Source organism: Pogona vitticeps, chromosome 3 (assembly GCF_051106095.1).
Source record: "Pogona vitticeps strain Pit_001003342236 chromosome 3, PviZW2.1, whole genome shotgun sequence".
Taxonomy (NCBI): Eukaryota; Metazoa; Chordata; class Lepidosauria; order Squamata; family Agamidae; genus Pogona; species Pogona vitticeps.
The window spans coordinates 46406156-46478244 of record NC_135785.1 but is presented as its reverse complement, the minus strand read 5'-3'; the positions used below and the strand labels follow the sequence as shown (position 1 = coordinate 46478244).

General features: G+C 39.6%; 1 protein-coding gene across 2 annotated transcripts; it reads left to right on the top strand.

Annotated features, from left to right (window-relative positions):
• Nucleotides 1–43345: 43345 nt before the first annotated feature.
• CLDN18 (claudin 18) lies at nt 43346–71799 on the top strand. Of its 2 annotated transcripts, none has more exons than XM_072995852.2 (5): nt 43346–43719; nt 65442–65606; nt 67219–67330; nt 69002–69112; nt 70778–71799. In XM_072995852.2, the coding sequence occupies exons 1-5, from the start codon at nt 43500–43502 to the stop codon at nt 70908–70910; spliced, it is 741 nt and encodes a 246-aa protein (XP_072851953.2). In that variant the 5' UTR covers nt 43346–43499; the 3' UTR covers nt 70911–71799. The 2 variants fall into 2 exon arrangements, with proteins under 2 accessions (XP_072851953.2, XP_072851952.2); XM_072995851.2 differs by lacking the exon at nt 43346–43719 and adding an exon at nt 58327–59616.
• The last annotated feature ends 290 nt before the right edge of the window (nt 71800–72089 follow it).

Here is a 72089-nt window from a genome sequence, read left to right as displayed (position 1 = left end):
CTTCCACTACTTACATAATATCCTTGATTTCTCTGTCTTAATCTATCCTATCTCTGTATCCTCAAATAGATATATTTCTCCAAACCAAGCTGAAGCACCAGTTGCTCAGTTTGTTCCTCTTAGCCTGTTCCTCTAAACTTTCATCTCTTTTCACCTCTGAATTTGTGTTTCCTTCCCTCTTCCAATTCAGTTTAAAGTTCTCCTGATGTTCTTCATTTTGTGGCCAAACACATTCTTATATTGACTAGAAAACAATACCCCAGTTCATCCATTCTTTGGGTCATCCCATGGTGATATCTCAGCTCCACATTGCAGGTAACATGATGTGTCAACTGGGACTTCTACATCAATCTAATTTTTGAGACAGATACATGGCACAAGGTCTCCAGTGGATCAAGCAAAATAAATACCTTGACTCAGACTGCATTGTATTTGTGCATTGTATCAAACTCAGTTAAGACCAAAACAAATCAAGAAGTGGGGCATAAAGTCCAAATACCACAGGAAGAAAAAAAAATGCAGAATGGAATTAGAAAGGTATGCCTCTGTGTATGAATTCAGTGCATGGTATCATGTTTTGAATAAAAGGAGTCATGTTTGCATGAAATTGCCAGGCGAGTCGGTACATACTGCAGAGGAATGGAAAAGAAAACAGGCTCTATGCTGGCACAATAGATGAGGTAGTGGCCATGAAACTGATCCATAAATAAACAATTTCATTGTGTTTGTTAATATTTGTACATGGCAATGTTGCTCTTACAACATATCTATTTGCATCAATAGAAGCAAATTTCAGAATAGACACAGAATGATTGAGAGGGAGGATAAAGTTATCAGTCCACAGATGATCCAAGATACAGTGGGGTCTCTACTTAAGAACTTAATCCGTATTGGAAGGTGGTTCTCAAGTTGAAAAGTTCTTACGTTGAATCTGCATTTCCCATAGGAATGCATTGAAAACCATTTAATCCGTATCTGCTCTTTTCCGTCCATAGAAACTACAGTGGAACCTCTACTTAAGAACTTAATCCGTTTTGGAATGGTGTTCTTAAGTTGAAACGTTCTTAAGTTGAAGCAAAATTTCCCATAGGAATGGACTGAAAACCAATTAATCCGTTCTGGCTGTTTTTTTGTTATGTAGAGGTGCGTTCGTACATTAACCAAAGCTGGTTAATACGTACTCTACCACTAGGGGGAGAATTTTTTTTAAACCTAAGATGACCTAAGGTTAAAAAAAGAGCAGGAAAGTTTTTTTTCCTGTTCTTATCTTGGATTTCTGTTCTCAAGTAGAAGCAAAATTTAGCAAATGGAGCTATTCTTAAGTTGGATTGTTCTTAAGTAGAGACGTTCTTAAGTAGAGACCCCACTGTATACTACTCTTTTGTCAAGCTAAACTGGCATGATGATAATGCAGAGATAACTGTCTGTAATGATTCAAATGTCAGGGAACACCATTTTGTATTATATTAGCTTGAAGAACTAGTCAATGGGCATACACAGGAGCTGACATTATTCTGGATCTGGATCTGGGAATCTATCAAATATAGCCAAGCGCTGACCCAACGAGAAGAAGTTTGTTGAGAAGCTGAAACAGCCATCAAAACATGGGGGTGGGAGGAAATGTGTGTGTTGTGTGCTGTCAAGTTAGAAATGGCTTATGGTGACCCTAAGAGTGCTGTTAAATGACATATTTAAGGAGTGAGTTTTGTAGTTCTATCCCATGCCCTATGAATGCCCATCGTCTAGTGGGGATTCAAGCCCAGGCCTCCTGGGTTCTAGACTGTCACTCAATCTCCAGGTAGCCAATGACAAGAGCCTCTCTGCAAGGTGCTCAGCTGCCAGGGTGGGGCTTATTTGCTTTCCCAGCTAGAAGAGAAGGACGCAGATGACCTTCGTCATATCGGACGAGCAGGCTGGGATAGGACATATTTAAAAAGGCAGCCCAGGCCTGTCTTGCCCTCTCCTTGCTGGCTTCGCCTGAGGAAGAGGTGCAGTATGAATGCTGAGTGGTTGGGTTTTCAGCCACATGGCTCGGACTGCACCAGGGAATGACAAGGGAGTTAGAGGGGCCCATAGAAGAGGGTTTTTTAGAGTGAGGGCGGGCTCTAAAGTTTAGAAGTCTAAAAGAAGAAAAAAAAGAAAAAAAGAAGGAAGAGAGAAAGGGGTTTTTTTATATTTAACTTTATATAGTTGAGGGGGGGGAGAGAGTGGGTTGGTGACTGTGCCGGGAGTGGGGAAGCCTCCGCTGGGGATGGGACCAAGGTGAGGAATTGACCCCTGAGGGAAGGGGTGTTTGAAGTTGGGCTGGATAGCTAGGGGGTGATCCGCCCTCAAGAGGCAGCAGGACACAAGGCTTGATGGAACAATCCAAGGCTCGACTGAGGCTCCAGCCTCTTTGAGGGTCTGGCTTTGGATCCCACAGCTGCTAAAGTTTAAGGGATATAGAAAGGGATTTAGGTAAAGAAGAAGCAGAATCAGAATCAGAAGAAAAAGAGAAGGAGGAGGAGGAGGAGGAAAGGAGAGTAGCAAGGTATAAGGCCAGAGGCAGAAAGGCCCAAGGACTATAGAGTGTACAGAGGCCTGGGAAGCCACAGTAAAAACCTTGCCTATCCATACAAATAATTAATTAAATAAATAATAAATAAATAAGCAGTAATTTAATGTAATCCTTACTAATGTAAGTAATGTATCCTTAGTAATGTAAGTTATGTAAGAGGCTGATATTGGCATTCTTCCATACATTTTCATTTGTTTATGAGGGAATCTGTAGTCTGGCACTAGCCCGGCTCTTATCCTTCTTGGAGAACCACCCCCAGAGAGTACAGCTTAGGGAGAGTGTATCAGCTCCATGGAATCTTAATTGTGGGGTTTCGCAGGGCTCAATTATCTCCCCAATGCAGCTTAATATCTACATGAGGCCGCTGGGTGGGGTCATCAGGGGGTGTGGAGCTTCATGTCATCAGTATGCTGATGACACCCAGCTCTATATCTCCTTTTTGTACCACCTATTTCCATCTTTGGAGGATTGCCCAGCTATGTTCCTATCTTGATATGGGGGCCCTCACCACTCTGGTCCATACACTTGTAGTCTTGAGATTAGACTACTGTAATATGTTCTATGTGGGGCTACTTTTGAGGTTGATGCAGAAGCTTCAAAAGGTGCAGAATGTGACGGCCAGACTTCTTACTGGGGTGAGAAAACATCAACATATCTCCCCTACTCTGGCTGCCTTGCATTGGCTGACCGTTCATTTCTGCATTGATTTCAAAGTACTAATGATGACACATAAAGCCCTAAATGGTTTATGACCTCAATATATGGTGGAATGCCTCCTCCCACCTTGATCTACCCGAATCACTCGCTTTAGTTAAGATGGGTGGCTGAGTGGCCTAATGCCGAGGGAGGCCCGAAGAGAAAGAACAAGAAAGTGGATCTTCTCGGCAGTGGCCCCTCACCTCTGGAACAATCTCCCCCCAGAAATTTGTCTGGCTCACTTGCTGGGTGTTTTTAAGAGCCAACTCAAGATCTGGCTCTTTAGGCAGGCCTTCCCTCCTGTCAATACCTAATTTATTTGCTATCTTCAATTGTATTAATGTTGTTGTTTATTTTATTATTCTTGACTGTTGTTAGCCACCCAGAGTAGACTTTGGTCTAGATGGGTGGGATATAAATTAAATAAATACAGTGGACCCTTGACTTACAGACGGCTTGACTTACAGACTTTTTGAGTTACAGACCTCTCTGGCTGCAAAATTTAGGTTTGACTTGCAGACTTAGATTTGACTTACAGACCAGAAAAAAACCAAAATGGAACAAAAACGGCCTGTTACGGGATTAATCGGTTTTCAATGCACTGTAGGTCAATGGAGACTTGACTTACAGACTTTTTGACTTGAGAACCTCCTTCCAATACAGATTAAGTTCTCAAGTCAAGACCCCACTGTACATAAATAATAGTTCCTCCTTTGAGTGGTGCTTTGGGACTATGCATCTTACCTAAGGCCGTACAGGTGACAGACCATGGTAGCGCATCAATTATATATGTTCCAGGCAAACTTAATTGACCCATATCCCAAGAGGCATTGTGGGGATTCCACAGCCAGATGATCCAACACAGCAATTTTTACCTAGTTATGTGTGTTTAGTCGTTTAGTCGTGTCCGACTCTTCGTGACCCCATGGACCAGAGCACGCCAGGCCCTCCTGTCTTCTACTGCCTCCCGGAGTTGTGTCAGGTTCATGTTGGTTGCTTCGCAGACGCTGTCCAGCCATCTCATCCTCGGTCGTCCCCTTCTCCTCTTGCCATCACACCTTCCTAACATCAAGGTTTTTTCCAAGGACTCTTTTCTTCTCATGAGATGGCCAAAGTACTGGAGCCTCAGCTTCAGGATCTGTCCTTCCAGTGATTTCAAAGTATAATCATTCCTTTAAAATATTTTACCCACCAATGGTGTCAGAAAGTGAAAGGTGACTTGGATTTGAATGTGCACCCCACTGACAGAAATGCATTGTAGAGGGACAATATTCTTGTACAGATGTGTATTCTGTGCAGATTTATGCCCACCATACCTGATTCAGAAAGTGATATGAGCACAGAAGGCAGCTTGTGTGTGAAGATCTCATTAGCTGGATTGAGGTAAATGAGCTTTCCTGTACTGCCCATGATCCTGCCTGATATGGGCAACTGGCCCACCTTTTCCTAAGTACACATTAAGAGATGTCCTAATTCACTAATCTGCATTCCTTATTAAGGGACTTGAATTTGCTGATGTATTAATGGAGCCCAAGCTGGTAAAATGGAAGTAGTGTTATGCCGAAAGTGAAATGAGGTGATAAGAAGCTTATGCAATTGCTTAGAAGTTAGACTTATTTTAAAAATTTCATTAAAAGGCTATGAATAAAGAAGTGATAAAAAATTACAGGGGCTAGTGTGGATGACAATGCAGCAATGGGAGGCTGCTCAAATTTCTGCTGCACTGGGCAACTTGTCACCCTCTAGATGTTGTTGGATGACCAATTTATTTTCTTTCACCCATGGCTGTGCTGTCTGGGTCTGTTGGGAATCGCAGTCCTGCAACATCTGGAGCACTACACAGTTCCCATCTGTGCCTTAGATAGAGTAGGAGGGGCATGATTTTGCTTGATACAGACTTTGTGAGTACACCAGAAGGAAGGAGGAAGGACCTGTGAGAAACAGAAGAGTTGGGAATTTGAAAGAGCATTAACATTAGGTAGAATTAATGGGCTTCTAGCTGAGGGGAAGGGAGGCACATTTGCTAGTAGAACAGAAAAAGGGAAAGGAAAGGAATAGATAAGGGATGAGGCCTAGCTTCTGGTGCAAATTGACTAAAATATGTAAAAGTCAGATTAATCCCTGTGATTTGCCTCTATAATAATACATAAATATCTTTTTCAGGTTCATCAAGCATCAATAACAATCTTCTATATTATTTTAAAGGTTACTATTCACTCCTCAGACTAATCACTCCCCATATTCCCAAACTAAAACTCTCCCTCTCTCTCGCTAACTCTGACCCAACTCTACTCCCCTCCTCCTCTCAGGCTCTGCCTTTTTAACCTCTATGGTGGCCCCAGCTCTCTATTATATCAGCATAGAACATGAATAATGCATAATCTACTCAGCATGATAAGGTTGAACGCCACATCTGCCCCCTTAAATATGTTTGTTTGGGAGGGGAAATGTATTTTCCCTCCTAAACAAACAGGTACAATTGCATGAAATTCTACTTACTATCCGGCACAATTCTGTAAGCAATATCACATTTACTATAACAATCACAATACCTTTTTACACTAAACATTCCATTACAATTCAGTAATATACTTTACCTTATCATTTACACTTACTACATTTAACATTTTCAACCTGACAGAAATATACCACAATCAGGAAATTTTTACATAGATAATTAACCAGTAAATCAATAGTCCATTCCACTTTCTTGCATCCTTCACATTTCTGTCCATCAATATTCAATTTTTAAAATTAATTAATTTATTTATTTATTTATTTATTTATTTATTTATTTATTTATTTATTTATTTATTTATTTATTTATTTATTTATTTATATGCCGCCCACACTACCCAAAGGTCTCTGGGCAGCTTACAACAATTAAAATACAATACAATTTAGGACAATTAAAATACAATTAAAATATATATAAAAATTGCCATTGGACCCACAGCTAATATTATTTCAATTAAAAGCCTTCTGGAAAAGGAAGGTTTTGACCTGGTGCCGAAATGTCATCAGCGTCGGCGCCAGACGAATCTCAGTCGGGAGGGCATTCCATAGTCTGGGGCAGCTGCTGAAAAGGCCCTTTGTCTACAAGCCGTCCCTCTTACCTCCTTAAGGGATGGCTCTTTCAAAAGGGCCACCTGGCTAGATCTTAACTGCTGGGTAGGTTCATAAGGAAGGAGGCGGTCCTTCAGGTATCCAGGGCCCAAGCCGTTTAGGGCTTTATATGTCAAAACAAGCACTTTGAATTGGGCCCGGGCAGCAACTGGTAGCCAATGTACGGTAACTTATACAGAATTGGCTTGATATGTTCCCTGGCGGCTGCGCGACTCACCAGCCGCGCAGCTCGATTCTGGACTAGTTGCAGTCACCAGACTGTCTTCAAAGGCAGCCCCACGTACAGCGCATTGCAGTAATCTATGCAGGATGTTACCAGTGCATGTGTGACTGTCATGAGACTCCGCTCATCCAGGTAGGGCCGTAGCTGGTAGAATTTCCGCAGCTGAAGGAAGGCGCCCCTAGCCACTGAGTCCACCTGGGCTTCCAGTGTTAGACTGGGGTCCAGGAGCACCCCCAAGTTGCGGACCCTGTCCCTTAGGGTGAGTGTAACCCCATTCAGGGCAGGGAAATGGCCCTCCAGCCTGTCCGGTGAAGCACCCACTAACAGCACTTCCGTCTTGTCAGGATTGAGTTTCAATTTATTAACCCTCATCCAGTCCATTATCAGGTCCAGACACGAGTTCAGCACAGAAACTGCCTCACCTGGATTGGTGGAAAATGAGAGGTAGAGCTGAGTATCGTCAGCATATTGCTGATTTCTTAGCCCAAACCTCCTGATGACCTCTCCCAGGGGTTTCATGTAGATGTTGAACAGCATGGGGGACAGTATTGAGCCCTGAGGAACCCCATGACATAACTGCCATGGGGCAGAGCAACTGTCTCCCAGCACCACCCTCTGGACACGGTCAGCCAGGAAGGAGCGGAACCACCATAAAGCGGTGCCCCCAAGTCCCAACCCAGCCAGCCTATCCAGAAGGACACCATGGTCGATGGTGTCGAAAGCCACTGAGAGGTCCAAGAGTATCAACAGGGTCACACTCCCCCTTTCTCTCTCCTGGCAAAGGTCATCGTACAGGGCAACCAAGGCAGTCTCCATGCCAAAACCCGGCCTGAAACCCAATTGAAATGGATCCAGAAAATCAGTTTCATCCAGCAGCGCCTGGAGTTGCCCAGCCACAACCCACTCCAACACTTTGCCCAAATAAGGGAGGTTTGCCACTGGTCGGTAGTTGACCACCAGCCTTGGGTCCAGGTTAGGCTTTTTAAGGAGTGGTCAAATTGCCACCTCTTTCAAGGTGGTAGGGACCACTCCCTCTCTCAAAGAGGCATTCACGGCCTCCTGGACCCAGGTGCGAATCCCCCTGGCTGATCGAGAGGAGTGGTGGTAGAACGGACAGATCCAAGCACCCTGTCCATATCCTCAGGTCTCAACAATTGAAACTCATCCATTAATACTTGACCTAAGCATGGCGCACTGGACACATCCTCTGATTCTGCAGTAACTGTGGAGTCCAACCCACTGCGAATCTGAGCGATTTTCCCTCAAAATGGATGGCAAACTCATCACAGCGAGCTGATGAGCAGTCCGGGACCTCCACCAGATTTCCTGGTTGAAGAAGATCCTGGACCACCTGAAACAGCTCTGCTGGACGACATTCTGAGGAAGCAATATTTTCATCACTATTTACCAACAGAACATTTATTATACATTACTAATTTTGCTTATCCCCCTCCATCAATCATTTGGCTTTCAAGGCATGATCTGAGTCTCTTTTGCAAAGTCCAAGTTTGCAAAGTCGAAGTCTTTCACCTTCCTATTGTAGTAAGGTATGCCGTGGACTGGTCTGGTTGTTACTGCCTCCTTCTGCTAGACACATGATTTCTGGCACTCAGAAGTTCCTCTGATGATCACTGGCTCCTTCTTATGTGTTCTCTTCCATTGATTGGTGGTCATTGGGCCCTCTGATGTCCACTGGACATCCTCTGCTGACTGTTTTTTAGTGACGTCTGCTTTAAGTCTGGCTCGGGGCTTCACGTTCTCAGCTGGGGAAAGGGTAGGCAGTTCCCTCTTTTCCTCTCGAACATCTCTGAATATGTCCTTCTTTAAGAAGTCAGGTCTTATGCCTTCCTCCTCACTCACACATTCACTCACAAGTATTCTCATTGAAAGGTTTTTCCCTATGTGGGGGGGTCACTATCATGGGTCACTTTAAGATTCTCAGGAGAGTGTTTTTTAAGTGCAGTCTTAAACAATTGGTTTGTTATATATGCACTGAGTAAGTTATCTGAATCTATTTCTTCATTCTTTGAAAGTCTAGGTAGGGGGTTGCCTTGCAAAGTTTTAAGGTCTACTTCTTCCGCCCCTGCCAAAAGCAATTTTCTCCCCTCTATAGTTCTCAGTTCTGCTACTTGGTCCTCAGGACAGAATACTCTTTCCTGGGCCTCATACAAGCCTTTCTTTTTTTTTCAGGAGTACTTCACAAGCTTGGCTCTGCCACTTCTAAGGACTTTTTTCTGTATAAAAGCTTCTTATCCGGGCAAGACCTTTCAGGGCATTCAGGAGATAATAAAGTGGGTGTACTGGTGACTGGTTCAAAGCAACCTATAAAACTGATTTTCTCCTTCTGCTTCTGAGCCAAACTATTTTTACTTGGGGTTTCAAAAAGTATGAGATCAGTTTCTAAGAGACTTTCTCCCTCCAAGCTTCCCTTTGCTGCTATATCCATTTCTGCTGCAGTGGGTGATTTCTGGCCCCCTTATGAGTGTACAAGTACAAAAGCACTCTTAACATGCTCTATCAGATGTAAACCTGCTCTATCTGGCAGGTCTTTATCAGTCATAGACCTGTCTGGATGTTCAGGGGTCAGAGGAATGGGATTCTCTCTAACTTTATTAGTTCAATCATTTAAAGTACCATCTTCCTTCAGTTCATTGATACAGGAAGGATTAGGTTTTTTCAAAATAACCTCATCAGCCATTTTGGTTACCTCATGGTTCTTTTCTAACTTGGGGCATCCCTGGATAGATTCAGAGGTTAGGGAATCCATTTTTCCTTCAGGGATTGTTAACTGCTCCCTCAGGGAACCTATTATTTAACAAGCACTATGCATATGCTTAGAGAGTTCTATCCCAATTAAACAAGGTGCAGGAATTTGATCAGAGATTGCCACATCCCAAATTCCAACCCAATCTCTATAGTTATTTTCACTTTAGCCATGGGTAAAATCACTGGAGTAGAACTTACTCCCTTGATGGTAACAGTCTGGTTTGGGAGAATTTGTTCTTTAGGAATCACTTCAGGATGACACAGAGTTATGTTAGAAAAAGTATCAACCACTCCTACATAAGACTTTTCATTAATAATAATCCTCTCACCAGGGTTATGAACTAAAATATCTTCTGCCTTTGCTAGAAAACAATGAACGACCTTGGCTAGTGGCAGATCAGAATTTTCTGTTGTGGCAGTTGCCATGGAGACAGAACTACCATTGTTACAGCCTCCCTCTGTGGCCTCAACTGGTTTTAAACAGTACACCTTCTTGGTCTGATTATCAGCCTTCTCATTCCTAAGTTTAGTTTTTATACAATTGAATTGGAAATGACCGAACTCTCCACAGTTATAACACTGTCTTCTTCACTCACTCTGAGGAGATCTGTTCAACTTTAACTTTTCCTCAGGGTTCATTTGGGTCTGAGAACTAGGCCATGCTAATTTAGGTGAAGTACTACTCTGGCCTTCTTTTCCTGTTGTTTTGCTGAGGTAATTTTTATTAAAGGGTTTCTATCGTTGTCTCAGTTCTGTTTGTTAAAATTTACTTCAGAGAACTTGTGGTTTTGAATCTCCCCAATGTAATCCACTGTTTCACCTGCTTCTAATAGATTTTTAGGATTTTTGTCTCTAACTAAATAATGCAATTCCCCAGGTAAAATAGAGTAAAATTGCTCTAACCAAATCACACTTTTCATCTGTTCTAGAGAAGTGACGTTTTCACGTTCCATCCATTTCTCCAGACATTGAAGTAATTTAGCCCCCAACTGGGAGTAAGATTCCTCATGCTTTTTGTTAAGAAAACAAAGTTTTCACCTCAGGTGTTCTGCATTGATACCAAATCTAGAATAAACCATTTTTCTATAGGCCTCAAAATCTCTGGCCTGTGCTAGAGGCATCTGTAATACAACTCAGCTACATCTCCACTTATTTGGGATTGTAGCACTATCATCCTTTCTTCATCCTTCACATTAAAGACCCAGCAAGCACAAAGGAAATGAGGAAATATTCCAGGCAGCCACCTTTTCTATACTGGGAAATTTTCTTTAGATCAATCTTTGAGAAATTTCCCTCACTAGTGCTGTTGTTATTGTTATTTTGAGAAGTTAATTCTGTAATTGAAACTCCATTTCTCTTTGTCTCAATTCTATTTGTTTTAATTCCATTAGTCTGTTTTCTTGCTCAGCTTTTTCTCTCATTTCTAGTTGTCTTTTTCCTGCTCAAATGCCATTTGTCTGGCCTCTTGCTCAGCTTTTTCTCTGAGTTCTAGTTCCCTAGCTCTCTCCTTTTCCCTGGCTCTTTCGTTCTCCATTTCAAAATCTATGGCCTTTTGTCTGGGCTCCTGCTCAGCCCTGGCTTTATCCAATAGTAATTGATATCTCATAGCTAGCTCCTTCAATTTAAATTCCTGTTCCAGCTTACATTTTTCAAAATCCTGGGAGCCTAGATCCTTTTGTCACTCTGAGGCATCCTCCTCAGTCTCCAACTATACCCTTGAACAATGATATGGGACACAGCCAAAGTCTATTCTCATGGCTTTGCGATAGAATTCAATGCACAAAAGAAAAAAAGAGAAAAACAAACAATACCAAATCCTAATAACATCTCTGAAGAAAGAAGAAATGAAATTAAAGAAAACACCTACAGCTAAATACCTAATAAACAAGATAAATATATTACAACATAAAATTAACTTACTAGAACAAGAAGAAATGGGAAAAATTATATTTGCAAGGCAAAATGTTTTTGAAAGTGCCAACAAACCAGGAGGATGGTTAGCATATAGAATTTTTAAAAAGAGATTGAAAAACAATGAATAGTGAATAAGGAAAAAAGGAAATATACAAACAAAAGAAAATTGAAAAAAAAAACAACCTTTATACCAATCTATATAAAAAGGAAGAAATCGAACAGGAGAAACAATGGAACTATTTGAATAAACTTCTGATTGATGATTTAGTTCTCAACAATTAGAAAAATTAAATAAACCAATTACGGTGAGTGAAATTGGAGACGCATAAAAAACCAGAAAAATGGGAAGGCCCCTGGACCAGATGGACTACCAGCTGAATACTATAAAGCATTTGAAGAAATTTTAAGCCAACACTTCAAGAAACTAATAGAAGACATTGAAACTAGAGAGGAAATCCTGGATTCATAGAAAGAGGCACATATCTCCTTAATACATAAAGAGGGGATGGGAAAAAAACAAATCAAGAATTACAGACCAATCTCTCTTGAATGTTGACTATAAGATATATACGACCATCTGGGCAACAAGGCTAAAGGAGGTATTTGAGGAAATGGTACAGAAAGATCAAACAGGTTTCATTCCAAAAGGGAAATTATCATCAATATAAGATCAATAATAAACATTTTGGAATATTATGAAATGCATCCAGAAAAGCAAACAATGTTAATCTTTTTAGATGCAGAAAAGGCCTTCAATAATGTCGATTGGGAGTTTATGTTGCTGCAATTAAAGAAGATGGGAGCAGAAGGAACTTTTCTACAAACAATTAAATCAATATACACTAAACAGAAGGCCAAGATTAAAATCAATGGTCAAGTAACAGAAAATATTCAAATTGAACAAGGCACAAGGCAGGGTTGCCCACTTTCTCTGTTATTAATTATTCAAAAATTGGAAATTCTAAACAGACAAATAAGAGGGAATGCTGGAATTAAGGGTCTCAGAATCAGGGGAGAAGAATTTAAGCTGCAAGCATATGCTGATGATCTAGCAATAATACTAGAAGACCCTCTGGACAATTTGGAAGAATTAGTGAGAACTATAGAAGAATTTGGAGCCATTGCAGGTCTTAAAATAAACTATCAAAAAACAAAATTCATGACTAAAAACATAAAGAAAGAAGATGAGGAAATACTGGCAATGAAAACTAATTTCAAGGAGGTACAGAAAGTGAAATATCTAGGAGTTGTTACAAAAAACCGTAGTTATTTGATGAAAGAAAATTATCTTACAACACAGAAGGAAATTCAGAAAGATCTGGAAGAATGGAATAAGCTACAAACCTCTATGATGGGAAGAATCTCAATAATAAAGATGATGTTATTACCAAGACTGTCATTTTTATTTCAAAATTTACTAATTTTATTTAATTATAAATACTTCAAGGATCTGGACAGCCTGACTTCGAAATGTGTATGGAAGGCCAAGAAACCAAGAATAAAACTTAGAAGATTGCAAGACTTAAAAGAAAGAGGTGGTTCAGGACTACCCAATTGGCATTTATATTATAAGGCATGTGCTGGATAAAAGAATGGATAACACTAGAAAACTGAAGATTATTGAAATTAGAGGGTCATGATTTAAAAATGGGTTGACATGCATATGTGTGGTATGGGAAATATAAAGAACAATCACATTTTGCAGAATATATTCTGAGGAAGGCGCTTTGCTTAGTATGGCAAACATTTCAAACACAAACCTACAAGAAAAATCCAATATGGGTAGCGCCAATAGAAGCATTCACTTTGAAAGTACTGAATCAGAAGGGAAAGTTACTCACATATAAAGACTTACTAACTAAGGATCACAATATAAAAGATAAACAAGATCTAGAGAAACTGGGTCTAGTGACAGATTGGTGGTCATTGTTGAAATTAGAATCGAGACATAAAAATGATAAAGGTATGGGCTTTTTGAGGGGAAAGTCCAGGTGGATGAATTATGGATTTACACTAATGAGAAAATAATTTCAAAAAAGTATACATACTTATTGGAATATGACTTGGAGGATGAAAGGGTGAACGAGGCAATGGTAAAATGGGCTCAAAATTCTGGGTACAATACTGATATTGATGAGTGGACAAAAATGTGGAAAGAGAATCGTAAAATGATTAAGCCAGTGAATCATAGAGAACATTTCCTTAAATTGTTTCATAGATGGCAATTTACCCCTGTAAAATTGGCAAAAATGTCAGAAGTTAACAGTAATGTTTGTTGGAAGTGTAAACAGAATCCAGGGACTTATTATCATATGTGGTGGTCATGTGAAAAAGCAAAAAATATTTGGATACAGGTTTGGGAAATAGTAAAAGAGATTGTTCAACAAAAATTCAGTTTTAAACCTGAAATGTTATTATTGAATATAATGCCAGAAATTATTGACAAGAAAATAAAACATAGTCTACTGTATATATTCACAGCAGCTAGGTTACTCTGGGCCCAAAAATGGAAGAATGAAGAGACACCAATGGTGGATGAGCTATTAAAGAAGCTCTTAGACATTGCAAGACTAGACATGCTTTCAGAGGCACTACGGGATCAACCAAGAGATTTTGTGAAGCAAAGTTGGAAGCTGATATATAATTGGGCCCAGAATAAGATAGGAACTTAAGGGGGAAATTAGTCTATAGAGAACAAGTGCTCACCACAATCACCTTGAAGATATTTTAATGACCAGACGACAGTGAAATCTCTGATTCATAGGTGAAGGAAGGACGTTTAGCTGTGTTTTTTCTTTGTTTGTTTTCTTAATTATCTTAAACTTTTTAATGTTTGTATGTTCAGATATAAATAAAATGGTTTTTTAATAACACAAATTTGACCAAACTCTGGGAGGCAGTGGAAGACGGGAGGGCCTGGCATGCTCTGGTCAATGGGGTCACGAAGAGTCGGACACGACTAAATGACTAAACAACAACAAACCAACAGTCAAATCCAGCACATTATCTACTGTGTCCTGTTTGTTGGGAAAGAAAATGATAAAACATGCCAAGCAATTGAAGCAGGAAAGCTTCTAAATTTCATTAGCAGCCTGTACCTGGAATGCCCTGCAACAGAGCATCAGTGTGAACATCCAGCAAGTGATAAATTCAAATCACACAGACTTTTAACAGTCTCGCTGGCATGCTTTGTAGATAAGCTCGGCAGGTAGCTTGTTGATCTCCATTAATCCACAGGACATCAAGTTCACGACACAAGCCCAGCGCTCTCTAAAAGGAACAATTTCCATGCCTTTCTTTGTACAAATGACAGCAAACAATTAAAAGTGGAAGACAACCCTGAACACAGAAACACAGAGACTCAGGTTTTAAAAGGGGGCCAATTAAACCTGCTCCAAGGGCCTTTCTCCTCCCCACCCTCCAAAGCCCTGCAATGCCATTTTTAATCTATTCAGTGAAATGAGATGTAAACAGATTTCTTTTTTCCTTTTATGTATCTATATATGCAAAGAGGCTTGCTTGGTTGATTGGCTCAAGCACTTGAATTTACCAACTCTTCAGCTGGCATTATTTCCAGTTCTATTTGTGGTCATTGTGGTGCTTTAGGCAGCCTGGGTTCTTGCAGATCCTTGGTGGAGTTTGGAAAAGTTTCTGTTTTGTACTCCAGCTGTCAGAACATCCAGTGTATAGGTCAAGAAGTAACTATTCTGTGGTCATTGTAATACTTTTAAAAAGCCTGCAAGCACAACATAAAAATTAGATGTGACATAAAGGTAATTTAACGTCATTAAAGGTCAAAACAGTTTGGGACCCTGATACATGAAGAAATCCCTCCTCCATCTACTCTTGCCTCTGCTTTCAGAGGAGGCCTTTATCTAAGTACCATCAGTAGTTTGAAATCAACCCACAGCCATCCATGAATTCTTGTGTATTTAGGCTGTTTTGATCAGACACAACAAAGAATTTTCAAGCTTCAATTCTTCACATCCAAGTGAGAACAAGTGAGGTGCTATTTTTATTGTTGTCAGAGTCCTCGTTATTTCTTTAAATAGCCTGTGCAGTCACCTAGTGTGCTTTCCATGAAGCGCACATGGATACAACACACAGAACATACACACACACACACACACACACACACACACACACACACACACACACACAGAGCGAGAGAGAGAGAGCAGAATGACTGGCTGATTGATTAAAAGGATATAGAGAACCCTTCTATGCTTCCAAGAATCTCTTCTATGCTTCTAACCCTCCAACATCATTATTTTGGACAATTTATATCATTTGCATTAAAGCATCATTTGTGTTGAAGTATTATTTGGAGCAAATTTGCTTTAATTTGCACAAAATAATCATTCTCATTATCTTGTTTTGTTGAGAAGCCACAAAATGCCTCAACCTCTTTGATGATGAGATGAATAATTTTGTAGTTCATCCTCTTTACATCCCTTCTATTGGACATAGCAGATTTTCTTTAGTTGTCATTGTGAACAGTTTTAGATGGCCCTGTGCTTCCATGAATTTGCCTAACCCCCTTAAAAGCTACCCATAGCCATATCTTGTGCCAGTGAATTCCTGAATTTAATTGTATGCTGTGGGAAGTATTTTCTCGTGTCTGTCCAATGAATCAATTTAATTGGGTGACTGTTACTTCTAATATTGTGGAGCGAGGGCAAGGAAAGTAAGTAAGAAAAATAAATAAATAAAAATGCATTCATTTTCTCTATACTATGTATAAATTTTCGTAACTATGGTATGTGCCATCAAGTTGATTCCAATTTATGCTGACCCTAATAGAATCTTCAAGGCATGTGAGATGTTCATCGAGTGGCTTATTATTACCACTCTTCCATGAGGTTCCAAGGCTAAGCAGGGATTCTTAGTCTGACACTCCATCCACCACACTTCACAGGCACTCTTAATTTAATACAACTCTTTCATGTCTTCCTCAAGCTGTAGTTCTGAGAGTGTGGAACATGACTGAGGCCAGCTCTCCAGTGAAACAGAAAAAATCTTCTGCCTCAGGTGGTAGACTCAAAAGAGCAATGGACTGGGGCTAGGGCTTCTGCTTACCAACACCATCCTGCTTTTCAGTTGGTGCCTTCCTGTCTCTTCTGCAACAGTGATTTGAATTTGCATCACTGACCCATTTATGTCATACATTGGGCTGCCGCTGCTCTTTCTCTTTTGCAGCTGTATATGCTAATTCACTGCCCCATCTCCTTCCTCAAAAGCAAGCCCACCAACCAAGACATCGCCTTGGATTCTCCATTGCTCTGTGGAAAATCTAGATCTCAGGAGGAAATCTCAAAGGTGACTTTGACCGTGTCTAGATGAAGTTTCTGAAGATGGTGTCTGAAACTGGATCTGTCCACCTCTTAAGTTAGTGTGATGATGAGCTCAGAAAGGCACTTTCAACTCATCCTGTAGTCCCTAGGACATGTTCCGGGGGCTATAGGATTGTAGCCTTATTTTTTTCTAACAAAAAAGATCTTAAATCTTACAAAGGGTCTTCCAGTTTCCTATCTATTTTGGTTGACATTTTCTTCACCTATCTGTTTTGTGGGGAGGTGGATCCAGGTAGGGTTCCTCACTGATTTTTAGAAATTAATTCCATAGCTGACTCTCCTGTTTCCAATACTTTTCCTAATAATCCCTAGCATGAAATTTGCTTTCCCTTCCCAGTGACTGCAAAAACTGATGACTGTATTGAGCCACTCATTATATCTTTAAAATATTTACAGTTCAGCATATGTGGGAATGCGGCCCACATTGCCAGTTTGATTTAACCCTTTGACAATGCAGGAAGATTCTGCTCTCAGCAGTGCCTCTTCTTCCACAGGGGTTCATGAGTTTTGCCCACACAAAGGATATAAATATATGTAAAGCAGTTCAGTGCATGTCAAGCTTTCATCTGACAGCTCTGGACATGCTGGCCCTGCCCTTCAGTCCTCAACATGTGTTATGGAGTTTTAAAGGATGTTTCTGCTCACCTCCTTTAGAAGGTACTGTATGTCAATATCCAACACATTTTGAAAGCTCTTTAGCTTTGTCTCAGCCTCCCAAGTTGTCCACCATCATTTGTGGCAGCAAGTTCCACACAATTAGCAATGTAGTAACCAAACCACAGAAGTAAATGTGCATCGTTGTTGTGGGTTTTTCAGGCTCTTTGGGCATGTTCTGAAGAATACATTAACTATACATCCATTAGTTTGTCCTAATGCCACACCTTTGAGCTTAATTAGAGATCTACGGGGGAAGAAGTAGTCTCTGTTCTTGTTCTTTAGTTATTTAGTCGTATCCGACTCTTCATGACCCCATGGACCAGAGCATGCCAGGCCTTCCTGTCTTCCACTGCCTCCCAGAGTTGGGTCAAATTCATGTTGGTAGTTTCAATGACACTGTCCAACCATCTCAGCCTTTGTTGTCCCCTTCTCCTCTTGTCTTCACACTTTTCCCAAATCAGGGTCTTTTCGAGGGAGTCTTCTCTTCTCATCAGATGGCCAAAGTATTGGAGCCTCAGCTTCAGGATCTGTCCTTCCAGTGATCACTCAGGGTTGCTTTCCTTGCAGTCCAAGGGACTATCAAGAGTTGTCTCCAGCACCACCATTCAAAAGCATCGATTCTTTGGCGGTCAATCTTATTTATGGTACAGCTCTCACTTCCATCCATCGCTACTGGAAAAACCATAGCTTTGACAATGCGGTCTTTTATCAGCAAGGTGATGTCTCTGCTTTTTAAGATGCTGTCTAGGTTTGGCATCCCTTTCCTTCCAAGAAGCAGGCATCTTTTAATTTTGTGGCTGCTGTCACCATCTGCAGTGATCATGGAGTCCAAGAAGGTAAAATCTGTCACTGCTTCTATAACTTCCCGTTCTATTTACCAGGAGGTGATGGGACCAGTGGCCATGATCTTAGTTTGTTTTCATGTTGAGCTTCTGACCATTTTTTTGCACTCTCCTCTTTTACCCTCATTAAGAGGTTCTTTAATTCCTCCTCACTTTCTGCCATCAGAGTGGTATCATATGCATATCTGAGGTTGTTGATATTTCTTCCGGCAATCTTAATTCCAGTTTGGGATTTCTCCAGTCCAGCCTTTTGCATGATATCTTCTGCATATAAGTTAAATAAGCAGAGAGACAATATACAGCCTTGTCATACTTCTTTACGAATTTTAAACCAATCAGTTGTTCCATATCCAGTTCTAACTGTTAATTCCTGTCCCACATGCAGATTTCTCAGGAGATGGATAAGGTGGCCAGGCACTCCCAATTCTTTAAGAATTTGCCATAGTTTGCTGTGATCCACAGAGTCAAAGGCTTTTGCGTAGTCAATGAAGCAGAAGTAGATGTTTTTCTGGAACTCTATGGCATTCTCAATAATCCCCTTTGAAATCTAGCTTGTACTTCTGGGAGTTCTTGGTCCACATACTGCTGAAGCCTACCTTGTAGGATTTTCAGCATAACCTTGCTAGTGTGTGAAATGAGTGCAATTGTATGGTAGTTGGATCATTCTTTGGCACTACTCATCTTTGGGATTGGGATGTAGATCGATGTTTTCCAGTCCTCTGGCCACTGCTGAATTTTCCAAACTTGCTGGCATATTGAGTGTAGACCCATAACAGCGTCATCCTTTAAGATTTTAAATAGTTCCACTGGAATGCTATCACCTCCACTGGCCTTGTTGTTAGCCATGCTTTCTAAGGCCCACTTGACTTCGCTCTCCAGGATGTCTGGCTCAAGCTCAGCAACCCACACTATCTGGGTTGTCCGGGACATCCAGATCTTTCTGGTATAATTCCTCTGTGTATTCTTGACATCTCTTCTTGATGTCTTCTGCTTCTGCAAGGTCCCTACCAATTTTGTCCTTTATCATGTCCATCTTTGCACCAAATGTTCCTTTAATATCTCCAATTTTCTTGAACAGATCTCTGGTTTTTCTCTTTCTGTTCTTTTCCTCTATTTCTTTGTATTCTTCATTTAAGAGGCCCTCTTGTCTCTCCTTGCTGTTCTCATTCAATTTGCTGTAATTTTCCCTATCTCCCTTGCATTTTATTTCCCTTCTCTTCTCTGCTATTTGTAAGGCCTCATTGGACAGCCACTTTGCTTTCTTGCATTTCCTTTTCTTTGGGATGCTTTTGGTTGCTGCATCCTGTACAATGTTATGGGTCTCTATCCATAGTTCTTTAGGCACTCTATCCACAAAATCTAGTTCCTTAAATCTGTTCTTCACTTCTACTGTGTATTCATAAGGGATTTGGTTTAGATTATACCTGACTAACCCACTGGTTTTCTCTACTTTCTTCAGTTTGAGCTTCAGTTTTGCTGTAAAAAGCTGATGATCAGAGACACAATCAGCTCCAGGTCTTGTTTTTGCTGACTGTATAGAGCACTGGTTCTTAACCTTGGGTTACTCAGGAGTTTGGGACTGCAACTCCCAGAAGCCTTCACCACCCGCTGTGCTGACCGGGGTTTCTGGGAGTTGCAGTTCAAAAGCATCTGAGTAACAAAGGTTAAGAACCACTGGTATAGAGCTTCTCCATCTTTGGCTGCAGAGAATATAATCAATCTGATTTTGGTATTGCCCATCTGGTGATGTCTATGTGTAGAGTTGCCTCTTGTGTTGTTGGAAAAGAGTGTTTGTGATGACCAGCTTGTTCTCTTGACAAAACTCTATTAGTCTTTGCCCTGCTTCGTTTTGAACTCCAAGGTCAAACTTACCTGTTGTTCCTTTTATCTCTTGACTCCCTACTTTAGCATTCCAGTTCCCCTATAATGAGAAGAACATCTTTCTCTGGTGTCAGTTCTAGAAAGTGTTATAGGTCTTCATAGAATTGGTCAATTTCAACCTCTTCAGCATTGGTGGTTGGTGCATAAACTTGGATGATTGTGATGTTGAAAGGTCTGCCTTGGATTCGTATTGAAATCATTCTATCATTTTTGAAATTGTATCCCAGTACAGCTTTTCTACTCTTTTGTTGACTATGATTAATATCCAGTTAATATCTGATTCTTTTCTTTTCTCTTTTTCTTTTGTGGTTTATTTTTATTTTTTCTTCTCCATCTTAAAGAATTGGCTATTTAATGTAATATTTCTTTTTTTATATTTATTTTTGTCTTATGTGTTTGTGAGCCGCCTAGAGTGGTCGCAAGACCAGATGGGTGGGATATAAATAGAATGAATGAATGAATGAATAAATAAATAAATATGAGGGCTACTCCATTTCTTCTACGGGATTCTTGCCCACAATAGTAGATATGGTAATCATCCAAATTGAAATTGACCATTCCTGTCCATTTTAGTTCACTGACCATCAAGATGTCAATGTTTATTCCTGCCATCTCCTGTTTGACCACATCCAGCTTATCAAGGTTCATAGATCTTACATTTCAGGTTCCTATGCAGTATTATTCTTTGCAGGATTGGACTTTCCTTTCATTCCAGGCGTGTTCGCAGCTGAGCATCCTGTAGGCTTTGGCCTAACTACTTCATTAGCTCTGGAGCTACTTGTACTTGTCCTCCACTCTTCCTCAGTAGCATGTTGGACGCATTCCAACCCGAGGGGCTCAAATTCCAGTGCCATATCTTTTAGCCTTTTGTTTCTGTTCATGGAGTTTTCTTGGCAAAGATACTGGAGTGGATTGCCAGTTCCTGCTCCAGGTGGATCGTGTTTAGTCAGAACTCTCCACTATGACTTGTCCGTCTTGGGTGTCCCTGCATGGCATAGCCCATAGCTTCTCTGAATTACTCAAGCCCCTTTACCATGACAAGGCAGCAATCTGTGAAGGGGGTAGTCTCCGTAGATAATCTCAAAAAGAACCTGACATATTTACTCCATTGAAGAGCAAGCACCTTCAGCAGCATATTTTAATTGCTCCTGGTGTCACTGGTATGGCTGTGCACCATAAAAGGTATTTCATCCCTTTATGATGCAAAGCTTCAGTAAAGAAAGATATGTTTTAGTGATAACATTTGAACTTTTTTTGGTGAGGCAGGGCTTTGTCGCGGTGCTGCCAGCAGCTCCCAGGAATAGCTCCCAGGAAAAGCTGGAACCGTCTGGTCTGGGGTCCCTTTAGAAATGAGGGATTGAAGGAGAGACTAGGAGAGGTCTCTCTCAAGCAGTTGGTGAGCAACAGAAGAAGGAAGATTGGGAGCGACCCAGTAGTTCTTCCCGCTGAAAAATTCACCCGAGCACAGATTGGATGGAGGAGCCATCTTTGGCAGTGAGCTGTGAGCAACCCCCCCCCCGGAGGAGAGGCGAACAGGCAATACAACGTTGAAAATATATAACAACAAAGTAATTTGAAGCCTTTGATTTATGAACAACCCCACTAAGCTGAAGAAGAAATCAGAGTGAAAATATCTGGCCGAAAGAAGGCAAGGAGCGGCGAGTTTTGCTTACCAGCCTGCTTCTTCAAAAACGAAACTGACTCTTAAACAGCAGGATTTAAGAGACTTAAATTCTGTGAATGCTGTATAGCCTGGACTTTTCTCCCTAGACTGTGTGGGACTCCAATAATAGAATCTTGTTAGGTTTTTGGAGAAGAAGGAATGAGTTTTTAGAAGCAAGAAAACAGACTGAGAATCATAACATCGAGACGACGTGGTCGACTAGACTGAGGAGCTAGGAAAACCAGGACTGGAGTTTTTTTAATTGAATCTTTGGATTAATGGAAATAACATTAGACGGATTATAAGGATATCTATTGGAGAGACTGAAACCCTGTGACTGCTGTTTAGTCTGGATTTTTTGGCTGGATTGTGTGGGACTCTGATAATAGAACTTTATTAGGTTTCTGGAGAAAAAGGGATATTTTGCCACGGTTGTATTTTAAATTGTTGGGCTAAAAGTTCATTTATATATTATAACATCTGTGCAAGGGTGGGGGGAAGAACCTAGGGGAGGTTTATGATTGTGGGTTTGGTTTGTTGATAAAATAGTGGAAACTTCAGAAAGATATTTGAGGGTTGGCCACTTTGGTGAAGGGTATAGTATTATTTATACAGACGCTACTCATTGGACAGATTGAAATGGCCTCTGAAAAATTAAAATATCAAACGTTGGAGACTCTGTCTGCCTAATCGCAAAATTTGGAAATACTGGCACAAAAATGAGACAAAAAATGGCAGGCTACCATGCAAAAGATAATAACAGCAGGATTTCAGCAAGTAAATGAACGTCTTACTAGATAGAAGATCAGATGAAAGACAGGTCATCAGATGTTACACAACAGTTAAATGAAAGCTGCACTAACTCCAGAACTGCTTTTATTGAGTATGATATCAGGTAACATAGATGGGGATAAAGAGTTACCCAGTGACCTATTTAGCTACTACAGCCAGAAAATGTTATGTTAAAAATTGGACTGTTGTCCTGGATTCACCCTTCTCTTCCAAAAATTGGAAGAAAGCAGATTTATGGAAACAAGAGGAACTTATTTAGAAAATATGGGAAGCAGCAGAAATGGGTATCGTTTCAGATGTGCTGAATGACTGTCCAATTCAAAAGGAAATTGAACGATGGGATTTATTATACAAATGGCTTTGGTTCCTAGATAGTGTTGGAGTAACATAGATTTAAACTAAAATATAGCTGTAAGTTGATAGCTGGATGGTAATCAAATTCTAAAAAAGCAGAAAGTTGATTTGTTATTGTAATATGAATAGATTGGATGATTGCATACTCTGTGTTCTCCTATCCCCCTAACCCTTTTCCTTTCCTCCTACTTCCTTCTACCTTTTGTATTCCCTACCCTATTCTTAGTTGTTAAAAAAATAAATATTAAAAAAAACTTTTTTTGGCCAGAGCTTGGAAAAATTACTTTTTGGACTGCAGCTTCCAGAATTCCTCGGCCAGCAGCCTATCACGAGAATTCTAGAATTTGTGACTTCCCGAATATAGCCACATTGTATTCACTAAAGCAGCAAACAATTCTGTGTTCGGACAGTTCTGTAAAGTATCATGTAAAATGTCTGGCTGAAAATCTTCTCCCTTTTAAGCTTTGCAGATGAGATGGGATTTGAACATGGGCCTTCCAGTTCCTAGTCCAATACTTTAACTACTCTGTTATATTGTCTCTTCATTATGTGTACAAAAGAAGGAACAAGATTAAATGAGAAAGACGTACAGTAGATTCTCCATACTCTAAACATATTAACCAATTCAGTGTTGATGTCCACTGGTGGGAGGCAGCTGATGTATTATAGGATTTCTGCAAAAGGAACTCGAAAGAAAGAACAGCTAATCATTTTCAATAAGAAGCAGCCAATATGTCAATAAAAGGGAGGGAATTCAAGAGACAGCAACAAAACCTGCAAAATGGGTTGGAATGCTTTATTCTTTACATATGTACAGCTTGACTAAGCTGGAACCCAACCACGCTACATGTTGATAGCTCCACTGTAAATACCTGAGATGCTGGTTGCTGGTTGCCTTGAATGGTTGAAATGAAACATAAGACAGAGAGTTCTGACCAGGTTCTTCTACTGAAACCATAGGGAAGAAATATGAACTGACTTAGGGGCTGTTTTAATTTGCCCTATACTGGCTTTCCAGGGAATGGCTAAATCACCAATAGATTTACAGGACTAATTGCTCTGAGAAAAAGTGGGTTTGGGATGATCCCAGGAGAACTTCGCACAAGCCAGAAAACAAAGCAGGTGTCAGTCTATGTAGATGAGTTGGATAGACCCATTTCCTCTGATTGGGAGTTATTTTGGCCTTGCTAGACCCAGCAAATTACTGGATTCCACTAACACCAGAGCACTGTGATGAACAGAAATGGTCTGTAGCCATGAAGAAGTCAAATGGTGAGACAGGATGAAGAAAAGAACAATATTAAAAAAGAAGAATATGGACGGATTGTTATTACATTTCTCCTGGAAAATTCTGACTATGTATGAAGGATGAAGTTCTAGTGTTCAACCATGGGCTTAGCATTTCCAAACTGACACAAAGCTTTAGCTGCTTTTCTGATCACATTGATGAAGGGGTCACTCTTTCCATGTGTTCTTTCTATGCCATTTTTCCAGAGTTTGGAAAGGGTTCCTTTTTTTTAAAACTACAATTCAGAGAATATCTTGTTGGGTGGAAAATTCCAAGAGCTGTAGCACAAGTTTGGTCTTTTGATATTCATAAGACTCAGTCACACTGGACTTCCTGTTGTTTCCACATCCTTCCTTCCCCCAGTTGTTTTCTCTTGGAATGTATGTTGATCCACAAGACAGATTAGTAGGTATGATTCCCCCTGCTCTCAAAGACTTCAAGCTAAAAGATTGTGGTCAGGTAAGGAACAAAGACTGCTTTGAAGCTAGAGGGATACTTGCCTTATTAGTAGTTGCTTTGCCAATTCTTAAAATTGTTGTTCTTTTATTCACTTTACACTCTCTTGATTATCATAATTATTCTTTTAAAGCTACAGTTCTACGTTTCTGGAAACAAATTCCATTCAACTGAATGAAACTTGCTTTTGTTAAGTCAGATATAGCCTTGCTCTGTTATTCACACTGCATAACTTTCTCTTCTACACTAAATTGCTTGGATGGATTTTCTCTTACGTTTTTGTTTACACTGATGATACTAATTCTCTACAGTTCCTGTACTAAGCATTGTGCATCAATAAATGCTCTTATTTATTAATTCTCTACTGTTCTTGTATTGAGCAGAGTGTATAGATAAACCGTTTAATTCATTCTCTTCATAATCTTGAGTTTATGGTACTGGGCCAGCTGCTAGTTCAGGTTTATACAGTGGAGTGCAAATTTAAAGCAATGCTAGGAATCATAAGGGACGTGGTGGCGCTGCGGGCTAAACTGCAGAAGCCTGTGCTGCAGGGTCAGAAGACCAGCAGTCATAAGATCGAATCCACGTGATGGAGTGAGTGCCCGTTGCTTGTCCCAGCTCCCGCCAACCTAGCGGTTCGAAAGCATGCAAATGCAAGTAGATAAATAGGGACCACCTCGGTGGGAAGGTAACAGCATTCCGTGTTTAAGTCACACTGGCCATGTGACCACGGAAGACTGTCTTTGGACAAAACACTGGCTCTATGGCTTGGAAACGGGGATGAGTACTGCCCCCTAGAGTCAAACACAACTGGACAAAAATTGTCAAGGGGAACCTTTACCTTTACCTAAAATGGGTGAAATGGCTGAGGTACCAACTAGAGACTATGATGGGATATAAGCACGAAGGCTCTGCTAACATCAAGTAAAACTATTCCCAACTACAAGGCAAAACCAAAACAACAACAACAACAAGAACAACAATAACAAACCACAGTAATTTCACAGCTTAAACAAATGAGCTTCTGAATTTATTCTGCACTCCTTCTTAAATATATATATATATAATTATATTCTTTTTGTGTCTGCATTTTTAAAACTGGACATAAAATTCTCTTGCAAGCACAAATCTCATAAGTCTGTTGGGCCGAAAGGACTTAAAAAGTTAGCTAAGAGTTGGCAAATTGGGTCAAAAATTGTCAAGGGGAACCTTTACCTTTACCTTTACCTAGGAATCATACAGATCACATGCACCCCAAGCTATTTTGTGGGCCCCTGAGCCAACAAGAGGTGGGGTGAATTGTCCTACCTTCTTGTATTTACATGTGCATGCACACATACCTTTTTTTTACATGGAGGAATCATGCCTCTGTGTTAAGTGTAGGGTCCATGAGCCATACATGCCCATTAGAAGGCCACACCAGCTGCCCTAACCCCCACCCCACCTTCTTTTAATTGTTTCTTACCAAACCGGAGATGTCACGTTAGTATCCCTTTAGTTGCCAATGTTCTGTTGTTGTTGTTGTTGTTGTTGTTGTTGTTGTTGTTGTTGTTGTTGTTGTTGTTGTTGTTGTTGTTGTTTGTAAGTGTGATGAGAGTGCAAAGATTCTGAGGCCCCCTAAAAATTGGCAAAATTGATCCCCAAAATATTCTAGTGGAATTACTGAGCCAAAATTGTCCCCCAGTATTTTTAATGTGGAGGCTGTGGGGATGATAAGATTCCCAGGGATAATAAGGGTACCCACATTTGGGGTTCTGCAATGCTACATGTCAGTCTCTGGTCATATGTTGTCCTTCCATGCTCTAGTGTGTCTAATTCTGCTCTAAAACAAAGTATGCCCCATTATTGATTTTTAAAGGTTCGGGTCCGCTTCACATATGTATGTATGTATGTATGTATGTATGTATGTATGTATGTATGTATGTATGTATGTATGTATGTATGTATGTATGTATGTATGTATGTATGTATGTATGTATGTATGTATGTATGTATGTATGTATGTATGTATGTATGTATGTATGTATGTATGTATTATGCATGCATACATTTAAACTGAAACAACCTCACCTCCAGTTTGGTTTTATGGGCTCACATAGCCCCTAGCGGATCTTGGTGGCAAGAAAAATGGCTCCAGCTCTCCTAAGAGCTTCTCCACTTCTAATTCAAACAGGGACCATAGGTAGGTTAAGAGTGTATCAGCAGAGGAACATCTTCCATCATCCATGAGATGCAGCAGTTTTCTCCCCAACAGCTTCCAGGTCAATGAGACAGATGCAATAGGCAGAAAAAAGAAGAGCAAACATTACACATGATGAAAACCTGTAACTGAAAACAAAACATCTTGACATGTCCATAAACACTCACATTTTTTTTTAAAAAATTAAAAATATAAAAGTCTCTAAGGTGCTATCACATTTTTGTCTTTTTAATTTTTTTACTTTTTATTTTTATTTTGTTTTTCCCTCCAGAACATCTTGATTAACTCTCATGGTCCGATGTGCCTAGTGCTGGCCTAATATATTGTGCTGCCTGAAGCAAAGCACAAATTCATCACCATCGCTAGGGCCAACACTTAAAAAAAAAAAATCCAAACCAGCTAACCACGTCCTCCCCTCTTCCCCCATTCTTGCCTCTTTCTATATTAGAGACTGGGAATGTTGTTCCTCCTGATGTTGTTGGCTACTGTCGCCATAGTCCCCTACTTGCTGCTAACTAAATTGAATGGGAGTTGCAGATATGAAGGCACCATGAGAAAGGATTGGGCACATATATCTTATGTGGTTGAGTGGAAGAGAAGATTTCATCATGTGTAGCTGAGATGACAAGCCACATCTGCTGAATTATTCTACACAGCTAATCCAGGTCTCTCTCTCTTTTCCCATGAGGTCACCCTAGTTTCAGCCCTATGAGCTCTGGAGGGCTACTTCTTCCTTTCTCTGTCCTCCACTCCCATGGTCTTTCATGAAATGGGTCTCTTTACTCTGCCCTGAGGGCAAAGCCCACCTGGCTTGTTCTATTGAGCTAGAACACACTTAGAATAAGGTATCATGGTTAAATAACCATTAAAGGAGAATTATTGTTTTCCAAGCATGGCAAGGAAACAGCAGAAGCCGCATTTGAACAGAGCTGAGACTGAGCAGAAAGAGCCAGCAGAAGAGTATTCGTGCTTTAGAAACAGACCTTTCTAAAAAGGGCCATCAAAGAAGATAAATTTTTCCTTGAGAAGAAATACCAACAGCTAACAAAGCCACAACAGTCTCCTGGCTTGTGTGGGTGGGATCCATCTTGAATAGAGGAGTCCAGATAATATACAGCAACCTGGCAAACAAGGTGACCCAGCAAGTCTGCCTGCTGTTTCAATGGTGCTTGGACATCTTAGTCTCAGCTCAGGGTATTTGATATCTTCTATCAATTAGCCCTCTGCCCTCCCACACTGTTGCATGAGAAGCGTACTGCTTCCAAAGGACAGAAAAATGGCACACCGATAGCCACAGTGTAGGTTGGCACGATTATCCTTCCTTTATCTGGGCTTTCTCTCCTTGGAATGTCGCAGATGACTGTTATCATAAGCCTCTGGACAGGACAGAGAGCGGCAGAAAAATACTGTCCACACAATGACGGTATGGTTCAATGAAATGGTTCAATTGGCTGACTATAATAAGATCAAATCCTTCTTGGCAGAAAGGGTGGAGGAAATTCAGGAGAAAATCCAATAATATAATTAAGATGTTGCTGCCATCTAGTGTCATAAGGATACAGTACATTGGGTTAAAATTTTCTAACCAAGAAGCTGTGCCCCCTCCATCCAAGCCCCAGTAATAAATTTAATGAATTTCAAGGGTTAACGTTTCCTTAGGACATTTGACTATAAGGATAGCTTGCTTTTAAATGTTTCTCCTTGCTGTATATCATTTGCATAATGCACCAAACCAGTGCTTAATTCATGCCCTGTAATTTGCATCATTAGCTACGAATCACAACTCTAGACCTAAACCTTAGTGCTAGTTGTGGTTATAACAGGCCCAGGGAAATGGCAACTGAATGGTTAGTCAACACTTATGCAAATTTAGTAGGTCTGCACTAGTAGGAGTGGCTTGATTCAGGCCTAAGACCTTATGGTGGATTAAGAAGGAGAAAAAACTGATCATAGACATTCTATAGCCGTCCAGTCAGTATAAACACAACATCCACTCTGGGGTTTACTTTGCACTCTCCAAGCTCCTAAACCTTTTTTCCTCAAATAGATTCTGCACCTTGGAGAGCTGCAGGAACAAATAAACTGTACTTGGAGTGGATTTCATCCTGTGAAATGAGAATCACCATTCTCTGCAGCACTGGATAGCCACAGGCTTCATCCAGACACCTGAGCTTAAGAGAATTCGGATAAGAAGAGGAGCTACAAATTCTGACTAGTTCTGCACCAACACCAATTTCGCAAACAAAGCACCTCACCTTCAAAAAACTTTTCTGGTCCTCTTTGCATTCACAGCCTTCACCTTTTTTCTTACAATTTCCTACACATGGTCTTTTATACTGAAGAGACCCATGGCTAAGTGAAAACTCTCTCTTAGCCATTTGTATCCTGTTTGAGGGCCTAGTTGAGGGTCCTTTAAAGAGAGGTAGGGGTGTATTTGAGGAGCAGAAGTGCAAAAATTAACCAGCACTCCTCCTCACTCTATGCTGCTGTCAGTCATTACATTTCAATTGGCAAAATGCTACAGTTTCTACATTTCCAGTATGTAATCCTGTCATTCTTCTTCCAGAATTTCATAATGCATTGTGGAGATTTAAACATGGCAGCTGCTAAGAGCTAAAGAACTGGAGGGCTGTCAGTAATTTTGATGTCCCCTTCTCTTGAAATCCACTGTATTGCTGAAATGCAAAATAAAAAGGGTGGCTGTACCTCTTTATCCAAGAACCTCCAAATTCAGACTGAATTTTTAGGGCTCCAAAAATTGGGCCCTGGGGTACATATCGAGAGCCACACCAGTCCAAGAAAAGGAAATCTGCAGCTTGTAAAATCCTTCTCAGTGCACTGCTTATGCTGCTGCATCCTCATCCTTGTTGCAAAGTTAATTTCATTAGGCATCCTTCAGTCTTGAAAGACTATGGTAACGTGCTCTGTATGTAGGACTTGGAACAGTGTCTAGTGGGGCTGAGAAGGCCAATCCGAGAGTGACAATCCCTTCCACACTAAAGACAAATCCAATCTGTCACCTGTCCAGCTCCCTGATTTTGCTGCTTTCGTGACTGCCTCTTTGCCTCAGCCTGCTGGACAAGGATCTCTTCAAACTGGGAGAGGCCATGATGCACTGCCTGCCTCCAGGCTGAACACTCAGATGTCAGGGTTTCCCATCTGTTGAGGTCCATTCCTAAGGCCTTCAGATCCCGCTTGCAGATGTCCTTGTATCGCAGCTGTGGTCTCCCTCTGGGGTACTTTCCCTGCACTAATTCTCCATACAGGATATCTTTTGGAATCTGACCATCAGCCATTATCACAACATGCCCAAGCCAACGTAGATGTCACTGTTTCAGTAATGTATATATGCTAAAAATTCCAGCTCATTCTAGGACTACTCTATTTGTAACTGCCAGGTGATACCAAAAATGCGCCGGAGGCAACACATATGGAATGTGTTCAGCTTCCTATCCTGCCGTGCACAAAGGGTCCAGGGCTCACTGCAGTACAGGAGTGTGCTCAGGACACAGGCTCTATAGACCTGGATCTTGGTATATGTTCTCAGCTTCTTATTGAGCCATTCTCTCTTTGTGAGTCTAGAGAACATGGTAGCTGCTTTCCCAAATGCGTTTATCATCTAGAGAGAGGGTGTCAGAGATTGTTGAACCAAAGTTAAGAGATTGTTGGCTCAAAGTTAATTTAAGCTTGAGTAAATTGACTGGCAACATCTTTGGATACACAAGACAACCTTGATATATAATAATTTTTGCCTATCAGTTGTTTCTTGTGACTTATTACTATTGTCTGTAGTGGATTGCAGCCCTTGACTATAGATTGGGAGCGGCCAGCATGCACACTTGTTAAGCTACAGTAACTTCCTGGGGAAAGGTTTGAGAGGACATTGAGTTGGATTGTTCATTTTCTATGACTCAGTTTAGACTTCCAACGGTAGAAATGTTCCAGTCAATATTTATGTGTGAGCAAAGCTGGGATGCAGTATTAGAAGGGAAGGGATGAATACTCCCAGGTAATAATGTCATGACAAATCTGGAAGCACAGGTGCTCAATGAGAAAGTCCCCATAGTCAACACATTCATAAGGAGAATCCAGGCTTCTGGATTGATCCATATTAACAAAAGAAGAGGGTAAGGGTTTTATTTTTGTTAATAACTCTTGATTACCCATAATGGGAAATAAAGTACAGAAAGGAAAAAGCCACTTTTCTCCCAGTATTTGTAAGGATTGCAGATGAGCTCAGAGGGAAGAGGAAAGTTTATGGGGGTGGATAATGGCATCATAGGGAGTTCATGCAAACTCTACTAGGCCATAGCTGTCAGAACACATTTCGATGTGAAACGTATCCCTCCTAAGACCATCATATGAAACAGCCTTACACTGAGTCAAATGTGGCTCAGTGTTATATATGCCAAAGGACAACAGATCTTAAAGATGTCACATGTATATAGACTTTTCCAGTCCTGGTTTCCGGGGCTCATTCAACTGGAGATGCCAGGGTTGAATTTGGGACATTTTTCATGCAAATAGAGTGCTGTACCAGTGAGTGGTACATTCCCCAGTGAGAAAATTATAGAATCACACGTTGGTAACTGGAGGTCTGCCTGCATAATCAGAATATTTTCTGTTGCAAAATAAGTATGATTTATTTATTTGTTTTTCACCTTCCTCTTCAAACTGGGACTCATAGCAACTTGCGATAATATTGAATGGAAGCGTAAGAAAATAATCAATTGTTAGAGCAGAATAAAAAGCACTGTTTACAGTTATTTAAAAGATAATTGGGAAAAAAACCATCACTAGGAAGTTTTCTCTTGTCTACATTGATAACAGGATGTGCAGTTCTCTTTTGAGAGTATTACATTTTCTATGTGACCCAAACACAGTAGTTTGTATCACAGAGTAAAGCTACTTTCCTCATATAATTTATTGTCATTTATCCATGGCAATTTCCATTGTTATATCCTCTCATTAGTGTGAGGGGGTCACATCTGGTATTCCTAGGGCTGTCTTCTCTTGCCCTACACTCCTGAAACAGCCTGATGAAGCCACCTTCTTTCAGGCCTTGGGTGATGCTAAGGCTGGCTGGCTGGCTTGAGGTTGGGTAGGAAACCTAGATGACGAAAATGATCCTGGCTGACAGTGTGAGAATGGAGCCCTTCACCCATCTGGTGGATATAAAGATAGAAGGGGAGGAATAGGAGGGACAGAGATGTTGAAGGTAGCCAAGGGCAAGGAATCAGCAGCAGAACCAACCAGTTAGTGCTTTGGGAGATGCTGTGGAGGAGCACGAAGAGGCTTTGTTCAGAGAAGGAGCCTTTGACCCTTGTCAAAGACATCATGACTGGCATTCTTGTTGAGCTCTGGATCCCACATGGCAGGGGATAAGGCAGGGGCTTTAAGTTGATCCCCTGCCAACCATTGACTTGGTGTCTGGCATTGATGGAGATGACAGCCCTCAACCCTGACCAGATGCACTTGATGGCAATTGCCAGAAACAAAAATAGCGACACCAGTGCTTGTTGGGAACTCCTACATGATGTTGCCTGCTGATACAAGCCATCCCTGATAGGTATGAACTATTTGGCTTGGACTGTGGGACTTTGGACTGGGCCAGCCCTCGTGCTAAGAACTATTAGGATGACAGGAAGAATCCTGGACTAGTGAAAAGAACTGAGCGAAGGTGAAGTGAATCATGTGCTGAAAGTGAGTAGCTTGTCAATAAAGTCTTCTTTGCAACTTACCTGGACCTATGGAAATCACCCCAGCCCCCTGCCCATCCCAGACTGGGAGCAGTGGAGCACAGACAGGGTTTCATGTTACAGCAGTATAGTTCCAAGCTGAACTTCCATACTGAGAGACCAGTGAATATCAATTGTAGGGAGCAATGGAAGGAAATGTCACAATCGTGTCCTGCCACAAATGGCAAGTTGTGGAAGATTTCAGAAAAGGATTGTTATTTGTAAACACAATTGTTTAGTTTCCTGAGAGACTTTGGCCATGCCAAAGCAATGAATGGAAAAAAATCTTAGAGAAGAAGAAAGAAGTTGCATTTGTGACAGACATTTTGAAGTTTTATATAGTGTATGTACAAATCCTCAAGCAGAAAATGTTGCTTCTGGTTAAGCAGTAGAAATGAACACTTAACACTAACTGGCGAAGCATGGGCATCTGCTTATACATGGAGGCTGGTAGCCTTACGGTACGATCCCAGTGCTTTAGGTGGAGTGGCTTGGTTGAATGTGAAGCAGTCAGAACAGGAGCTAAATCAGGAGCTTGGAACCCCTAGTTTATAATCTCTAGGAGACTGGCAATACGGATATTAGAGAAAGCAGCAAAACTGTTCAGTTTTGGGCCTGGTTATAATTACTGAAGTCTCAAAATGCTCACTTAATGAGGACACGTGCATTGCTGGTGGGTGGGAGAATCTTGGATGCTTCTTTGCCTTAGACTGAAATATGTTGAAATTCCTAATTAACCCACCATTTCTGCAAAACCATCAAAGGCCATACTCCTGTCTGAATCTCTTCCAGATGCAGGAAGCATTTACAGTTAAGGGTCTTCAAAACCTCCACAGTCCTCAGCTGCAAATGACAAGCTCCTGTGGATAAGAGAAGCCTTTCCACCAGACTTTCCTAGCTGCTCAAAGCTGTCAAAACCCATGAAAGCTTGCAAGCTTACATAACACCTGGCCGCCTTTAATGGCTTCAGGCTAAACCCTATTGCTTGTCTCAACTGGAGGAGAAACACATTAACTAAAACCCATTAGTAAGTCACAACTAGGGAAGGCTCCTTGAATCAGAGGAATTTATGTATGTATGTATTTATTTATTTATTTCATTTCTATCCCGCCTATCTGGTCTTATTCGACCACTCTAGGCGGCTTACAAATCGACAGCAGTAAATTCTAAAAGCATTATAAATAAACGAAGATAAAGGTCAAAATAATATAGAAAGAAAAAGATCGTCAGGGGTTAGCTGTTGGGAAGGCCTGCCTATACATAAGTGTTTTTAATTGTTTCTTGAAAATGCCCAGCGAGGGAGCGGCGTGAATCTCAGGAGGTAAGTTGTTCCATAGCTGAGGAGCCACCGCCGAGAAGGCCCGATTTCTGGTCTTCTCATTCCGGGCCTCTCTCGGCGTCAGGCTCCTCAGCCTCACCTCCTGGCTCGCACGAGTGACCCGGGTAGATCTTGGTGGGAGAAGGCGTTCCACCAGGTATTGAGGTCCTAAACCGTTTAGGGCTTTATAAGTAAGCATCAATACTTTGAAGTCGATGCGGAATCGGATGGGCAGCCAATGCAATGCGGCCAGGGTGGGGGAGATATGTTGGTATCTTCTCACTCCACTAAGTAATCTGGCCGCAGCATTCTGCACCACCTGTAGTTTCTGCAGCAGCCTCAAAGGTAGCCCCACGTAGAGCGCATTGCAGTGGTCTAATGTAGGAATTGATTCACCATATCCCTACACAGTAAATAGGCCAACTCTACTTACCACTTACTATTCTAGCCATGGAGCCAATGGGATTTATATAAATGTTGATTTATTTATTCAGCAAGCGATCCCATGGTTCATATTTTCTTTCAATTGCCAATAGGATTTTGGTCCCTACATAAGAATGATTCAGGTTAAGAACGGCTCCATTCGCAAAAAGTTGCTTTGACTTGAGAACGGAGCCTTGACTTAAGAACCAAAAAAAGAGAGAAAAAAAACCCTTTCCTGCCGATTTTTGACCTAAGTTCACCTTAGGTCAAAAGGAGAAAAAAAATCACCCCCTAGTGGTAGATATGGATTAACCGGCTTTGTATTAGTTCCTATGGGAACTAATGCTTCGACTTAAGAACAGCGCCTTAATTTAAGAACAAAAAACAGCAGATACAGATTAAATGGTTTTCAATGCATTCCTATGAGAAATGGTGCTTCGATTTAAGGATGTTTGGATTTAAGAACATAGTCCCAATACGGATTAAGCTCTTAAGTCGAGATACTACTGTATTAACCACAACATTTTGGTTGTCCAGACCCAGATTAACTTCTGTTTCCTAACTTCTGTATTTACCTTGAAACATGGAAACCATTCTAAGAGACATAAGGTTTTCATTTTATGTATTATTTGATTATATTTATATCCTCAATCCTCACTCCCATTTTTTCTCATACAACCCCATGAGGTAGATCAGGCTGACAGAATGAGTTCACCCACTGAACTCCTGGCTGAGTGGGGTTTGAACTCTGGCTTGTATTCCTAAAAATACCTAGGTTGCCATGAAGAGTTTTAGAATTATAAAGCACACATACTGCATCCAGTGTGGAAAATTGCAAGCCCCTGTCCCTCAAAAACAAAACAATCCCATCCCAATGAATTTCAACATGATATCTCTCAGTAAGGAAGGTCTTAAGCTCCAACTGGGCAGTGGGTCCTAACTACAAATTTCCAGGAGAAATGCTCATCTATCATACTTTATTTATTAGCACATAGTTTGCATGCAATTATTTATTGAAGACATGGAAGGGGACCTGGGGACAGGCATGATTAAAGGGTATGACTCAGGGAGTGAGATGGCAACCAACTCAACCAAGCATGGAACATGGTTGATGTGATTAATAGGAGTAAGACTTAGGGCATGACTAGATGGGGTAATTTGGAGTGATCCCAGGGCATGTTTAAACAGATCTTATCTTTGATGTGATCTACAGCATTTTATCTCATACTTCAGCAGTCCTTCCATTCATATGGGAGAGGTTGCTTCTCCTATGTGAAGGATTCAGATAGCATCTGTCATGATATAGGTTATTAAAGCCAGAATGTATTTTCTAAATGGGATTTGTAGTCATGAAATTAGCCAGAAGGAATCCATCTTAAGTCTGTGTCATTCTTACTGGAAATCTCTAGATGCTGTTTTCTTCACAGCAGCTAGCAATGTTATCTCGTAACTAGGAGACGACTGTAGAAGACCTACTGAAGTCTAAACATTCCAGCAGAGAGCAGTAAATAACACCTGCAGTTCCATGAGAAAGAAAGGCAGGGAGAGACAACTTTTCCTTCGTCCTGATTGGTTATCAACAGTGAAGAAGAAGGAGGAGGGGTTTCCAGCACGAGAGGAGAGAAATGGAGGATTGCTGAGACAGAGAAAGAGACTTTTGCCTGATGGATTTTTAGAGGGACTTTATGGCTTTTGGAACGTTGCTTTGGATTATGGATTTTCGAATGAACTTTGGAGTTCCAGAAATTCTTAGGATGCAGTTCATAGTGAGAGAATAGAGGGAGGGCTTTGGCCTTACCTATTTTACTTATTTTTCTTAGATAGTAATTTTCTTATTTTATTTTTGTAGCTGGAGTTTGCTAAGTTTCTAACTGATTAGTTGTGGAAATGATTTTGATTGCTATGCTTTTGCAATAAACTGAATTCTTCTAAATCTTTATTTTTCTAATAAAACAATTGTACTTAAGAACTTATGTTTGATCTCTTGAAAAGACAACCTGCTACCATTACTTAATTTGATTTCTTTTGGGCCACAGAACTAAGCTACCTTGAGTCCAATATTTTCTTGAGTACTGAGAGATCTAAATGACTCTGAGACTCATGATTTTTTTTTTTTGTTTCTCAATGGTTTTAATCGGGAATAGACTTGGGAGAAGAGTGCAGTGTGACGGCCTGGATGAGACAAGGACTCATCTCATCCCAAATAGGAGTACACTAAACTCTGGAACCTCTCTATTCCAGCTGTCTGATTATCTTAGGAGAACGGGCAAGATTACAGCATCCTCTGTCTGAATTCTGATAGTTTCCTCTTTGCCCCTTACCCTGGAATAAAGACATGAGACAAGAATTATGGAGTAAACATGGGCCGCACTTTATTAAATAATCATTTTTGTCATCCTTTGGTAAAAAGGGGGTCCTGCCGTGGTTTGGAATCAGGTTTAAGCACAGAGGTCTCAACGGACCCCTTAACAAACAAATGGGCGAGTCCCTGACCCCAAGTCTTCGTGGTCGTGAAGACAGTGAGAACCTGGCCAGCCCAAATTTGGCCATCCCTGGACCTCAAGCCACCTTAGCCTTGTTGATTGTTGTTCTGGGTGTGGCCCCAGTGCATCTTTCCCGCCCAAGCACTGTAATCACACGATCCACAGCGCTGGGAGGTCAGATGAGCTATACATTACCTGAAATTGCTATGGGACTCATCAAAACCTGTTCTATCCACACTACCTGCCTGTGTGACTGGAGAATTCCACCTTTAAGCTTGCCAGAACACATTTTCCAGAGTGGGTTGGGCAAAAAATCCCTGCATCCAAAAGCCAATCAGGATACGGGTCAAAAATTCCTATCTGGCCCCCAAGGGTCAGACCATTCACACTAGAATGCAGGGAGGGTGGGTGGGTGCGAGCAAAGGAAGAGGGTGGAGAGAGGGTGGAACAGCTCTTAACTAGCCTATTGTTTCTCCTTCTCCTCCCAGGTTGCTCAAGTGAGACTCAAAGGTCTCGCAATATCCCGGGAAGGAGCCAAAGGCAACCTGCGTTGTTGAAGCATGGCTCGCCAGTGACTCAAACATTGTCTAGATTTTGAAAAAGCCACACAAACTTTTCCATCCATTTTGGTCATAGCTTTGCTAACTGACTCATTATAGATTTATTCGCGAAGGCTTTCACGGCCAGGATCTAATGGTTGCTGTGGGTTTTTTGGGCTCTTTGGCCGTGTTCTGAAGGTTGTTCTTCCTAACGTTTTGCCAGTCTCTGTGGCCAGCATCTTCAGAGGACAGCACCCTGTGCTCTGGTGTAGTTGGCTTGAGCCAAAGATTGTCTTATGATGTAGGGAAATATACAAGGAGATGTGACCACCTCTGTTCAAACTTCTGTTACATGTTCTCCAAATTCATTCAATCAAATTATAAGATACTTATATTTATCAGTATAATCCAAACTTTAATCTTGGATCTTGAGCTGTATTTCATGGGCTGAAAGTTGTTTTTTTTCCTAATTGTTATAAACTAGAGTTTCTTAACATCCGTTTTTAGACTGTGCTTGTTATTTTATTGACCTTATTGTGTAATCTTTGCAGACAATTGAAACTGCTAGATAGTAATACTTTATCATTTGCAAACTGGATGTTTTTGATAGCCACTCCATTGCCAATAGTGCTATCATTTGAATTGGCAAATCCTTTGCTAAAGATGTTTTCAGAGTTAAAAATGAAAAGCAAATTTTAAAGTATACATTTGTGTTGTACTCTTCTTCATATCACAAGATCCCCTGTCATATTAGCTATTTCTTTCCTTCCTTCCTTCCTATACCAGTACAGGTTGCCAATTATATGAATTTCTTGAGTCAACACTAGAGATGGGGATGGATATAAAAACGGATCGGCATTTTCGACGAAAAGAGCCAATTTGTTAAATATTCATCAATCTGTATTCATCAAATTTTAAGTCCCGACAAATATGGATTGACAGATATTTTGCTATCTATATTCATCCTTCACAATTTTTTTAAAAAAACCCACCATTTTGCCTATCGGCCACTGATCAGCTGATCAGTGGGCTGATAGGCAGCTGCCACCCCCACAGCCACCCCCCACAGCCTACTGTTCCACCCTCTTCCTCTACATACCTTAGTCCCCCCCACCCCCACCGACACACCCATAGCATAATTGCTCCTACACCTGAGGTCTTCATCTGGCCTCCGCAGCCACGGCATGTAAAAAGGGAGACTGACTGCCCTTTGCAAAGATGGTGGCTGTGGCTTCATTTAGGATAGGGAAGCTGCAGCTGCCATCTTTGCAAAGAGCAGCCTGGATTCTCTTAAGGCAGGCTAAGGGAAACCAGGCTGCCTTTGGCAAGGATGGCAGCTGCAGCTTCCCTACTCTAAATGAAGCTGCAGCCACCATCTTTGCAAAGGGCAGTCAGTCTCCTTTTTTATTCTGTGGCTGCAGAGGCAAGATGGAGACCTTGGTGGTGGCATGCACAGTGGTGGGGAGTGGCAGTGGGCAGTGGGGTGGGGGTGTTTTTTAATAACCCCCTACAAATCGATGAATAACTTCGATATTCGTCACTTCATGGGGGCAACTTTGTACTTCATGAGTTGTCAACTTTTGACGACTCCCGAAGCAGGACGACTCACCAAAATAGTGAGTCATCCCCATCTCTAGTCAACTCCTTTGTTTTACCATTAACTTCATCAGCTTGCCATGTTGGAATTTGTCACTGGTTTTATCATAGTCAATAAAACAAACATCATATCCATGTCCATGGCATGACATCTCTTTCCAAGTCCAGATAGGCACTTTTCTGATTCTAGATCTAAAAATATCCTTTCTTTGCCATTATCATAAATCCCACCATGTTATTTTAAAAATATCAAATGTCAGAGAATTATTGCTATCCATTAATAGTAGGCATTGTTCTTTTTAAAAATTTTCTTGCTACTTCACCAGTCTTTTTCTGGATGTTATAGGAGTGTTAGATCTCTGGGTTTTGTGTTTTGGTGCATTGTTCAAACCACCATTTTTATTTGGTGTAATTCATTTTATTATAGAAGTTCTTGTAAATTTCTCTGTATTTGCATCCATCATTATTTCTGTCCTTTGCTCATTAGCTCCAATAGTCTTTGAGTAATCTACTTCTTTTTTAAAATTTACATTTATACTTGGAAGTTATTGGTCACATTTACTAATACTTCTGTCAGTTGAAAGCAAGTTGGATTTATGTTTGAGCTATCTGAGTATTGGATCATACTGAAGATTCCATGAATCACTTTCTTAATAACAATATGAATTTAATTTCTTAATTTAATTTCTATGCCTTTTCTGTTTGATTGATTGATTGATTGTTTGATTGATTGATTGATTGATTGATTGATTGTAATTCATTTGAGGCAACCCACAGTGACAACAAAATTATGTTCTGAATTTGTCAGTTGCAGCTTAGATTTTTACTGACTTAATACTGTTTTAGTACAATTGATTAATTAAGATATAATCTATTTGCTGTTACTTTGCAATATGATTGATTGATTGATTGATTGATTGATTGATTGATTGATTGATTGATTGATTGATTGATTGATTGATTGATTGATTGATTGATTGATTTGGCTTTTATACCACCCCTCTGGCTGCCAAGACCACTCTAGGTGGTTTACATGTTAAAAAACATAACATCAAACAACAATTTAAAACTATAAACATAATTATAAATTCAAAATTAAATACACATTAACAAATTTATCTGAAAATAATTAAAATGGTATGGAAGCAAGGCGTCAGGATTGATAATATAAATGTTAAAGCAACCACTGTATTAGGATGTTATAAGGTCTGGAAAGACCTGTCTGAAAAACACACACATGTTTTAATGATCATTTTAAAAATTCCAGTGTAGGGGCCAGGCAGATTTCGTGAGGGAGATAGGAACAGGGAGTTGGGGAGCGACCACTGAGAAGGTCCAGTGTCTAGTTTTATTTTAGAACTGTCTTGCATGGATTTTCATGCCTATAATCTCCTTGATTTTAATTTGAACATAGTTCTGTTAACTTCAAGCTGTTTTTATTCAAAAGCTGTATCATTAGTTCTCCATGTTTATTCTGTGATCTTAGTCTGTATTTTCTGTTGAAACCTCCATAGGTACCATCCTCCATCTAACCATTAACACCTCCCATTACAAAATAGAAGTATTGCTTTTTCATATGTTTCAAAACAGTTTTGAGTTCATAGCATTTTTCTCTGCTTTCTTCAGCTTTGTCAGCAATTGGAGCATATACCTGCGCAACATCCTCTCTGGTAATCTCCAGTTTGAAAGGGTGAGGCAGCAGATGACAGGAAGGACCTCTGTTTGAGGCCCTAGTCCTGAGAATGCGTACCAATGAGAACGTACAATACTGGGTGGATGGAGAAATAATCTGATCTAATATAAAACAGTTTCTGTATCTAATATAAGCCAATTACAGCCAGTGCTGGTTTAGTCAGCTGACACAATGAAGAGACCCACCACTGTACAGTACATAATTTTTAAGGTTAGAGGTATCCAGTTCCTCACGTAACTCCCCATCAGTTCGACAACACTTGACCATACAATTTGATGTGTTCTATATGGGCCTGAGGGCTGTTGAGAGAATCAAAGGGAAAATGGGATCCAACTCCAAGTTAAGCTCCTAATGTTGTATGATCCAATCACCCGTATTTAAAGTGGTTAGTGTATGAGTATCCACAACAGCAACATCCAGGACTGACAGGCACTGTGGAATTGCCCAGCTGGCCAGTCTGTTGACATCTCTGGATTTTGTATCTTTGATGTTATGCTGAACTGGAAATACAACATATTCTAGTTAATCCTCGTCACTGTGGACCATTTCAAGAGAAGCTGAGCAGCACAAACAGAACTGCTATTGGCATCCTATTTAGCTCTTGGTGGTTCAAGAGGCATCTAGGATTTTTTCAGCAGAGTAGCCCTTTTAAAAAAAAAAGGAAGAGGAGGAGGAGGAAAAAGAAGAAGTTTAATTGAAGCCTGTGATGTTGCATAAATAGAATATCTAAGTTTTAATTGAAAAATAATTATAACCACTTAATCATTTTAAATGAGGGCTATAATTGCAGTCAGTTCATAATAGCCAAATACAGACACTTAGATTCCTGCAATAAAGCAGGAATGGTACAGCTTGATTTGCTAATAGCACTTCCACTTCTCTTTCCTTTTGTCTCAAAGATTAATTCAGGCAAGGGCTATTAGTGCCGTTAATTGGTTCTGCAATTTAGACCTTGTGTCTGTGAATGAGTGACTGATGCAGCCCTATCAGCCAATAATGTGAACACTCTGTCAAAGTGTTTCTCATTGTCCAGTCAGATATTACTCCTCCAGCAGTTCCCCTGTGCCACCCAGCCACAGTAGATCCCAAGAGGGATCAGGAAGAAGGTGGTTCCTGTAGGCTAAGCAATTCTCCTAGCTTTAGATAGGTCACTGAGATGTCTTTGAAGTTACAGTTGGTTTGCTAGTAAAATACCGAATCATTGAAAAATATCCTTGCTAATTGAGGCAAATCTTTCATGTGGGGGAAAGAGAGAAAGAGAGACAAGGCATCATTTTGGAGGAAAAGAAGGGCCGATCATGAAAACAGGAGCTTGGAAAAGTTACGTTCCTGGACTACAGCTTCTGAAATTGTTCAAGAAACATGGTCACTTTTCCAAGGTGTGATAGAAATTATGATGGGGATTGGGAGGGGGAGACAGACGAGGTCTGACCAGTCAGCAAAGTAAAAATGAAATATGAACTTTTGGCTTCATTAAAGTATTTATCTTGAGAGCATTATTTGGCAAAGGGAATACTGTACTGGCATTGGTTTTTTGTTTTTGCATTTTTGTCAAGGTGCAGTATCAGAACTGGCCACTAGACAGAACCATTAAAATTGATTTCCCTCCATTTTTCTGCTCTGTTGGTGCTGATGGTGCTATGTGTTGATAGCATGCAATGCAGTGAATTACTTGAACATATCAGTAAAAGCAGCTTATTGGTCACAATGAAACATTTGTTTTATTAGAATGCAATTTTCAGAGCTCTGCTTTAGCTTTCATTTCCTCAGATTAGCATGAGGGAGGAAGAATCTTAGACAATGTCCAAATTACATTAACATGAATAGGCAGTTTGCCACGTACTTTGCTGGGCTCAACAGCAAACCCACAGCAAATACTATGACTCACCCTCCACTTACTCTTAGTTCATGGGTATTTTGGCTGAAGTCACTCAGTTTTGGTCAACACAGGACTGCTGGATGACTAATGTCCTGTAATCGCCTTATAGCTGAAAACATGGTAGGGAAAAACTCCCTCCCTGTGGAAATTAGGATCGTTCCATCCCTGTTGAGTTTTCATTGGCAGACAACGCTGTTCTGAACTTCCATCGGTCTCTAAAATTGCCCTTAACATTGGCTCTTAAAATGTATTACATTTGTTTTTAAACAATGTTTTCTAACTTGTTTTATTGTGTATCACTTTGACAGCTCTGATGGGAAGAAAAGTGATAAATAAATAGGTAAATACCAATAGAGTTTGTCTGTGAGTTCAAATAATTCCCCAAGGCCACTGTGATAAATATAAACTCTTTGCATGCTCCAGTGTGCAAGGATCAACCCATCTCACACTAATCTCACATGAACATTACTTAGATAAAGAGACAAATAAATGTACACATTCAATTCTTAGAAGCATGGATAGGTACAATGGTTCTTCTTCAGGTGGATATTCCTGAAACAATGGGTCATATTTTACATGGCAAGCATCACAGCATTATGAGGGCTATAAGAAGCAACAGCTGTAAACTATATTTCAGACTGGAAGAAGAGTGTGTGCTAGCATTTTACACTGAAGAATATAATGTTAGTAATGTGGCAGGTCAGTCCCAATTGTTTCTGTGTAGTATTTCTCCAGATGAGTGATGCCTGTGAGACTTAACTACTGCTAGTCCTTTGAATTAATCATGAATGCTGCCCTGAAAAGGTAAATAGAGAATAAGGCACTCACAAGGGGGATAACAAATGGCACTTGGTACCTACTGAGGCAATAATCTAACTGAAACTGATAAAAGGAACAGGGCGCGTCTGTATGGCATAGGCCAGGTTTCTCTTCCTGTTAGCGACGTAGGAAGTGTGCCTCCACCTACCGGTTAAAGCCCCTTTGAGCTGCACAGGGCATCATATGCAATCTGCCTACCATTGGGATAACTCACAAGATTGCTTTGCAAGGACCACATCGTCATGTCTGTGACAATATGCCAGTCCTTGGGCTTTGTCGTCTCACTGTTAGGGGTAGCTGGAATTATAGCATCGACCTGCATGGACCAGTGGAGCACCCAAGATCTTTACAATAACCCTGTGACAGCTGTCTTTAATTACCAGGGGCTATGGCGTACCTGCGTCAGGGAGAGCTCTGGTTTTACGGAGTGTCGTTCCTATTATACCATCCTTGGCCTACCAGGTAGGGATTGGCTGTCCTTTCTATAAGAGTGCATTTTCAAAGAAATTTGGTTATAACAAAGAACATAGGCCTATGAATGAGTGGGATCCTGTGGTTACTTTAAATTCCTTCCTGCTAACCTTAATCCCATTTGTACCAAATGGGAAGAACCTGTATTTCTTACTGTGGTCCACAGAACTTGAAAAGCTATAGTTTTTTTAAATATTGTGTTACTTTTTACTTTCAGGAATTTAACTGTGATTTTGCAACTGAAAGTGACACTATACACCACACAGAAAAATAATTGGTTTTTATAAGTACTTACTTCCACACTCGGGCGATTGATTACTGTTAAAGATGCTATAGTTTTCTTCTCAGTTTCTAAGATGTTGTTGTCATGTGTTGTCAAGTTGGAGCCAACTTATAGTGACCTTAATAAGCAAGTAATTTCAAGGCAAGTAATATATTAAAATAGTTCTACCAGTGCCATGTCCCCAGTAAGTTTCCATGACTGAGTAGGGATTTGAATCCAGGCCTCATTAGTCCTTGTCTGTCATTCTGTTCACTGTACCACTCTGGTTCTAATACATAAGGGCCACAAATTTCACATGTCTGTTGAAATTTTAACTCAATTGTTGTTTTCAGGTGTACTAATTTATGCCAGCCATGTACATGAGGAAACACAGAATTAAGCAAATAGGATCAGAAATGTATCTCTAATTTCTATTGCTGGCAAAAAAATGATACAATATATAGTTATAGGTAGAGGTATGAGAATAGGTATAGGTGTAAATATAGGTATATCAAATACTGAGCAGACTGGATAGCTCAGTGAGTTAGTCAAATGTTGGGAGTTCAATTCCCCACTGCGTGCCCCAATAGAAGAGCCATACAGTTTAGCCTTGCACAATTTGTACAGCCACGGGGTGCCTTCAGAGGAAGGAAACACCAAATTACTTCTGAAAATAAGTCAGAATTGACCTGGTAGTATGTATTATTAATTACATTAAATGTTTTTGACTCATAATAAATCTGCTGTGCATCCTCCCCCCTTTGTTTTTATATCAATTCCACTAGGATTACAAAGGAGTCTGTAAGGGATCTCTTGACTATTTCGGCTTATTTGGGTGTCATCATATCCCAGTAATATAAAATCAGAATTTTAAAAATTGGTTGAAAAAAAAAACTGCTACCAGAAAACTAGGTTTTTCTTTTCTCCCTTTGTTACACAACACCTTTAGCTTTACTAAGGTCCCTCCTCTTTTTAAATAATTTCTGACTTAGAGATGATTGAACAAGTAAACAAGAAAATGTTCATGTTTTCAAAATGTTTGCTAATTTTTTGGAGGCAAGGGAGGGTGGAATTATAAACTTATCAGCATAGATCACAAGTAAAGCCTTTCTCCTACCAAACTGGCAATATGGTAAGTCCATTGTGCATGTCTGTATGTGCATTTTATTTAATTGATTGGCCACTCAGTATAAGATATCGTTTTAAAGCTTGTTCTTGATGTTCTTGATCAAATGATGTAGAAAATTTTCTTCATGTTTTATTTTCGTTTCCTTCTGTTGCCAGGAAAACAACTTGCAAGTTTAGCCTTGATCTTTTTAATCCTTAATGCCACACTGTGATTTTTTTTTAAAAAAAGTAACAATACATGTAATAAAATAACAAGACCTGTAGGTTTGGTGACACCCCTCCAAGAAGTGCAATATTCTAGCTTTTCAAAATGATCTACCCACCCATGTAGTTACTGACACTTCCTGAAATGACTCCATTTGTTTTTCATCATATTTTATGGAGCTATCTTAAACCTTTGGACAGCCATTGCTTTGGGGGGGGGGGGGTTTAGGATGCAACAGAAGTGCTTTCCCAAACTAGATTTCCACTGGCAAGGGAGTAAATCCATTACAAAGGTCCGAGGTAGACCTGTAGAAATCTTTGCAGGAGCAGCAGAGCTTCTAGCAATGGTTTTTACACTTTTGATGGAAGCCAAGCTGGAATAGTAACTGAAAATAGCTTTGGAACTAAAATCCTCTTTCTCCTGAATCAATGACCCTACTCTAGTTGTGACTTACTGTTGGATTTCAGCTAGTAAGTGTTAGACTAGCGTTTGAGTGCATTCAGACCTTATAAAGCATAGCAATTCCCCGAGATCTTTGAACCCTGCACTTTTCAAAGTCCTTAGCTTTAAAGATCTTTGTCTCCCACATTTGCCAAATGGGCAAAGACTTTCTGGAGAAACTGACCACACTGGGAAATTTGAAAAATTGGTTTTATTTATGTCCGTGTCAAATAGTTTTATATTGTTTATGGAAAAAAGAAAATTACTGCAGGACCATTTACAAAATACACAGTTTTTAAAAAAATTTAAAACAGGCAGAATAAGACAAATAAAAGAATTGATCTAAGATGTTAAAAAAAAACCTTTAGGCTTTAATCTTGTACCAATTTCCCTGAAAGTTACTGTCACTGGACTCAGTGAGGCTTACTTCTGAGTAGACTTGTATAGGCATATATTGTTTTTATGTTATGTGTCATCAAGTTGGAACTGACTTACTGTGATCCTAACAGGACTTTCACAATAAATGAGATATTTATGGAATGGTTTACTAGTACCACCCCTCCCACCATGAATTTCCAGAGCTGAGTAGGGATTCAAACCCAAGTTTCCAGAGTCTTAGTCCATCACTCTACCCACGCACCTCATGGGATACCAATATATATTGGAAACTGGTTGGTTTAAAAACCTTTAACATACATATGTGAAAATCAATCAAAGTTATGACTGTGAGCTCTACACCACACAGTGTTCAGCGTATGGGAGGGGGACAGACTGTTCATGGTAACATGCATTCAGTAAGCCAGAAAAGTAGTGTGTCATAATTGTTTCCATTTTAAAAGAAAAGAAAAGAAAAGAAAGCAACCTCCGGCTTATGAATGTGAGACGTTGTGCTTCTGTATCCATGATTCAAAAAGCCAGCAAATGGCCCAATATTGGCTGCACAATATCACGACCACATTGCCAGAAGGAAAAAGAATGTGAAGCTTTGCATAGCAAAGGATAGACAGAATAGTATTGATAACACCAATGGCAGCAGCCAAGATGGTCTACAGGATACCCTATTGTGTTCATTACAAGTGACACCAAAAGGCAGATATATCAGAAGTTGACTCCTTTTTTTCTTCATTTACCCAAACACAAAGCAGTTGTTAGGGCTGTTTTTTTGACAAGTATGAATTTTTGCACAAATGTGAAAATCATAACTCAAAAACCCGTTGTCCAAATTTGGCAGAGAGCAAGAACAGACTGTCTGTACATCTGTACCAAAACTGGTGGTGATCTGAAGTCTAGTTTTAAAGTTATAGGTTTTTTTGTTTTATTGCACCCCCCACTTCTAGAACTATCTTGTAGAATGCTGATGTGCTCTGCCAGCACAATAACATTGCTGCACTGTTGTGCAGTGATCATGGCACATCTGAGCATATGCTATTGTGCCTGGTGATGTAGGAATTTAATGTGAGAATTGACCCTGATAGTGCAGATTAAAACACAGATCGAGACAAGTTCTGGTCTCCCAACTTTCAGTTGTCCCACTGTAGGTACTCACAGCAGCACAGCAACCTTACCTAAGATAACTCTTGTCTACCACTTTATACAGCCTTGAATAAATGCCCTATATTTTTGGTAACTGTGCAGTGAATAATGTTAAACATGAAAACGGTGTGATTATTTGTTTTTCTGGCTGTCGGCACAATTATTTATTCATCTCCAGATGAGAGAAGAAGCCTATTTTTGTAGCTCCATATTAAAAGTTAGAAACAAGCATATACACAAAGGTATTGGCTAGGCAAATGTGGAAATATTCAACTTCACTTCCCAAGGCACTTGCAAGTTTAAAAAACAAAACAAAAGAACCCCTTTGGGAACAGACTCTGAGTTGAGAAACTCAGGAGACACAGGAATTGTGAGCTGCGTGGCCAAAATAAAATCAATCTGCAAGCGTTGAGTGGTTTTCTCCAAGATTCTGTGCTACGTACATGTTTTAATTAACTTGTCATCCTAAAGTCCAAACAGACCATATCAATTAGCATGTAAATTCCTCAGCCCTGCAGGAGTGGGAGGAAATCCTTCTGTATTTATTCTGTGTCTATATATAAAGTATTAATATATGCATGTATAATGTGATATTCCATACACATTTACATTTACTCCAAAGATGTGGTTGTTGGTAGACATTATCAGCACAATCCTAGGAAGAGCAATGATGCATATTTTTAAAAACTGGAGCAGCATATCCTTCTTAAGGGGAACAGAAACAGAAACCATGTTCTCTCTTATTATATATTGTATGACATTTGTAATCTCTAGGGATACCAGTAAGAAAACCGCCTTGCCACTTGGGCAGCCCCATTTTGAATAGGAAGTGATAGATATGTCTTTTCACAATCTAAAAATGAATAATGGAGAACAATGTTTAGAGAAGAACAAATACGTATAAATAATCAAATTATTGCAATATATTTTTCTGTAGCAGTGAGAAAGTACAAGACTGAGGGATAGGTTTGCTCTAACTGCACCCCATCCACTTCTGCATTTCAGCCACCTCACTTGCTTGGACATGGTTAATGGGTCTGCCAGTATTTCCATTATAAAACCCTATTTATTATTCTGACAATAGCAATTTATATTATGAACAATAGTGTCATAGTGAATAAAAACCGTAAGATTGGTATGGAGTAGCCAGGCAGCCCAAATGCATCATTAACATTTTAGTTTCCCTCTGCTCTTCAACTCTCAAGTACAAACAAAGAGTCCTTGAAAAAAAAATTTAAGGGTATACTTTTCTAATTTATTAGCAGTTTGCTATAAAGGGACAGCTTAGGGCAAAATATTGCAAAAGGAAAGATGTTAGCATTACCAAATGTGGCAAACATTAAGCCATTTCTAGGGTAGCGGCGGGATCTACAGCAATATAAGAATTATATCCACAAATTTCTATTTCAACTACTCATGTAAGAAATTCTGATCAAGATTTGTTATTAGATCAAGCTTCGTAATGCTAGTACTCCTTGCCATCTCACTATTCTACCCCAACAGCTTGGCCTACATATCATAATTTCCCAATGATTACTTGATTTGTTTATGAAAATGTTACTATATTGGTTTTGCAAATTATAAAAAGGGGTCGACTCAGAAGTAGGTTCCACTGGATTTTATTGTGGTTTATTTCCACATGTAGAGAGCACTGCAACCCAAACCACATTATTTGTCCTAAAATATATAAATACTAGTCAGATTATATTCTGCACTGGGAATAAAACTCATTTAACTCAATGGAGCTTACTTTCTGGAAGCAAACGCAAGATTGATTGATTTCTGAAGCTTATAGAACGTCCAACTTGGTTAAATCACAACTTGTAGTAGTTTACATAAGATAGACCACTTATACAACCAACTAAAAGTAATCAAAAGGAAATACTTTCAATCCCATTAATAAATCAATTGATATTAATAAAAAAAGGTGACCCTCAGCTGACATCTCACAAAAAATAACTCTAAACAAATTTCAATAAATCTGAGCAGAATAGACAGATATATCCCAATAAAACAAATAAAAAGTAATAAAATACTGTAACTTCAAATACAAAATATGAAATATAACATGATCTTATCAATTTTATTTTATATTACAGATTTCAAATAAAAATCCTATCTTAAATGAAGCAAACAGAGCCCATTGTATCATAGTTTAAAAATTACAAATGTATGTAAAGTTCAAGTATCGTTCTAAGGTTCACAGAGACTAGTGAGATTGGCCTGATATGGTGAACAGAGTGGTCTGCAATTGGATCTGTGACTTGCTTTGAAGTATATTGGGTGGTTATTGACAAGTCACAGTCTTCCAGCATTACCTTTTTCAAAATTTTGCTATGAAATCTATGAAAGGAAATCTTGGTACATTAAGTAGTGTTAAGAAGGTAATGAGGAATCATATGATGGACGAAAGCAGTGGGGAACCATAAGCTGGATGAATTACAGGAGGTCCTCCTAAAGGGAAGTTTCCATGTTCAAAGGCAGAATACCTCTGAATACTAAAATACATACTGAGAACAATAAATGAGGGAGATCCTTGTTGATGGCTCCTTCTAATGTGCTACTAAGCCATTGTTGGCCAGTCATGAAATATGTTTTATAGGAATTGCTCATTCCTCATATCCCAAAGATGACTTCCAAAATTTAACCTTAGCAATCACCTTCATTCTCTGTGAGAAACCAAGGTTGGACTTAATGTGTGGCACTGGATATCTGGCAACTCACTTAAGCCAAGTCACCTTGCCTGAATATGCATTAGCAGTCTAGTGCACTTTCTGCCTTTAGATCCTAAGTGTTCTTCCCTGCCTCACCTGCTCTCTCTCAGACACCTGTCTTCCCTCTTTCTTGCATGTACACTTCTCCCTTCCTCTTTCTCTCTCTGTCTCTCTCACACACACTCTCTTATGTACACCCTCTCTTACATGAGTGCTCTCTCTCTCTAGTGATGGAAAAGTAACTTCTAGTACCGTTTTCACACCATTTCTCTCCTTCTCTTTTGCACTTTCTCACTTCTCTCCCTCTCCCTCTCTGTCTCCCAAAGCCAGTTGGCCAACAGGGAAGTTTGGAACAAGTGGTTGGGGAAACAGGGGCCTGTTTCAAGAGAGAGAATGATCGGGAGGAATGGAAAAATGGGAGAAGTGCCACATAATTCAGAAACTGGGGAAGAGATAATAGAAAAAGTTACTGCATGTGTACTTGTTCTTCCTTAGTGTCTCTCTCCACCAATTTTCTCCCCTTTCTCTGTCCTCAATCCTCATTTCTCTTCAATACCTCTACAAAGAAAGCAGTGGGCTGTAGCTGTACAATATGAATGACCTGTGTGGCCCTTCTTCCTTCTTAAATGGACATTTAAAAGGGGTAAAAAAATCTATCAGGTTGTGACCAGATGGTCCTTCCAAAATGCCCAGATAATCTTTTTGGAAGGAAATGGAGAAGTCTTGGAGTACTTCCTCAAAAAAGCACATTTAAAAAGGGCTCCTAGAAGCCTTTCTGTTGGTCCAAATACACCTCTTTTGGCCATTTCTCTTCATCCCTCACTCTCTCTTTCTTTCTCTTCTTTTTTTCCTCTGCACCTTTTTTGCTGTTTGGAACTTGTGGGCCTCTGAAAGAGTCCTAGAGGCCACAAAAAATACCCAAACAAACAAACAGCCCCAGGAGATACATATAGCCCATAGGATATATTTTGCTCACCACTATATTGTCAAAGATCATGAGAACTGGAAGCATTTAATCTCCATGGTAGCTACTGTGTTGGTCTTGAAGGAAATGGATAACAGTGGCTATCAATGACAACCCTAAGAATGTCAGTCATTGTTCAGTGCATTTCAGAATTTAAATACTTACTACCTTGCAAAAGAAAACATGAGTGACAGAAGGAAATTAAGATGATCTTGGGTACCCTGATTATTCAGGTTTCACTGCTCAGTTTCCGTTCATCGACAGAAACACTGTTAAACAGAGGTGGGGTTGTTTTCTCCTTCCCCTCCCCCACCCTTTTTCAACTGGCTGGATGTCATCCTGTGGGAGTATGCTATATTTGCTAAAAAAAATTAAGTCAATATGAGTTACAGGAAATTTTGTAACAGCAGCACGGATAACATTCAAATGTCCCAGTGGGTGCAGTGCTTGGTATCAAAGACCCGTTTGTCCAAAGAATGGACTGATAAAAGGGTGTGTACCACTGAAACTGGGATTAGGGTGTGGTTCAGTTGCAAAGCACAACCTTTGCTAAAACAGAACACAAGCCAGGAGCTAGTTATTTGTAGTACTAGTGGAACAAAACCATTCTTAATGGGAATGTGAAATTTATATTGGAAGTTCTAGCACCATCCTGCTGTGGTCTATTTTGCTCAGCACTGCACTGACTGGCAGCCATAGTCAAAGGTTTAAGATGGAGGTCTTTCCCAACATTTCCCAAAGACTTCAGAGGCTGAACCTGGGACAATCTGCATGCAAAGAATGTTATATACTTTCCCCACTATTTCTGAACTAAATTTTCAACAGATAGCAATATATACAGTGCACAAATGGGGTAAGGGGCAGGTGGGATCTGAGCAAAACGAAATACAGACAACAGATGTAGTACCAATGCCACTAATGAACTTTTAAACCTGAGGCCTGAATATTGTATCCCATGAATTTGAAGAAGTGGGTTGTAATCCACAAACAAATCTCAAAGATTTTTTTCTTCATATTAAGGCTAACACACTAGGCTTAAATATGATTCTTTAATTTGTTTTAAGGGTACAACAATATTTTTATTGTTGTTTTTTCTGCAATAGCCTAATACAGCTACTTCCTTTAAAACAAACCTGTAGGTCTTAAGGATGCCACAAGACTTCACAGGGCTTTTTGTGATAGCTGTTTGAAATGACAGTGACAGGAGTGGGACATGAGATATCATTGATGAATATAATCTGTCCTCAGACATTACCTATACTTGCTTCATATATGCATTTTATCTGTCCAACAGAAAACTGTGGCCTACACTTAAATATTACTGGAAAGCTTGTAAACTGTAAAACTCATTTGCAACATTACTGCTATTCTGCAAAGTCATATTCCACTCTTGTAGGATTGATCTACCTAAGAGGCTGAGACTCATAACATAAATGATTTAATGTCACAAGAAAATTATCAATTTTTTTTTAAAAAAGAAAATTTGAAATGAAAGCAGATTTCTGGCATTATTTTCTGAAATGTTTCTTTTCTTTCTTTCTTTCTTTCTTTCTTTCTTTCTTTCTTTCTTTCTTTCTTTCTTTCTTTCTTTCTTTCTTTCTTTCTTTCTTTCTTTCTTTCTTTTAACATCCTAGGTCTCATTTTGCTTTGCCACCAGCTAAGATTTACACACACATATATTAATGATCTCATGGCCTGTGGTTTTACTTGGAAATCCCTGTGTTTAAGGGGGAATGAACCAATATAAAGGTTTTGATCAGCATGATCATAAGGGATCCCACATGACTCTCTGCCCCAAGCATGAACTGAAAAAATGTATAAAAGTGGCTGAGGGGCCACTGCCCGTAGGACCATGTACCCCTCCTCCTTTTCTTCATTTGACAAATGTCTGCTGGTGTTCTTGAGAACAAATTCTTCATGCATGCACATATCCACAGAGGATGGTGTGTAATGACTGGAGTGCCAGACTGTGACTTAGGAGACTTTATGTCCCCACTGATACATAAACACACCAGGTAGCTATGGGCCAGTTTTTCTTTGTTACAATTTGTTAGGTTTACTTAATTGTTCTTCCTGTGTCTTTACTTTGCCAATGGAGCAATAAGGTCAAAGCTCAGCCATTTCCAGGACTTACTTTAGGTTTTTGATAATGTTAAATAGCATTTTTGTTTTAGTTTCTTTATCTTCTTTGCATTCACCTAGGTGTCTCAGGTGAGGAGCAGCACTTCCCTTTCATTCATTCATTCATTCATTCATTCATTCATTCATTCATTCATTCATTCATTCATTCACCTGGCATCACCACCAACCAAAGAAGTAATTTTCCAAGTTCTGAACATTTGTTGTGTTTAGAGTGCTTGGCAATATTGCCTCAAAGCTCTGCTCTGTTTTATCTAAAGTTAAGGCTATCAGACAGGAAACGTGGAAGCGCACACACACACACTAAACCTAATTGTTGGGAATGAATTTTAATAGCTAGTACACAAAGAACCTGTAGAAGTTTGGAAACCAATGTTAAAGTCATTCTTCCCCCCCCCCCCAGCCCAGTACTCTGGTGGCAGGATTCTCAGCAAATGGCAAATTACTGAGTTCAGTTTACCACTACCTGAGCACTGACCTCTCTCATGCCAAACAACAGCAGAGTTTCTTAGAGAGTGAGCCTGATCCTTCTGTAAGAAAATATTGATACTGTAGGGTCAGTTATTCCTTTGGACACAGTGAGGGGACTGTCTCAGCTAGCAGATTTGGATTGTCAAGAGAGGGCAACAAATTATTAGCTTTCATGTTATTGTATTTTTACTGTGAAGCAGGTGAAGATTTTCTTAGATTCCTGAATAACTTGTTTAGTTTTGGGAACTTTACATCTTGAACTGAGTGGATAGATGGAGGTCCCATTGCCTGCTCTGTCTCAGGTAGTAAGATATCTGGAGATGTCCCCAAAATTCGGCTACTTTGATATATATATCGATATATATGTATTATATATATTTGTTCAATTGTAAAGATTGCTAAAAGAATTTATGATCTGGCATTGACTTTTTTGGTGATAATAACAATATGTAGGTAGCCAACAGTGTCATAATTACATGTAAGTATCCAGTCTCTTAATTTTCCTGCATTATTGAGATGCCCCAACAATCTGGGCTGTTGTTATAGGGCAGGTTTATGTAATGGGCTTTACATAATAATCTTCCCATAAATCATCTGTCCTAATGATGGCTTTCTATCCCTTCACAAGGAGAATATTGAACGGCCTATGTCTTTTGTAAATAAAGATATCAGGACAGGAGAACAGCTGAATTTGTTTCTAGGTCAGAATTGAAGTAAATCAGTTGCAACAGTATATTAGACCAGAATTGATGAGGCTGCAGTCCAGAAGGCCTCTGTAACTCACAGCAGTGCATCTGGCCAAACAGCTTGGCAAATTTATATCGCTCCCAAGAGCCATTCACCACAGTCAAACCACAGAATTAATTTCCTAATTCTTACATCCCTTCTGCCTTTCTAAACAACCACTGTATAAAACGGCTGTGTTCCTGTAATATTTGCAAGGGAATTTCTAACTGAAGTCCAAAGTCACAGGTTGTGTTTATATATTCTTCCTGGCGCTTAGAAAAGTTACTGTTGTGGACTGCAGGCTCCAGAAATCTCCCACCGAGATTTCTGGCAATGGATTCTGGGAGCTCTTGTCCAAAAAGGGCAATGTTTCCAAACTCTTCTTAATCTACAGCTTCATAAGTGAAGTTCTGTAAAGGTGTGAGATGAATGTCATGACATACACTTATCTCTTGGTCTTCTCTGCCCCTCCCTCTGTAGTCTGGCATTTGTACAGAGGTCCTTGCTTGCCTTAAGCTAGATGTCCCTTGTTGGGGAAAAAAGAAGGGTTGTGTCTTAATACCAGCTCAGCTCTGCTGCTCATCAGAGCTAGCACAGAACAATAGGCAAAGGAGAAGCATTGGGCAACAGCAGTGGTCCATAGCAGGTTGGGTTTATGAAGCTGTGGATAAAGTCTGAACCCAGCCAAAATATGCTGGATTAGGGCTGAAGCAATCCATTTGCTTAGTGAAGTGACTTCAGAGCAATGTGGGTGTGTAATTGCTTCATGGAGGATTCTGACCCACTTGAACTGATAATTAATTAGGAGGTGCCATAACATGTTAATCAAAATTATTTCTCTGTAGGCCTTGAGCTGGTATGGCCTCCAGTTTTGTATATTCATTTTTATACCTTTATATATCTGACATATTTGCAAGCTGCCTTTAAGGATGAAAAGCCTTTCAAGATGGGGTTTTATGCAATCGACATACAATATAGATCACAATGAACTTCAAAAAACAATAAAATTATCCTATTTAAATATTAGAAATGACTTGGAACCACAGATAATGCAAAAACATTTCTAGTCCATAAAACAACTTAAGAGTTTCAAAAAGCCAGCAACAACAAAAACCGGTAAATAATAAAAAGAACCATTGTCTAAATTCAGCAATCTGACCAATTACTGATTACACAACCTTACAAGATCATGCAATGCAACAGAGTGTTAAAGAAAACAGTTATGTATTTATGTACTTTTTAAAAGCCTGCAATAGTGGCATTCTTTTGCAAAGCATTCCATATGTGTGGGAGTGGGTCTGTTGCTTTAAAAGCCCTTTGCTTCCCCAAGTACCGAAATGAAGACGCGGACAACATACATTTTGGTATTAAACATGGGCCACACTTTATTAGCCAAATTAGATTTCCTTAAATCGAATAAAACCAAATCCATATTGAGGGGACCTGCGGTAGTGCGGGGAAATAACACCAAATAAATCCTTATATGCCAATGGGCGAGTCCCAGCCCCCAGGTTCCAGCTGTACTACCGACCGGTGGAACCAGGAAGGCTTAATTAAAACACCCCGGACCTCCAGCCATCTCCTTTAATGACTTTTCGGTCCGAAAGTGTTTCAGCGCCTCAGTTGCCTTCAGCCCTGTAATCGCACGATCCGCAGGAACTGTCAGCATTGACGCACTGTTACTTAAATATTACCAAAAGGGAAACACCGTGACGACCAGTTATTCCCGCACTACCCGCCAGTGTGACCATAATTGTATAGGGAACAGAAGAACACCCGCCATTGCTGCCTTAAAAACAAACTCCCCTCCGTTCCAGTGTGGGATAGGCGAAAAATCCCCCCATCCATAAGCCAATCAGGATGAAGGTCAAAAATTCCTATCCGGCCCCACCACAGGCGACCAAGAACACACTAGAACAAAAGGGGGTTGGGCGGGCGGGTGCCAGAAGCGAAAGCCCCTTGCAGCAGGCCGGCGCTCCCTTAAATAGCGCCGGCCTGCGTCAGCAAAGTGACGTGGCCCCTGTTGCCCGCGCTTCCGGCACCGGAGGAAGCAAAAACGCTGCGCTTACGAGGGCGTTGCCTCGCCCCTCCAGCGCGCGAACCCTTTCTTTATGCCTGTCCACTTTGTTGTTCTTACTGGGGGCATCTGAGTTTGGCTTCAAATACAACCAAGTGGATATGATTGAATCTGATCCTTCAAGTAAATGTGGTCCCAATCTCTTAAACTTAGGTGGGTGGAAATGCCAGGGTATTATGCAATAACAGCCAGTGGCATTGTTATGGAAATAATAGTGACATGTTCTAACCACTAGTCCTCTTCAGCATTCACGCTGTTGCTGTCTCCTCCAAATGAAGTTTCTGAAACATCTTTTTAAAAGCAATGCTGTGTAGAATACATACTATGTAGAACACAAGTCTAGGTCTGTGTGGCTAACTGAATTGAGGTCCATCCATTCCAGATAAGACTGCAGCTGGAGAACTACTAGATAGCTTAGTGGTTTAGATCTCTGACTGTGAAGCCAAAGGTTGAGAGGTCAATTTCCCACTGTGCCTCCTTGACAGGGGCTGGATTTGATGACCCTTCCAGCTCTGCAGTTCTAAAGTGGTGGTGGTGATGATGGTACAAAAGAGGTCTGTCTACTACTGGCACCTGAACATCCGCTTTCTGTGCACAACACAGGACTTTTACAATATTTTTCATTTTGCTTTTCTGTTTCCTATCTACTACATTTTTTCAGCTATAGGATGAATTTGTGACAAAATTCTTCATCCAATGGTCATCCCTTAAGACCATGACTGGTGCGGTCCCTTTTATGGTCACCCTATCTATCCCTTCCTAGAGTAGTCCACCATGACTAGATAGGCGGGATATAAATTAAATAAATAATAATAATAATAATTCCTGCCTGCCTGCTCTGGCCACCCACTTCCTTCCTTTCTCCTCCTTTCTCCTCATTTGCTCATATCTTTCCTTCGTTCACCTGTTTTTTCTCCCGACATCTTTATTATCACTTGCTCAGAAACTTCCCTCCTTCTCTCCCCTCACCTCATCTTAAATGGTCTACTTTGTTTGCACTTGTTGCTGCTGCCACATATCATCTGAGGGAAGCAATGCTGGCCGCACACACACACATGCACATAAAATGGATGACAGTATTCTCCACAGAGTCAGAACAGGATCACAGAACAGGATAGGTGATCTGCAATCAGGCTCCTTCAGAGCCATGTATTTGTGGCCTGACTAGCACAAAAAAGGGAAGCTACTGTACCATCTGTAGCAGCAGTGGCAGCAGTTGTGCCCCTATCCCGGGATAGAAGTGGCACAGTTAGCTACTCCTGGCACTTAATGGATGGGCCACCCCTGATGCCCACATTGTTGTCTTCATGTCAGTTTGCAGCATGAAGATTTTGAAATATACGTAGTGTATTCAGGTAGTAGATAATGCTACTTCCTCCTCTTAGAACACAGTAGAAGAGTTAGATCTCAAAGCAAGTTGAGATGACTTAATCAGTTTGTAGTTAAAGTACAGTACTTTTTATGTTCTGCCTTGAACTTTCAGTCAGTTTATGGTGAGGAATAATATATTGTAATTTGAAAATCCCAAAGCACTGCTTGTTCTACTGCTTCACAATATGACACCTGTTCCAGGGCTTAAATGTGCTCCAACTGAGGCATAGCTACAGCAAATGATTGGGGAACACAAGCACAATTTATTTTGGTCCTGCTCCTTTTTCCTTTGAGGATTCAGGTAAAGAATCTCTTATGCTCTGTTCCTGTACTTGGAAGAACTCATCAATCTATTCATATGTTTCATATTTCAGGGATGTAGAGTAGGGTTAGATAAGCTTGGAGCTTCTTTCTGTTCCCTTCCCTGGTCTTCCAAATATAAAAGATTCAATAATAATAAGATAATATTAAGAATCAAAAATAATATTATTGTCTTTCCCCAAAAATAAGACAGAGTCTTATATTAATTTTTGCTCCAAAAAACGTATTAGGGCTTATTTTCAGGGGATGTTTTATTTTTTTCATGTACAACAATCTACATTTTTTTCAAATACAGTCATGTCATCTTCTGGTTGCTGCACAATGGTGGAGGGCGGGGTTTCACTTAATTGGGACTTATTTTGGGGGCAAGGCTTATATTACAAACATCCTGAAAAATCATGCTAGGGCTTATTTTCAGATTAGGTCTTATTTTTGGGGAAACAGGGTACTAGCAAAAGTAGTAGTAGTAGCAGCAATTATTAATACTATTACTTCTACTTCTAGACTTCTGTTCTTGTTATCCATACAAGTTCATAGATATGTAACATATGACGGATAAGGAAACAATTTCTTATTCTAGAGGCACAGGCTTACCAATTGATAATTCAGTGAAATGACTCATAGTATCAGGTGATGCTATAGCTTTATAGATAATAGTCGTGTTCCTGTATGAATTTTGGTCTTAATACTAGAGCAGGGGAATAGGAAGCTTTTAATTTTATTAAATTCCAGATTGCCACTGAAATTAAAGATATGTGTCATTGGAAAATGACATCATCCGCCTTACACAGTGTAAATTTATGCAAACAGGATTTTAGCTCATGAATCTATTCTATTTAGTACCCCTGTAACTAGATTTAATGCTCGGAAATATGCTGATACTATTACCTATAAGGTGAATATAACTCTTTTTTCTTTCATCATGTTGCAACTAGAGATATTTCAAGTAAATGGAATAAGTATAGCTACAAGTGCACAATTACAGCACGTAACACATCTGCCTTATAATAAGTATGAAGAAGGTGTGTTAATTGTACAATGTAGTTTGCTCAGAGAGTTTGCCCTTCATTTCACCAACGATTATCTGACCAGCAAGGGCCTCTAAGAAACAAAAGCTCCAGTCTGCAGTCCCACCACCCCAAGGCATTCAACGTTAACCCACAGGACCGAAACTGTGCTATCTTGCAAAAACATGTTGAGCAAACACTGACTATTAGTGGAAACCATTTGATAAGGGCTGCCACCATCTGCTGGTACAGAGAAGGGGACACTAATGTTCCTTTAAGCTTTGCTCACCCAGTTGTGCAGGTGAGACCATGTCCACAACAATGTGCCAAGCCATGGGCTTTTTCGTCTCATCCCTGGGTTTCGCTGGCTGTATCGTAGCCACGGCAATGGATGCATGGAGCACACAGGACTTATATGACAATCCAGTGACAGCTGTATTCCAGTATCAGGGGCTCTGGAGGAGCTGTGTCAGCCAGAGTTCGGGTCTTACAGAGTGCCGGCCTTATTTCACAATTCTTGGGCTTCCAGGTATGGGCAATGGGCTAGCCAAGGCTATCGTAGATGTGGTGCAGGCAAAAGAGTTTTCATAGACCAGCAGGAGGCAATATTTCAAATCCCTTGCTAATACATAGAGATTAATTCTGACTCCAATAACTTCAGATTAAAATTATCTTAAATAAAGTGCTTTATAAGAAAATATGAAAATTGTAATAGTTATATAATTTTAATAGTTAAATGGAAAGAGGTTGAAGCTGTTGCAAAAACTAACCAAACTCCTTTCCAATATCTAATTTTGTCTAACAAGTCAAGACTAAGCCATTGTGTCTAGTTATTTGGATGAGCTGATTTGATATTCTTTCATGAACACTGCATTTCACCCAGTATTTTTTTTTAAAAAAATTCCCCCTTGGACAGTTGATTCCATCCCAGTTTCACTTGAATGTAATGATATAAAGATATTAGGGAATAAAGTGTAATCTCATTTCACTGTCCTACTAGTCCTGAATTTTTCTTCAGATTGTTTAGGGTCAAAGCAATGTGCATAACTGGCAGGGTGTGTACTTGGTTCAAAGAAGATATGGGCAAATTTCTGATATCATCTGAGTCAGTGCAAATATACTGCAAATGCAGTACACCTATAAAATTACTTTGACATAAATAGAAAGGGAAAAATGTTTACTGAGTCTCACGCAGTTTGCTAAGTATTTTGTGAGTTCTGCACATTTCACATTTGGACATTTGCGTTCTATTTTAAACTATGTTTTTAAATTTTAAAACCAGGTTTTCAAATAGGCAACTTTCAGGCGTAACCAGTGGCATGATTTTAATTTGATACAAGCCATTTTGCATATCCACCAGTGTCAGTTGGTTTTTCCATTGATTGTGTTTGGCTGACTTTTTACATGCTTGCCGGGTCATTGAACAAGGGAGAGTTAAATACCTAAATGACTATATATTATTTTATTTGGTGTTAACTTGAGATTCTCCATTATTGACAGTGATTTTCTAATAAGCAAGATAAAGCAAACTAGTGCATTGATTTACGTTCCTAAATAAATTTGCTTCTGAACACATTTCCAGGATTAAAAAAAAAACATGAGTCCACAGGTCTCACCATTTAGACAGTATTAATAATGATAAGATAGGAGATACCAGAAATCGCTTGATCACTGTTTTGTGCCTGTCTAACAAATTTAATTAGTTTTGGGAGAACAAAGTCAAATTACATAACTTAGCATTGTTAGTGTCAATTCTTTTGGGAAAGGTGTGAAGACACATCTTTTTAAACTGGGTTATTGAGATCAATCTCATTATCTGTTCATACACTCCATTGATTTAATGTTTTGATGACTGCATCAATATTTTTATCTGATTTTAAATAGTGTTATAAATGAATTTGCTTCCACTTGTATCCATTCATTCCTTTTATGAAAGCATTAATTAATTATTTTTTCTATTACATCTTTCTCCTAATTATGGGACTCAGGGCTACTCCCATATTATATTTAAAAAACCAGTTAGAAATATGAAACAGATAGATAAATAATGCAACGTTTTACAAATTTCATTGAGAGTTCCAAAAAAAGGGGGAAAAAGGAAAAATGTATTCTGATCATTAATAAAGCATGCCAGCATGCTTGTGTTTTTCTTCTCTTATTTGGTGATTTTTTGAAAAAATGTCATAACTTCAACTGTGCCTACTCAGAATTAAGTACTGTTACATATAATGGAACAAATAAGTAGGGACGCATGAATTTTACCTGGAGAATTCTAAATAATACTGGGGAAGAGTAGAGCATTAAATGTACTAAATCATTTCTAGACTCACCAGCTCATGTTGTGGCACATTTATACTATGAAACTGAATCAGGAGATGGATCGGGAGGGGGGAGTCATAATCAGTTTAAAGTCACATGGTTTTGGGCGTTGTTGTGTGCATCCCTTTGGGAAGAAAAGTAATCAATTTTTAAACTGTGTTGTACATAGGTTGAGGTGGCTACATATGCTTTTACAATAGTTGCATTTGAGACTTTGTCCTGCACACACTTGCTGTTACACTGTCTGCCTCTCACACTCACTCGCTGCTGCTCTGTTGTTATTTTTAATATTTTTTTTTATTTCTTTCAAACTGGGATATCATTAGTTCAGTATTACAGACAGAAGAAAAATAAAACATACACACAGAGAAAGGGGAGGGTTGGAGAAGCGGCATGTCAGTGAGTGGCAAAGAGAATTTGACAGCTTCTAAGCTTGAGAAGAAGGGAGTGCATTTTCCCCACCCAACCTTTCTCCGTCTGCTGGCTCTCTTCTGATTTTTAAAAAGCCTAAGCTATACTCTGTGCTTGCCTTCTAGCACAAACCTGTCCTGTTCTGATTTCCCCCAGCTTCAATTGCACACAGGAGGAATGAAGTGGGGCAAGAGATGGCGAGTGAACATGCCAAAACAATTCAAAAGAAATAATATTCACAATCAAGTGAACAACTGCCTCCTGCTGTTTATAATACTTCACTTTCTAAACAAAAATAATGCTTCCTGGCCAAGAAAGGTGTGCTTAGCTGAATGTCACGTAAACAGATATTTTAAAATTGATTTCAAGTATGCTAAATCCATTACAAACCCTGGAATGTTTCAATCTGTAACTAAGCCGGGCAGCTTTTCCCCTAGGTGTCTGTTCCACAGACCAACGTACTTTGATACTTTCAATTTCCCTCCATCGACATTAATGTGGGGGAGATAATTAACTACCTGAAAGTCTGGCACAGCCAAAGGGTCTTGACAGGGCTTGGAATAGCTATGAATCCAGTGGATTCTCAGCAAGGTCCTTCTCATGTAATCTGGCCACTAACACTCCAAAAACCACAGTGACAGATGCTGCCCTCAGAGTCGTAACATATATCCAATAGTAGAGCCCAGCAGAGGGTATTCCAATACCCCATCTTAACCCCTCTAGTCATCAACCTTTGGAGTTTAGGTAAAAGTAAAGGTTCCCCTTGACATTTAGTCCAGTTGTGTCCAACTCTAGGGTGCGGTGCTCATCCCTGTCTCCAAGCCGTAGAGCCAGCATCTTTTGTCCGTAGACAGTTTCTGTGGTCATGTGGCCAGGCGACTAGACACAAAATGCCGTTACCTTTCCACTGTGGTGGTACCTATTTATCTACTTGCATTTACATGCTTTTGAACTGCTAGGTTGGCAGGAGCTGGGAAAGCGATGGGAGCCCACTCCGTCACGTGGATTAGATCTTACGACTGCTGGTCTTCTGACCTTGCAGCACAGAGGCTTCTGTGGTTTAACCTGCAGCGCCACCACATTGGAGGTTAGGACAAAGGTCTAAATCCTAGTGTGTATTGTTCAATGCTTTTATTCCTACACAGTAGTGTTTCTGTTGTTTTTTTTTTAAATCAATGATCAGTTCTATGCTTTTATATTTGACGTTTTTCAGCAATTATTCAAGAGGCAATAAATAATCTCTAATATTCTCCAACAACATTATAAAATCATATAGTTTATCCAAATTAAATTTCAATACTAATCAAATCTGGGATACATAGTTTGTAATGTCTTTGGTGTGTGCACTGCATATATTGGTGCAGGATGTTACGGTGCTTCTCTTCTCTGTTTATATCAATAGGCTGAAGATGTGTCTCAATTTCATTAATAACCACCATACTTCTCATACTTTCTTCTCTTTGCTTTGAAACAAAAGGATTTTCTTCAGGGGAACAGTGGGGGAAGAAAGAGTAAAATACCTTTCCTTGCTAGCTTTGAGTGTGACAGTAATCAGCAATGCCTCTTGATAGTATTTGCATTTTAATTTAATTTAATTTAATTTAATTTAATTTTGTTGTGTTTTGTTTTTTGGAAAGCATGTGTTATCTTTACCCTTGTGTTAAACATTAGTCTGTGTGACTCCATTCAGACAGGTTGTTGTGGCCTATCAGGAGACTACAACATCTCAAAATGCAGTTGTATATGTGTCATTTGTTTGAAGGCATTTTCATGTTAAGAGCTCACAGCATGTGGACAGCTAACACATAATAAGCAAATTAAGCTTCTAATCATATTATATAGTACTATGTGTAAGTATATTTTATTGCAAAGGTGCATAAAGAAGACAGCAGTCCATATGAGAAATTGTACTTTTGGTGGAAAATTGCATGGAATGTTGTTGTTGTCTGAATAGTTTTAATAGGTGGGTACAAAAAAGGAAGTTTGTTGGAATACTTTTCATCTCAGTTGTTTCATTTTTATTCATGGGGCAAATTGCATGTGTCAAATGGATGAAATCTGAGCACTTCTTTACAAATGTGCAGCTGAAGATAGCATATAATCACCTGGGCCAGTGGTTCCCAATCTGGTGTCCCCAGATGTTGTTGGTCTATAACTCCTGGAATTCTTCACCACTAGCTGATCAGGATTTCTGGGAGTTATAATCCAAGAACATCTGGGGACCCAAGTTGGGGAACCACTGACCTAGACTGCATATCTCTTTCTGCGTATAATCCACAACATAAAGTTCCATCTTCAAGACAAAAACATTTCATGGTAATACAATACACAAGGATTAAATTACTTAGAATGAATTCTTCATGTTCATTTTAATGGGATTTCTGTGCAACTAACTTTGTTTGGATCCAGTTGATTTAATTACACTTGAGAAGGTACAATGAGTTATACCCTCTTTTGGCTTTTGGAGCTTAGAATTTGTCTAGCATTTTAATTTCTCCTAATTATTTCTGTCATGTAATTTTTGAATTTTTTTAAAAAAAGTTCGTAGATCACATTCTTCTATTGCTTTCTATCTTGATGAACAGAAACCAATGAAATTGAATGTGGGCAACCAGGAGTAGAACATAACACATTGTCAGGTCATATGTTACCTTTCTGTTTGCTTCTGTCTGTTCTGTACATAATGCACAGTGTGACCATACTTAGGAGCTGATAGCATCTTGCAGTAACTGTTAAATGACTCCTGCTTTGATGAATGGGGATCTGAAAATGTCTGGATTGTTGACCATTTGTCACACATAGACTGATTAGGTCATACCTTGTGACTAGAATGAATCATACAGCCTACAGTAGGAACCTGAGATTCTCATGAAACCTTCCCAGTGGCTTTTTCATTATGAATCCTAGCGACTGCTCTTTCAGGTTAATTCTGACTAAGTAACATGAGAATGGCAATACATCCATATGCGATGTGATTTGAACCATAAGACCCTAGGAGGGAAACCATCTGCTAAAGTCAACCATTACTAAGAGCTAGAAAATGGAGTATTATGCGAGTTTGCAGAACTCTCCCATTTGAGAAATCTGTAACAGCTCCATAGTTCTTGAACTGCTCAAATACTATAAGGCAGGGTGAAAACTATATGTTATTGAGGTACAAAGCCTAAAATAATTTGGGATTAGGTTATCTCAGGGATTGTGTGACCAGTCCCCATCCTCACCAGTTACTGGAATCCTTAGGAGAAGCCCTCTCAGTCTTGCTGCAGGCTCCTGAAGTATCCCTTTTGGGCTACAGCATATAGCCCTCCCTGTGCTACTGTGCCTCCCCTGTGGTATCACCCACATTAATATTAGACAGACTACAACAGTTCTACATTTAAGGCAAAGTCTGTCCAACCAAAGCCACCTTCTGTATACACAAATTCAACACACAAGGTGATTTTTGTTTGTTTGCTAGTCTTGGGAGAAGAAAGTCTTGCTCATCACTGAATCTACTAGCAGTTTGTTTTGCCCATGGATTGTGTCTCCTTATCACCAAATAAGAATTCCCTGTTGTATTTAGACTTCTAAGCAATGTTCCTTTATCCTCTTCTTAATATAATATCCCTGTGTGTATTTTTTCAGCAATGTTCCAGGCTGTGAGAGCTCTGATGATTGTGGGCATTGTACTGGGTGCATTTGGCCTCCTGGTGGCTATTATCTCCCTGAAGTGTTTACGAATGGGAAACATGGAGGACTCTGCAAAAGGAAAAATGACTTTGACTGCTGGAATCATGTGTATTGTCGGGGGTGAGTTGTATACCATGGAAACCTTAATGGCACCATCTGTTTTGTAAGAGACCATTGAAACTTCAGGGATGAAAACACTGAACAGAATTGTAGCAAATGCCTCATAAAGGGAAATGAGAAAGGCACTCTCACAATTCTGTTTGATTAATATTCAATAATAATTCCCACTTAAACCCCCCCCCCATCTTTCTAGGCCACCTGTTTGCATGTCACAGGCAAGGACTTACAATGTTAAGGTTTCAGTTAATGCAATGGCTTCCAACCTTGAGTCCTCAGATGTTATTGGACTACAAACTCCCAGAAATCCTGGCCAGCACAACTAGTGATGAAGGCTTCTGGAAGTTTTAGATCAATAACATCTAGGGACCCAAGTTTGGGAACCAATGAATTAATGGCTTCAAAGGTCAAAATGCCAAGAGTGTTAGCAGGCCTGTGGGATCCATGATAAGACCTTAGAAAGGCTACTTTTTGGGCTTGCAACTCCCAAAATCTGCCAGCCAGTATTGCTAGTGGCCATGATGAGATTTGCAATAAAAAAGAAAGTAATGTTTCCAAGTTCTACTTGTGTTGGAAAGTGCTGGAAAAGTCATGCCCATACACCATCCTCCCCGTTAAAAGTACTCTTCTAAAGCCTACTAAACAGTCTTGTAGAGGGTGGGTGAGTGATGGCTTTGACCATGCTCACTCACCATCAGCTCAACTCTGCCCAGTTCTGTCACACATCTGTATATTGTCCTTGGGGGCAACCTTCCCTGTTTTTAGTTGTGCTGTGTGTCACTTAATCTTGAGCTTACTTTCAATTACTTTGGAACTATTGTATTCCCTGATTATTTCCATGGCTGGTATAGTAAAATCAATCAAGCTATCTCACGTATTATAACCTCCCCGAAGAGCAAAGCATTCTGTTACTTTTAGTAGCTTACTCTGACAGTGTCGTTGAGAATTTATTCCTGTAAGACATTGTCCAGCCCTGAAACTGAACTTTCCTGAGCTTTTCTAATGCAACAAACTTGGATGTTCTGAAAAATCAGGCTCTATTATCATTGCATCAATTCGCAGGCTCTTGCTCTTGATTCTAGTTTTTACGTGGCACAGCACAATGTGGAATTGGAATATTATTCCAAATACTCATGTTTTTAAACAGTGTAAGAGTTATGCTGGATCAGAACAAAAGCTTCTCTTTTCAATAGTGATGAATCAATAAGGATAACCATAGGAAGCCCATATGCAGGACATTGAGGCATTAGCTTTCTCTGCCCCTGTTGCCCCCCAACAACTAGTACTGAGAGTCACATCATTTCAAGTCTGGAGGTAGTATACAGTCAGTTATCATCATTAGTATCTAGTTAACTAAGGCATATCTAAAGTTCTAATGAGATAGTCAAAAGAGGGTAAAAATAACCTCCATGATAACTAACTAAGGTAACATATTCAAATCAGCCATTTTCCTCTATGTAACATAATTTATATATTTGCCTTGAGTATAAATGGCATCTGAGGAGAAAGATTAGCAGTCTATCTTGCAATTGGATATTGATGTTATTGCCCTGCTTGTGTTTGGTAATCTTGACAAAAATACTTACATTAAGTAATGATCCATTCCTCCTACCAGGTCTCTGTGCTATCTGCGGGGTGTCTGTTTTTGCTAACATGCTTGTCACCAATTTCTGGATGTCAACAGCTGGCATGTATCAACAAGGAATGATGCAGACACTCACAACAAGGTAATTCTGGGTAATGATATTATGTTCAAATGCTTTCATCCTGCCTTGAAACATGACATATACAGTTGAGAGTGGCACACTCATTTAATAGTCACCGATCTCTTCTCAGTGATCTCTGAGACTTGGCATTCTGTGAGAAAGGCTAAAGATTGTTAAGACTGTTTTCAGCACTTTCACCAAAACTAGATTTCCCAGGATTCTTTCATGACAATTAATAAGGATAAAACTCTTAAACTTTGTATTGTAGATGAGTCTACATTAGTTTCTGTACATGACAACTCAAATGTATAAAAAGGTGACATGTGTCACATATTAGTGTTGGCTATTGACCCAGTCCCAGGATTAGAAGAGAAAAAAATAGTTTAGTGGTAGACTACCTGTTTTTGGATGCAAAAGGTCTGACATTCAGTCATAGTTCTCCAAACTGAAAAAGTATCTTGCTACAAAAGACAGACTCACTTTGTCTACATATCTAAATTATATCCTTAGCCTTACACTGGGTCTTTAGAATTTCTCATTGTTAATAACAGGATTCTTGTTTCAGTTAGGAGATGTATGACTGAATGCAAGATCTTCTGATAAAAAAAATAGGTAGTCTACCACTTGTTTGTTTGTTTGTTTGTTTGTTTGTTTGTTTGTTTGTTTGTTTGTTTAACTTCTAAATTGCCCAGTTTACTCTGGCTGGAATACAACTTAAAACAATAAGAACATATAACATATATCTGTATTACAATAAACATAATAAAAGTAAGTAAATTTATTGGTCCTCTTCTAATCCTGGGACTGGGCCTATAGGTTACTAGTAGAGGTAGTGCAAGGTGATGCATAAGAGAAGATGCGCAAGAAGGTAACATATTTGTTCTGTCAATTAGTGTAAGAGGCTGAGTGCGTCGATGGAGGATAAGACCTGACAGGTTGTGGTTCTTACATATTCCTGCCACTCTTTTTGAATGGCTCTACCAACACCATGAAAACTCCTTGTGTTCATTTTAAAAAATCAATAAGAAAGGCTTCTAAAATAATTGAAGTAGATCCATTATGCTACCCACATTCCACTCCTATCATTCATAGTGGTTGGCTAGAGACTGCAGCTTGCTAGACTACAAGACTGTGATGTGATAATCTTCACTTCACCCAGGGTGAAAGCAGAATTAATTCTTACCAAAATATTTAAGATTAACCAGATTGACACTATCCAGATTAAAATAATGAAGAACCTGTGGTCCAAAAAAAGGGAATCCACATATCATTGAACCCAGAATAGTTGAAGGTACGCAGAATCTGAGGTAATAGTGTTGCTTAAATCAGTGGTTCTTAACCTTTTTGAAAGAAACGCCCCCTTGAGCCATTGAGGAAGTTATCATCGCCCCCCTCCCTGCGGTGATGATATATTTTTATTTATTTATTTATTTATTTATTTATTTATTTATTTATTTATTTATTTATTTATTTATTTATTTATTTAAGACACTTAAATCCAATGACCCCTGAAAACAAAATTAAATTATCGCCCATGTTAAGAACCACTGGCTTAAATGAAACATTCCAGGTTAGACCCAGATTAAGTTAGCTGGGCACTATTGTTTTTGGAATAAATGGGATAATTTAACCTGGATCCAACTCATAGACTGGAGTAAAAGTAAATGCCTTGTCATTCTTTTTATTTTGCAGATATACCTTTGGTGCTGCTCTATTTGTGGGTTGGGTTGCTGGAGGCCTGGCCTTGGTTGGAGGCATTATGTTGTGCATTGCTTGCAGAGGACTTGTGCCAGAAGAAACCCAGTGAGTCTCTCTGTACTTCTGCAGTTACTGTATTGGGGGGGGGGATAATAATGATTCTCTGTCAAGGATTTCCCTAATTAACCTTAAATAACAAACTGCTATTTTTCAGTCAAAGGTTCAGTCAGCTGGTTCCATTGTTGACCTTGTTACCAACATGTTGCTGACTGTAACTGTAGCCTCAACATCTTAACTTTACATGCAAAGTTGTTGTCTCTAGAGAGGAATTCAGATTACCTGCAAACCAAGGACTTTTCTACAAAAGCATGTCTACATTCCCTAACAGTTTCTAAATGATTTCCTTAAAATCATAACTGAAAGCCAGCTTTTGACTGATAATACTTTACTTTCTTCCCACTGTTGTCACACTGAAGCTGGGTTTTTCCTTTAGAATTTCTGCCATGCTACAAACGTTCGGTGGCTCAATAGTATCTGAAAAAGCTGTGTTTTATTTTAGGAATAAATTTCACAGGGAGTTATTGGTAACACATTTCTTTAAGAGTACAATTGTGCCTCCAGGTGCACAAACCTCTTTTAAAATAAGGCACACATTCCTCGTTAAACAAGGGGGAGAAAACCTTTGTTTTTTTTTTCATCTGTTTCCATGCCACCAATTTTCACTGATGCAGTGGTAGTTTAGATGGTGCTAGGGTATCCTTGGCAAGCTCAAAGAGAGAAGGTTCTGTATGCTTCAGGGGCCATAGATTGTCCACCTTTACTTGATTGAGTCAATCGCAGCTATGCTTACCAGGAGTTTATACCTGGGGACTCAGTGGTGTTTACCCATGCATTGGCTTTATCTGCAAGCAACCTATCAACAAATACCTTAGGACATTCTTGATTGTAGATCAGAAGGGGAGATGGGCAAAGTAACCCATCACTCACTCATTCACCCATCTTCCTGCTGCATTGCTCACAGGCTGAGACAGCAACAACAGCTAAACCTGGAATGCCAGTTGTCATTTTATTCTTCTGTAATGGTCTATTTATTTATTTATTTATTTATTTATTTATTTATTTATTTATTTATTTATTTATTTATTTATTTATTTATTTATTTATTCATTTGTTTATTTGTTTATTTGTTTATTTGTTTATTTGTTTATTTATTTATTTATTTATTTATTTATTTATTTATTTATTTATTTATTTATTTATTTATTTATTTATTTATTTATTGTATTTATACCCCACCTATCTAGTCATTTCGACCACTCTAGGCGGCTACAGTAATGCTATATTAGTCACCCTAGGGCAGTGTAGGAATATTAATGGCATGGACTGCTTAATTGCCACTACTGTTGTTTCTGCAAGTCTGTGGTGAAGGGATGGGGCCAAGTCAAATTACAATGCTCTTGGGCCTTGCAAAAGTGCTTGGGCTTTGGGTTGATATCTGAGGATGCTTAATGCTACCACAAGCTGCATTCCACATGTGTGTGCTTGCCCATTGAGTAGGGACACCACAAAGCTGACCAAAAATAATACTTTCATTATGGTTGAGATAGCCTTTAACATTATTCAAGTGAAACAGAAAAAATATATTTATGGAGCATAGCTAATTGCATTATACTCGGCACATATAGCATGAAACAGCACAGCTACCCACAAGTAGCAAGGTACCTGAGCTGCAGTTCCATTGATTCACACCCTGTTTTATTTCTGTTTCAGTTACAAGGCAGTATCCTACAAGTCTGCTGGATATAGGTCTGGAACTGCATATGAACCCAAGAAGACAGCCATAATTGATACTAATACTGTCAAAAGTGATGAAGGGCGGCGCTCAAAATATGACTATGTATAGAAATATAGCTTTCAGGGTGTAGTCCTATACTCACTGTTTGACACATCTAGTTTGTAGTCCAAAGTAACAACAACATACAACCAGAGGCCTTTCCCACTGTTATTCTCTTTGGTTTGTGCTGGAGGTGCTGGAGGTTTCTGAGTTGGGAAAGAAGGCATTGAATGTTAAATCATTAGTCCCAATTTGTTAAACAATCATATCAGTTGACAAATGCCAAAAATATAATTTTTAAGTGCCACTTGATGTTTCATGTTATTTCAATTTCTTACATTTTTTAATTGGAGGAGGGAGTCTGGCATTTTTGGTCATTTTAAATCTAAGTACTGACTTAACAACTAGGAGATTTATAATTTGGCCAGCTGGCTTAAATCCTGCTGCCTAGTTACACTAGCATAACTTTAAAAAGCTTACATTTTGGAAGGAAATTGCCTTAAGTTAAAAAAATCTCCATAGACATTATCTGCTGTATACAGAGTTGCACAACTCAGCATGTGACAGAAAATGTCTACAGAAATTTCTTGAGGCAATTTGTCTCCAAAAGGTGTACTAGTTGCATAGTCATGCAAGAGGATTTTGGCCATTGATTCATAACTCCTATTGGATGCTTTAATGTGAATGAAACAAATTTTCTCTCTCAATTGTGTGTAAAATTTTTTAATATTACTGTGAGTGTGGGTAGATCCTGACATCTTAATGAGCTCCAAAAGAACTGGAACCTGTGTTTGAACTGAAATATATAGGACTGCATTAGGAGATGACAAATCCAATGTTTAAAACCAATGTTTTCAACTTAACTTCCCACGTAAGGTTCATGTGGGAAGGATTTCTGGACTAGCCTTTGCTTATGGAATGAATTTCAGAGGGAATAAAAGTTGCACAGTTTGCTTTCTTCCCATTTCCCCTGAATTTGGATTCTTAAAAACAATAAAAAAATCTGTATGAACTTTTATGGAAAATGTTCATACATAATAGACAGATACCAAAAAGTCTAACATTTTCTGAAAGCACGACTGAAGAATGTAGAGTCCTTCAGCTTTCACTGGGTCACCATAACTGCCATCATCCTGAAATGACATAGCCATTGCTGAGGGATAATGAGAGTTATAGTCCAGCAATATCTGGAAAACTGCAAGCATTACAACACTGAGTTAAAATACAGACTCCTTTCACTTCTGAATA

What these genes read in the sequence shown, in the direction of transcription:
- CLDN18 (XM_072995852.2), top strand. Translation starts at nt 43,500, where the DNA reads ATGTCTGTGACAATATGCCAGTCCTTGGGCTTTGTCGTCTCACTGTTA. An exon ending in TACCATCCTTGGCCTACCAG is followed by an intron (nt 43,720 to 65,441) that starts GTAGGGATTGGC and finishes GTATTTTTTCAG; the next exon opens with CAATGTTCCAGGCTGTGAGA. An exon ending in ATGCAGACACTCACAACAAG is followed by an intron (nt 67,331 to 69,001) that starts GTAATTCTGGGT and finishes TTTATTTTGCAG; the next exon opens with ATATACCTTTGGTGCTGCTC.